This window comes from Eleutherodactylus coqui, chromosome 9 (genome assembly GCF_035609145.1).
Source record: "Eleutherodactylus coqui strain aEleCoq1 chromosome 9, aEleCoq1.hap1, whole genome shotgun sequence".
Taxonomy (NCBI): domain Eukaryota; kingdom Metazoa; phylum Chordata; class Amphibia; order Anura; family Eleutherodactylidae; genus Eleutherodactylus; species Eleutherodactylus coqui.
Window position 1 is genome coordinate 53,643,957 of NC_089845.1, and position 72,089 is coordinate 53,716,045.

A 72,089-nucleotide genomic window follows, 5' to 3' on the forward strand; every position below is an offset into this window, starting at 1 on the left:
ATACCAGCTGTATATATATATATATATATATATAAAAGATGCCCAGACTATACCAGCATACCTTATTCCTAAGTCATATAATCATACCCAATACATCAATGGATGGCAAGATAGCCAGGCTTAGATTTACATGTTTTCGCCATATAAGTGAACAGAGTAGCTAGAAAAATCTATAATGCTTGGACAGATCAGTGGCAAAAGAATGCCTGGCTGCCTAAGAACACGATGACTGATACTGTCAAAGCTGATACTGGCATGGATATCACACAACTGAGAGAGCAGTGCAAAATTGAAACATGAAGGGAGCTTGCCTTTAGGGTTGCCAAGGGTCATGAATAACTGAACAGCTCGCAACAACAACATAAAGTATACTAGCTGTACATATAGAATTATATACAGGAGATACCCAGGTTATCACAGTATGGTCCATATCAGTATATACACACCAGGTTTAAATTATACCAGCTGAACATATAGAGTTATATACAGAAGATACACAGCTTACACCAGAATGACCCATATCACTATATACAGAAAGATGTATAACTTATACCAGCTGTGCCTATATAATTATATGCAGGAGATACCCAGGTTATAAAAACATGATCGTTATCAATATATAGAGAGAATGTACATGTATGTGTCCTTTTTATACCAGTTGTACATATAGAATTATATACAGGAGATACTCAGGTTATACCAGAATGCTCCATATGACTTTATACAAGATGTATAACTTATAACAGCTGTACATATATAATTATATACAGAAGATGCCAAGGGTACATCAGCATGGCTTATACCCGTATATTCAAGGCGATGTATAACTTTTTCCAGCTGTGCTTATATAATTATATACAAGAGATACCCAGGTTATACCAGCATGGTCTATATCACTACCTACAGGGCTATGTATAACTTATACCAGCTGTACATATATAATTATATACAGAATCATAGAATGGTAGAGTTGGAAGGGACCTCCTGGTTCATCTGGTCCAGCCTCCTGCTCAATGCAGTGTTCACTAAATCATCCCAGACAGATGTCTGTCCAGTCTCTGTTTGAAGACTTCCGTTGAGGGAGAACTCATGACCTCCCATGGCAACCTGTTTCACTCATTGATCAACCTCACTGTCAGAAGGTTTTTTTCTAATATCTAGTCTGTGTCTCCTCCCTTTCAGTTTCATCCTATTGCTTCTAGTCTTTCCTTGCACTGTGACAGCCCTTCAGATATTTGTAGCCAGCTATTACGTCTCTTCTCAGCCTTCTTTTTTTCAGGCTAAATACTCCCAGATTCTTTAACTTTTCCTCATAGGGAATGGTTTGCAGACTGCTCACCATCTTGGTAACTCTCCTCTGAACTTGCTCTAGTTTGTCGATGTCCTTTTTAAATTGGGGTGCCAAGAACAAGACAGAGTATTCCAGATGAGGTCTGACCAAGGAAGAGTAGTGAGGGATAATTACCTCATATGATCCAGACTCTATGCTTCTCTTAATACATCCCAGAATTGTATTTACCTTTTCTACTGCTGCATCACACTGTTGACTCATATTCAGTCTGTGATCTATTAGTATACCCAAGTCTTTTTGACATGTGCTTCTGCTTAGCTCAATTCCTCACATTCTGTATGTGCTTTTTTCTTGCCCAGATGTAGTTCTTTGCATTTCTTCTTGTTGAATATCACTCTGTTAGTCACGGCCCACTGTTTAATCTTGTCCAGATCTTTTTAAATCCTCTCTCTCTCTATATTTAGTGTTAGCCATCCCTCCTAGCTTTGTGTCGTGGGCAAACTTGATCGGTTTCCCCTCTATTCCCACCTATAGATCATTTATAAAAATGTTGAACACCACTGGGCCCAGGATAGAGCCTTGTGGTACCCCACTTGAGACATTCTTCCACTTTGAGTACAGTCACTGAGCCAGTTGTGAATACCCCTAACAGTTGCCTTGTCAATCCCATATTTGGTAATTTTTTCAATAAGGATAGTATGAGATACTTTGTCAAATGCTTTACTTAAGATATACTATATGTACTGCCATTACCTGATTAACCCAGTCGGTGATTGTGTCATAGGAGGAAATTAGATTTGTCTGGTATGACTTGCTTGTTACAAACCCATTCTGGTTCTGGTTAATTACGCCATTCTCATCCAAGTACTTGCATACATGATGTTTAATAATTTGTTCAAAGATCTTTCCCAGTATAAAAGTCAGGCTCACAGGCCTGCAGTTTCCTGGGTCCACCGTCTTCCCTTTTTTGAAGGTGGGGCCTTTCTCGTATCATCTGGGACTTCTGTTTCTCAGGGACTTTCAAAAACTATGGTGGGTGGTTCAGCAATTACGTCTGCTGCTTCCTTCAGTATCCTAGTACGTAATTCATCTGAACCTGGAGACGTGAATTCATTTAGGTTAGCTATGTGTTCCTTCACCATCTCTCTGCTTATAGATAACCTGCATTCTTGTATTTCCCCAATAGCACAGGGAAGATCAGCTGATGTTACATTTACATTCTGAGAGAAAACAGATACAAAATAGGAATTTGAAACGTCTGCCTTCTCAACATCATTTTTAACTAATTCACCATTTTCATCCTGTAAACATCCTATAGCATCTTTGACTTTTCTTTTGACATACCCCCAAATCCTTTTTTATTGCTGTTGGCCTCTCTTGCAAGTCTCAATTCATGGTTAGTTTTAGCTTTTCTGACACTTGCCCTACAGTTTCTGCAGACCACATTATATTCTTCTTCAGATATTCCCCCCTTTTTCCCTTTGCTGAACATATGTGTCTTCCTTTTTACCATGTATTTAAGTTCTGTGTTTATCTATCCTGGTCTCTTTAAATGATTCCCATCCTTCCCTCTTTTAGGGATTGTTAACGATTGTGCTTTGAGAATCTCATTTTGCAACATTTCCCAATGTTCTTGGACATTTCTGTCCTTAAGAACATCCAGCCATTGGATCCTTCCTACCCTCTTTCTGAGTTCATTAAAATCTGCCTTTCTGAAATCTAACCTTGATGTTTAAGTCTTCTTAGGTCTTCCTCCCATTGTTATCCAAAATTCAATGATACCAGATGCCCAGGTTATACCAGCCAGGTTCATGTCACTATATACAGGGAGATGTATAACTTTTACCAGCTGTGCATATATAATTATATACAGAAAATGCCTAGGTTATACCACCATGGTCAATATCATTATATGAAGGAAGATAGATAACCTATACCAACTGTAGATATAATTATATACAGGAGATACCCAGTTTATACCAACATGCTCCATATCACTATATACGGTGAGATGTATAACCTACAATAGCTGTATATCTACAGTATATATAAAAGAGAAAGCCCTCACTTATTGACTCACTCACTGACTGACTTGCCACTAATTCTCTAACTTCCTGGTGTTGGATAAACTTGAAATTTGGTACAACCATTCTTTGGGTCCTAAACAGGAAAAGTAAAGGGGTCACAACTTGATTATTCAATTCTAAGCACGAAAATCTGCAAAAAAACACAATACATTACATAGTTCTTTTCTCAGAAACCATAAAGCCTAGGGAAATTATTTTTTGCACACACACTGTATTCAGCTCGTAAAGGTGTACTGAACAGGCCTTTTTAAAAAATTAATTGTCCAATAATTTGCGATCAAAAAGCAAATCTGGGAAATTCGGTATGTAAATATGGAAAGTAAAGGGGTCGCAACTTGATCATCTACCTCACCTCTATTTGTATATACTGAGGAGAATCCAGCTCACCTCTCTGTTTATATAATGAGGAGAATCTACCTCACAACTCTCTATTTATATTCTGAGGAGAATTTACCTCACCTCTATGTGTATATACTGAGGAGTATCTACCTCAGCTCTATCTGTATCTACTAAGGAGCATCTACCTCACAACGCTATGTGTATATACTGAGTCAGTATTATGAAGTCAGGAAGGACATTTTTCCCCAAATGGGCTAAATTGGCTTCTGCCTCATTGGGGTTTTTTTTGCCTTCCTCTGGATCAACAAGGAAGGGAGGGGGTGGTGGAAACAGGCTGAACTAGATGGACATTGTCTTTTTTCAGCCTAACATACTATGTTACTATGTTTTTCTCTTATTTACAGAGGCGACTTCTTCCCTCAAGAATTTCCCAGTCTTTACAAACTGTTCACCTGTAGCGCCCAGGTTACCTTTGCAAGATTTGGCATACTTCACTACTTGTATCTTATTTTCACAATTCTTCAACTGAAACTTTTTTTTTATTTACTGTCTGAACTGGGTCCTAGAACTCTCTAGTCTCTGAACCTTCCTTCCAGCAACATAATAATAAGGAAGGCCTCATAAGGAAGCATGTATATGCATAAAAAATATTCTAATATGCACCATGCTATATCTAGTCCAATATCCTCCAATTATAATTGGAATTGGAATCAGGGTATACCATATCATCTAGGGCAAGAAATGGAAGGCCCAGATGACTCCTCTGTCAGCAAGAGCTATTTTATCAGAACAATAGCGCTGATGAGTTCATCTTGCTCCAGAGTACCACGGTGCATATTTCAGTCCAAAATTCAGCTGAATAAATACGTAGTCCTTGATTGTATCTGGTTTCCTATCATAGGACTTTATAACTCATCTGGATATATACCAGACTGAAAAAAGGTTTGTATAATTCTAGAGTAGAACTGTCAGTAGGTTCATGTACATACCGTGTTTCCCACTGACACTGTCTTATATTTTTATTTGCCCCAAAAAGGGCACAGTGTCTTATTTTCAGGGGGGGCTTTTACTTACCTGGTCCGCGGCGTCCTGATGCCTCCCAATGGTGTCTGGCGGCGGCGCAGCATCCTCCTCATCTCACCGATGCCTTCTGCTGGTGACGGGGGTTCGAATACCCCGCTTCCAGCAAAGCGAGCGCTGTGATTGGCTCATCGGGCGCTCGATGAGCCAATCACAGGCATTCAGTGATGACATTCACTGAATGGCATCATTAAATTTGGCTGCATTTACATGTTTCCTTATGAGGCCTTCCTTATTATTATTTTAGAAAAAAAATTAACAATAAAAGTTATGTTTTAGTTATAAATAGTTCAGTCTGTGAAGGCACTATTTATACCACTGACTCCCCTGCGACTGTGATACTTACTTCCAGCAACACACCTATTTGAATCCCAGAGTTGCATTTTTGCACTTAACTTCTTAGCGGACTTTTGAAATACCGAGTTTTCTTCTGACACCACTTTCAGGATGCACATCATGGTTACCGCTTTAGTCTCTTTCTTAAGATTCTCCAACAGGGTCTTCATTCTTTCTACTGATTGTTGGAATATGTTTTTCAGCTTTTCTCATACCAGAGTTCTCTTTTCAGCATCTGTCTTGGTGCTAATCCAGTCTTGCATTTTTGTGTGCACATGCTTGTTAAGGCGTTCTTTTGCATCTTTAGCAGACTTTGCTTTCTCCTCAGTAAGCAACTGTTCACACATCTTCTGTTTCTTCTTCCAGTTGGACACCATCTGACATTGGTAATCAAACTCCACACTAATATCTTCTATTTCCTGCTGAAGAATAACTGTAAACTTCTCAAGTTCGTCATAAACATTGGTATGAAGAAAAAGCAGCTGATTTACAGCTTCCAATTCTTCTAGGATTTCACTGTCTTGCTCCTCAACAACGACCCATCATTCAAGGTTTTCATCCATTTTCTTTTCCATGTCTGACACCTGCGCCTGAAGTATTACAATCTGCTCTGACAGGTTTCTTTTTGTTTCTGCATATTCCTCTAACTGCTTGAGGAACACATTTCTCTCATCTTCCATGCTCTTCATGTGTGCACTAAGACCAATACTCTGCTGCATCTTTTCTTGCACCAGCCTCTGAGACTCTTCAAACGGAGCTTCCAACTCCACCTGCGGTCTGTTAATCTTCTCAAACAGCTCTGTCTGCACTCTGACACTTTCAGTGATTTTTACTTGTAGCTCTTGAAGCTGCATTTCTACTGCATTTCTCTTGCATTCAGACTCACGCCTGTCTTCCAATAACCCCTTCACCTTATGGGAAAGCTCAGTACATTCACCTTTCAAAGCCTGCTTGGCTTTTTCCAAGGTTTCTTTCTCCCTTTTCAGTTTGCTCCAACCGTTTGGACAGTTCCCCCATAACTAGAGCATGATTCTGTTTAAGCTCCTGTATTTGAGCTTCATATTCTTTACTTTCCTCATCTAAGTTCACCTGTAGCTGGGACAGCAGTCGCTCACGAAGTGCTTCCTGGTCTTCATTGTAATCCAGTATGTCTTTCAAGACCTCTGCTTGCTTCTCTGCCTGACTACAAGCAGCTTTCTCTATTTAGAGCTTTTCTTTGAGCTCAGTTCTCTGCAACTTCCATTCACCATTTCTCTGGGTTAACTGCATTTTCAGCACTGCAACTTGATTATGCACATCTGTATTTTGATTCTGTGCATCTGTAAAATCTCTTTCAAACTTGCAACACAACATCTCTAACTTTTGGGTTCTTACTTTAGGTTTCTTACAGTCCTGTTCATATTATGCAGATTTCACCTCCAGACATACTCTGCCACCAGTCTCATCCCTGGCTACCTTTCTGAGGTCTTCTATCTCTTCATGGGTTTATGAAAGATATTCCTCATATTTCTTTTTCTCATTTCTTTCAAGACTTGTTCACACTGAATGGTTTTCTCCTCCAACAACAACCTGTGATCAGCTTCCTCTTTAGCTAATCTCCTAAAGTGCTCATTCTCCTTTAAGACAGTTGCATTTTCTGCTTTTAGCTGAGCAGCTTCTTGGAGAGCATTTTCCCTTACTGGAATCTTTCTGTCTGCTACTCTACTAGCAGCCTTTGCCTCTTGGCCTCTTCTCCAAACAGACACAAGCTAGCCCTTTCTTTCTCTAACTATGCATCCTATTTCTTATTCACCACTTGACAGGCTTCCTTAAGAAAATTTGCATGAGCTTGTATCTGTACAAGTGCCTCCTGAACTCTAAGTAAGCGTTTCCTTTGGACCTCAGGGTCTGCACTGACTGCACTTTCTGTTGTTCTAGAAGCAGTCTTCCTTTTCCGCTCTACCACCAGAGACATTTCTGCGCTAAATCTCCCCTAGGCATTGGCTGAACTTGCTGTAGCAACCTGTTCCCACCCTATCTTCATTTTGGGAACATTTTTACACATTCTATGCGCACAAAATATCCCACAATCCCCCACACATATTTCAAGAATAATGACATTTTTTTAACACATCATCTGCAAATCCTCATCAAATGTCCATTTACTTTGTGCAGCTTCCACTGTGCCTTTCTGCACAGAAGCCCAGCAAAGCTCTTTTTGGTGGTTTCCTGTGACCACCACCATCTTGACTAAACATTCAATGAAAACAAATGCAAAACAAGTCCACCAATTTGTTCTCTCGCAGACATCATCCTCAGTCTGGTCCTTTGTTGCCCTCACAGCAACCACACATCCGACCTGCTGGCCCTTTAAATTGCATCCTGAAGACTTTTGTCGCCCCTAAGGTAAAAACACATTCTGTCTCCTGGCTCAATACACACCACCAGCAGCACTGTACACCACAGCCATCCACTTTACACATATTGCTCTCTGCATCTCTTTGTGCGCCACTCTGTGTGCCAGTGCATCATCCAACATATGCGGCAAGGAGGTTTCTTGCCTGCGGATAGCCAACCTCAGTGTCAGGGAAATGGCGCACCACATGTGTAGATAGACAGCTCAGGATACTTACATTTCTTTAAAACTGGCGCCTGCCAGCATTTATTCACAGCATAAAGCCTCGTACTCATAGGCGACAAAGTTGCGCGATTTTGTAGTGCTGTTACAATGCTACAAATCAAATGTATGAGAAGCCCATGCTTTCCTATGGGTTAGTTCAAACATACAATATTTTGCAGCATGCGAAACCCAACACAAAACCTTGCGGGCCTGGCGATATGCCCGCAACTCGTGAGTTTTTTTTAGCCCATGTTTCCCTATGGAGCCTTCCTCTCTGTTGCATCGCACTGCACGAAAATGCGGTTTTCGTGCAGTGCTATGCAACTTTGACAGTAGGAAAAGCCCTAGGCTAAGTCCTGGCTGCAAGAAAAATAAAAAAAAATACATCACCTTACAAGCGCTCTCCAAAGTAGCAGCAGCTTCTCTCTGGGTCCTGGCACTGTTTCTCCTCATCATCTTCTGGCCAGGGATTGAAAAATGCCCGCCTTCTGGAAGCACTGGCTGTGATTGGCTAAGCATCAACCAATCACAGCCAGCGCTCGACAGTGCAGGAGAGTTTTAAAAAAACATTTTTCTTCCTCTACAACTTATTTTCAGGGTAGGGCTTATATTTCAAGACCCCTCCTGAAAATCCTTGCATATGGTGCTAAGTCGCGCGACTTAGTAGCACCACATGCGACTTCATAACGCTGCAAAGTCGCGGTATCATTGCAAGAATACGCTGCTATATTGCATGGACCAGCGAAGCCATGTCGCTCCTGTGAACGAGGCATAAACAGCATACAACACAACCCATATAGTCCTTGGTTCACAACCCTCAGAGTCACCAACCCCACTAGTTGCATCTGAAGGGCGTCATCCTCCGCCAGACCGAGTGACAGTCCCAAACAGATCCACACAGGATCTCACTGATCCAAAAGTACCTCAGACTTTCAGCCCTTCAGCTCCACTGAGCTGGTACTCTTTCCCTGAGTGTTTACCACACCCACAGCTGTTAACCTTTTCTGCGGTACCAGAATATCTGTCTGTAGCCCTCTGCAGGCCATCCTGTGTATTGAACTCCCACAATCTATATATTTTAAAACGAAAGTCCCCACTCATTGACTCACTCACTAACTGACTCATCACTAATTCTCTAACTTCCGAGCGCCAAACAAGCTTGAAATTTGGCAAGACAATTCCTTAGGTCTTAAATAGTGTATAGTTAGGGACAGCGCCTACAAATGGATAAGTCAAAGCAGCTGATTTACAGCCTCTAATTCTTCAAGGATTTTACTGTCTTGCTCCTCAACAACGACCCATCATGCAAGGTTCTCATCCATTTTCTTTTCCATATATGACACCTGCGCCTGAAGTATTACAATCTGCTCTGACAGGTTTCTTTTTGTTTCTGCATATTCCTCTAACTGCTTGAGGAACACATTTCTCTCATCTTCCATGCTCTTCAGGTGTGCACTAAGACCAATACTCTGCTGCGTCTCTTCTTGCACCAGCCTCTGAGACTCTTCAAACTGAGCTTCCAGCTCCACCTACAGTCTGTTAATCTTCTCAAACAGCTCTGTCGGCACTATGACACTTTCAGTGATTTTTACTTGTCGCTCTTGAAGCTTCATTTCTACTGCATTCAGACTCATGCCCGTCTTCCAATAACCTCTTTACCCACAGCTGTTAACCTTTTCTGCAGTACCAGAATGTCTGTCTGTAGCCCTCTGCAGGCCATCCTGTGTACTGTACTCCCACAATCTATATATGTTAAAGCGAAAGTCCTCACTCATTGACTCACTCACTAACTGACTCATCACTAATTCTCTAACTTCCGAGTGTCAAACAAACCTGAAATTTGGCAAGACCATTCCTTAGGTCTTAAATAGTGTATAGTTAGGGACAGTGCCTACAAATGGATAAGTTAAAGCAATGCAGTAAGTCTCAGGCATGTAGAAGTGAGGAAAAGGACTTACATGGCACCAGGGGGGGGGAGTCCGTGTCAGGGGAACTAGCCTGCTAGCACCCAGAATCCTCATCCGCCGTGGTGTTTAGGAGCCTTACAACCTACAGGACATCCAGAAGTTTGAGTGCAGCAGGAGAATTCAGGACACTACACTTTGAGGGTGTCGGTATGATACAGAAGGAAAGGAGGAAAAACAAAAGGAATTCTCTATGCTTGTAAGGATTTTATGTATCCAGATGGAACAGAATAGTCCAACAAGGTATTTTTTTGGAAACACCTTGCTGGACTGTTCTGTTCCACCTGGATATATAAAATGCTTACAAGCGCAGAGAGTTCCTCTAGTTTTTCCTCCATTCCTTTGGTCCTAAACAGGAAAAGTAAAAGGGTCTTAACTAGAGATGAGCGAACGTACTCGTTTCAAGTAATTACTCGATCGAGCATCGTGATTTTCGAGTACTTCAGTACTCGGGTGAAAAGATTCGGGGGGCGCCGGGGGGCGGGGGGAGGCAGTGCGGGGGGTAGCAGCGGGGAACAGAGGGGAGCCCTCTCTCTCTCCCTCTCCCCCCCACTCCCCGCTGCAACCCCCCACTCACCCACGGCGCCCCCCGAATTTTTTCGCCCGAGTACGGAAGTACTCGAAAATCGCGGTATTCGGGAAAAATAGGGGCGTGGCCGAGTACGTTCGCTCATCTCTAGTCGTAACTTGATTATTCAATTCTAAGTATGAAAATTCGTGAAAAAGTGCGATACATGAGATAGTTCTTTTCTTAAAAACTATAAAGCCTAGGGAAATTATTTTTGCATACACACTATCTCCGGGAGGCGTACTAAGCAGGCCTTTTTGAGAAATTCCTTGTCCAACTGTGATAATTCGCGATCAAAATGCAAATCTTGGAAATTTGGTATGTAAATAGCAAAACTAAAGGGGTTACAGCTTGATTATCCACCTCACCCCTATATGTATATATACTGAAAAGAATCCAGTTCACCTCTGTGTATATACTGAAGAGAATCTACCTCACCTTCTGTATATACTGAGGAGAATCTACCTCATCTCTATGTATATATACTGAAGAGGATCTACCTCACCTCTATGTTTATATACTGAGGAGAATCTACATCACCTTCTGTATATACTGAGGAGAATATACCTCATCTCTATGTATATATACTGAAGAGGATCTACCTCACCTCTATGTTTATATACTGAGGAGAATCTACATCACCTTCTGTATATACTGAGGAGAATCTACCTCATCTCTATGTATATATACTGAAGAGGATCTACCTCACCTCTATGTTTATGTACTGAGGAGAACCAAGTTCACCTCTGTAAATACTGAAGAGAATCTACCTCACCTTCTGTATATACTGAGGAGAATCCACCTCACATCTATGTGTATATACTGACGATAATCTACCTCACCTCTGTGTATATATACTAAGGAGAATCTACCTCACGTCTATGTGTATATACTGAGCAGAATCTATGTGTATATATTGAAGAGAATTTGCCTCATCTCTGTTTGCATATACTGAGGAGAATCTACCTCGCCTATAGGGCAAAAACACACAGGTGTATGCGCAACTTTGCTTGCTGCTGTAGAGCATAGTTGTGCATGAACCAGTGTTTTTTTTATCAGGCCATTCAAACAGGCCAGAGTAGGATGGTCATTTACATCATATAGGCTTAATAAATAGTTGGCATCTTAATGTATACCTCCAGTTCTTACATGTTCTGTGCTTATTAGAAAATTTGCTGTGAGCTACCTATCCCATATTGGCTTCACTCATTTTATCACCAATGTGGTGACTGCTCATATGAATGATGAACTGGCAGCATAAACGGATGTATGAAGGTATAAAATCGTTTTATTACCCCATTACAAATGACTTTATTCTCTTTATTCTCTACAATGTGGTGACTGCTGGCATTTTGTTGACCACTGTCTACTTGTGTTCAGCCTACTTGCTACTAATTTGTGCCCACCTATAGGATGGGGCCACTAGGTAATTGTTTTGGGCCACTTTGAGTTCTCAATCTGCCCCTGACTACATATTATTATAGATTCATAGAATTATAGAATGGTAGTTGGAAGGGACCTCCAGGGTCATCTGGTCCAACCCCCTGCTCAATGCAGGATTCACTAAATCAAACTACTAACGACCACTTTTCTGTGAGTATGTATGTGTGTGTGTGATTCTTATGCTCCACCCCTGGTGATGTCATCGCTCCACCCCTGGTGACATCATTAAAGGTCCTACAACATATATTAAACACAGAGTCTGACTGACAGAAGAACTACACAGTTAGGGCTCTTGAAAAAGGGAGGACAAAATTAACAAAATGAGAAGACAACTAAACCGCTATTATCTCAGATACAACTCAGCAGTCCTGAGAGAACACACTGATCTACCTCCACCACAGAAATCCGATGGGCTGAAGGACCTGTGGTGATGTTACAGCTGTGGGAGGAGCCAAGCTGTGTTTGTCTTGTGTGCTAATCAAGCTACTGTGGGTGCGATGTGCACTGGGACTATAATTTCCTATTAATTACTAGTCATCCTAGACAGATGCCTGTCCAGGCTCTAATTAAAGACTTTCATTGAAGGAGAACTCACCATCGCCCGTGGCAAACTGTTCCACTTATTGATTACTCTCACTGTTAAAAGTAATACCTAATCTGTGTCTCCTTAGAAAAAACTTTCTAACAGTGAGGGTGATCAATGAGTGGAACAGGATGCCATGAGAGATCGTGAGTTCTCCTTCAATGGAAGTCTCAATGACTGGGCAGTATGCATTAAACTCCTTCCTACTAGTGGCTAGTGCAGGCAAGCAGCGTATTATCTTTTAAATCTACTGTATGTCTATGCTGAGGACTTGAAGATCTGTATCAGAATACCATAGCTCCAACCAGGGGTGTAGCTAAAGGCTCATGGGCCGGGGTGCAAAATTTTATCTTGGGGCCCCCCAACTTCTCTTAACCCCTTAATGCAGAGGTATAACTTGAAGCTCCTGGGTCCCAATGCAAAACCTGTAACAGGGCCCCAACTACAATGCTTTATTCATAGTACTGGGCTCCCTATATGGAGAAGAGAGGGCTTATGGGCCCCATAAGGCTCCTAGGCCTGGGTGCAACTGCATCCCCTGCATATCCTATAGTTACACCAGGGGCCAACTACTGTAAAGATAGCTTAAATAATTAACTACTGTAGTATATATCTGTTACAAGATTGTATTGCAGAGGAGTCTATGTTATTTTGTACAACATGAAAAAATGAGATGTTTTCCCATCAAGCAAATACAAAAAGGACATTTTTTGGTGTATGGTTAATGCAGCTAAACCTATATTCTCACATTACAGACCGAGATACTTGACTCGCTATTAAACATTTCTATTAATAAAGTCAATAAACATGTTGTTTAAGAGATGTAACTTGGAAATGCATTTTTAAATAAATGTTAGCCAAATCTTAACGAATTGTATTTTCGCTGTGCAAGTCTAACTTTGTCAGGCAAGCATGAGATTCTTAATTTAGTCACTAGAGGGAGGCCTACTACATGAAATTACTTGATTCAACCCTATGCTGGTTTTAATCACCTAATATACTAAATGTAACCATAACAATTACTACAATACCAATTAAGTATAGCTGCTTTCACACCTGAGTTAGGGTCAGTTCAGGGTTTCCATCTCTCTGCTTTGTTTTTGAAGTAAAGAAACCAAAATAAAACTGAAAAAATTGGTCAGTTTTTCCCCTATTGATTTCTATTGCTTCCATTCCGTCAGGTTTCGGTTTTTTTAGTTGGCAAAATTACGCAATCTGCAGTGTTATTTTTCTGTTCCAAAAAAACAGCATTATTTTCCTTTCTGTTTGCTTTCAGCTTCTTTGAAACCCCATTGAAATCAATGGGATAAAAAAGATCGGATTTTATCCATTTTATGTCAGTTTCTCTCCTCTAAAAATGGACCTGAGAGATGGAAACCCTGAAATGACCCTAATGCAGGTGTAAAAGCAGCCTATATTATATTAGATATAATTGGGGGTCTGAAATATTTGCAACATTGCTACATATCGTCTACAAATATGTGTAACATTATAATTAGAGATGAGCGAGCGTACTCGGGCGAGTAGTGCCTTATGCGAGTACCTGCCCGCTTGTCTCAAAAGATTCGGGTGCCGGCGGGGGAGAGCGGTGAGTTGCGGGAGTGAGCAGGGAGGAGCGGGGGTGAGAGAGTGAGAGAGGGATCTCCCCCCCGTTCCTCCCCGCTCTCCCCCGCCGCTCCCTGCCGGCAGCCGAATCTTTAGAGATGAGCGGGCAGGTACTCGCATAAGGCACTACTCGCTCGAGGAGTTTGCCTTAGCGAGTACGCTCGCTCATCTCTAATTATAATGTATCCAGTATATTAATGCAAAATGCAGCTCCTTACATGCCACAAAGTAGTTTGTCAGAAAGTTTCCAAGTTATGTCTTACATAAGGATTCTGATGTGGATTTGCATGCAGATTTGTCATAGAATTGATGTTGAATTGCTATGGATTGTGGTTTTTTTTTTATTGCAAACAGTGTAATGCACAGTATTTCCTCGCCATATCCACAGAAACGCTGAAAGACATGGATTTTGCAGCAGATGTGTTTATGGCAGATTTTTACGCAACTTGTGAATCCACCCTTAGGTCACATGGCTTTGAAATACTGCAGATCTTCCAGAGCAGAATTAGCTACCAAACAATCTGCAGCATTTACAGTACAAGCATTGAAGACGGAATTTTAAGAAACCCCATCCACACGCTTTGGAGTGTAAATTGACCTGTGCTGCAGATTTTAAATCCATAATATGTCAATTTTATGCTGTGGATTTTTACTATGGATTTCACTCCTTCAAATGAGGGGGTGAAATGTGGATTTGCCACTATGGAAAATCTACAGCAAATCTGCAACATGTGAACATACCCATAAAGGGGTTTTAATCATTTAGCAAGAGAGTGCAATCATCCCAATGCTATGATCAGTAAATGGTTGCATTTTACTAATTTTACTGATTCAGTCTCGAAATCTAGATGTTATTGTCCCTTCATAAGCTGATTTGTTTTCAGGCTGGTATTTGTCTATTTCTTCTGCTATTCTTATATATCTTATAAAGTGTTTGCATTTGCTCCATCAGAATTTTATAAAACTTCATCATCATCTTTATTTATATAGTACATACACATTCCGCAGCACTTTACATCACTTGACATTGGGTTCTGTCCCCGTTGGAGCTCACAATTTTTTAATTCACCTATCAGCAGAGTCGTAGTTAAAGGCTTGAGGCCCGGATGCAAAAGTTCAGCATGCGGACCCATCTACAATTTGCCTTCATCGTCGGGTCTCTTAAGAAGCACATCCATGCAACACTAGCAGGTGGGAGCATTGGTAGAATCAGTCAGAGGCTAAATGTTGGGAGCCCCAATGCAAAATCTGTAACATGCCCCCCCCAACATCCATGTCTACAAGTAATAAATGCACGAGGACGGGTGACATGCAGGAAGCTGCTGTAACAGCACCACCACCCATGGCAGGGGGAGTCTAACAGAGGTGTGGCATACTTTTGTCAGTCTGTCGCAGCCTGCAGCAATAGCACAGAGTAGGACTGACTGTCACAAGCAGCACTTATCCATGATGGTCCAAGAGTATGTCAGCTCCTGGGTGGATGTACTCAGATATCCTGTCAACCCCTTTGATTTCTGGGTGTCTAGGCTGGACGAGTGGCCAGAGCTTGTACAACATTCTTTAGAGGTGCTTACCTCCCTCAATGCCAGTGTGCTATCGGAAAGCATGTTCAGCACACCTGGGGGTGTGATAACTGGCAGACGCATCTGCCAGTCCACAAACAATGTGGACGCCTGATGTTTATAAAAATGAACCAGGAGTAGATTTCACTTGACTTCTGCACCCCCATGGCAGATTCCACTGATTAGTTAGGATGTGGACAATTTTACTAACATATGACTGAGCATAGATTTATCTTAAAGACCACACTGTGCCCTCCAGGTGTTGCTGCTGCGGCTCTCTTTCTCCAACTTCCACCATGTTTCCTCCTCATACTTCTCCTCAAATGAAAAATATGCCATTATGGAAATACAGAGCTCAGCTCTTATGTCCCCACGAGGAGCTCACTCTGTCCTCAAGGTGCTTTGCCCTCAAGGTTGGAATGGAACTTCTGCTGCTCTCCTTCTGCTCCCAACATGGTTCCACCTCCTCCTTTTCCAAAAATGACATTTTCTAAAGCACAAGAAACAGTTTTAGCTCTACAGTTTTTCCTAGAACAAGGCCGTTCTTGACAGTTCTGCTCACCTGGTAGAATTTCTCCTTGCAAACGTTATAACATTGCTTCCAAAACAAGCAGCACTCCTGCTGTCTTACATAGTGAAATTTTTGGTAGCTCCACAGCTGTTCCTTGGAGAAGGCCCGTGCTTGAGTGTTGTCTTCATCTGGCAGAATTTCTCCTTGTAAAATATATCACATTGCTTTTAAAACAAGCAGCACACCTGCTGCCTTCCTTAGCACACATTTTGGTCTATGAGACCCTATGTGGGCCTTCTTTTGTTTTCAGTGACAGCCCTGTGTTACGATTAACCCCTACACCAATGTACACTATTTTGACCAATTTTGGGGTAGAACTCAGTGTTCTCCTGATGTGTGGCTGTATTCCAGTGCAATTTGGGAGTGGGGTGGGCTTTGGCTGCATTGGGGACCTTCTGGAGGGTAAATGAATGTGCCTGATTTTTACTCCCATTGGTCGAATACTGACACGAACTGATTATTTCACTAGTTGCTCATCACTAATTGAAACTAGATAGTGTTTGACACTATTTATTTGGACAGTGTATGCACTATTTTTCTAGACTCTGTACTAGAGATGAGCGAGTATACTCGTTAAGGCACATTACTCGAGCGAGTAGTGCCTTAGCCGAGTATCTCCCCACTCGTCTCTAAAGATTTGGGTGCCGCCGCGGGTGACAGGTGAGTTGCGTCGGGGAGCGGGGGGGGGGGGGGGGGGAGAGAGGGAGAGCGAGATCTCCCCTCCGTTCCTCCCCGCCGCTCCCCGCCCCCCACCGGCCCCCGAATCTTTAGAGACGAGTGGGGAGATACTCGGCTAAGGCACTACTCGCTCAAGTAATGTGCCTTAGCAAGTATACTCGCTCATCTCTACTCTGTACACACTACGTTAATAAAAAAAAATACTAAGTACTGAAATACTATGAAACTATTGTAATAAAATGCTACATTGACAGACAACTGCTGGAATCTTTACTGTTTCTATTTCCCATTCCCAATATGTAACAGTTAATCAGTAATGGTTTGGTAAATGTCATGAATGCTGCTTTGAGATTTTTTTTTTGCCACCAATCACTGTTTTTCTGTGGAATATTGAATAGAATGGCTTACTCTAGAGCCTTTACAGTTGAGCTTTTGATTGATGTCACCACAGAAGTCTATGTATCATACGCCTGCAGCTTTCCCTGCACAAGAAAACAGAGGCAAGATGAAAGCAAGAAGAAAAAACAAGATTCAATTACTTATTTTGCTTGACTACATATATATTTATTTGTCATCTTTACTGTTTTCTTCAATAATAAATAAAAATTCCACTACAGTGTTCAGCAACAAAAAAAAAACAGGAGACAAGTAATAGAAACAGCAAAGTGAAGAGTCAAATAAAATAGTACTAAATTGTCAGTGCATCTCTGCTGAGCGGTACAGAAACCGAAGCAAAGGAACAGCAGTCTCATGCAAGGGTGTCAATTAAAATAGCATCCTTGGGTGTTGTATGGTTACCTCAACAATTGTACCATCTAAAGCGGATTAGCATCTCTCCATGCCTGATATTACCAAGGCAACCGTATTACACCGGAGAAAACTGGTGCATGGGTTCTATTCCAAGTAATACCTATGCAAGATAGTCATTGGGTGTTGTAGGTTACAATGGGATACATTAAGATACAAAATGTAATATTTAATATAAGGGGCATGCTTAAAGGAAGACGCAGGCACTCCTATAACAGTTACTGATGACGATTCCACAGCTTCTGTCACACAGTTATAATAGAGGAGATCATAGCTTATCCTTTTGACTGTATACTTATGGTCTGTAACATATTTAAGTGAATATAGAAGGTAATGATAATTAAATTGTCTCCCTGCAGGTAGAAATGGTATAACCTCTAGTTAATGCTGTACTGATGCATCCTCCGACATCTACACTGAATGGAACAATGCTCTCGGTCATAGTCATTCTAGATCTGGTTAAAAAAAATTTTTTTGTGAATTTTTTAATCATATAGTATTTAATAGGAGAGAAGAACCCACATGATGAGAAAAGCCTCCAGAAGAATATCGTACTTGTGCTACAAAAACATTGGCCAAGGAGTTTGTGTACTTAACAATCCTCACTCCCATGGGTACTAATGGTTGTGAATTTGAAGCATTAAGAAGAACAATAAGGTGTTACAATCATCATCTGTCTACATACCATGCATACCACACAAATGCTTAACCTATTTAACTAGGGGTGAGGATCAAGCAGTTGATATTGTTGCATATATTTACATAAATCATGCATATATTTGCATACACAATTCACCTTTCAAAGCCATACCACCTCTCTTCTCTCTTTGAGATTCGCAATGCTAGTCAGAAAACATTCGTTGCAAAACAAAAAAATTATGTAGATCTTGCATGTTGCTAATGTGGTTTTCTACAGCTAATTTAGCACATGTAATTTTTAAATTAATTTGATGAAATGCTATTGTTTTGATTGCAAATTGAACTGTGCTTTAATTTAACTTTGCTGGTACGGTATAATGGATTGGCATTGATACACTGCGGTATATTTTATATGATTAACTTGTTTCTTTGCTATTTCAGCTATTTTTTTGTATAATACTGATTTCTTGATAAATTATGGCTTGTGTTCTGCAGGGCTTCATTGTGGGTTTATTAGCAAAGGGTCCTGATTTAATGATTTGCTGTCCATGTTAACTCAGAAACTGGTCAGGGGTGACTACTCAGTCTCTGAGCATCGTCACAGAGAATTTTAACTCCTTAGTACTGAAGCCTGTTTGCTCCTTAAGAACCAACTAATTTTTCCGTTTTTTTTCCGTCATATTTCTAAAGCCATAACTTTTTATTTTTTCTGTTCACGTAGCCATACGAAGGCTTATTTTTTGCAAGACAAGTTGCATATTTTAATGGCATAATTTGGGAGTATGTATTCTGCAAGTTTTGTTCTTTTTTATGGTGAATTGGAAAAAAAAGACATTTCGACATTGTTTTTTTGGATTGCATTTTTATGGCGTTCAGCCTGCAGAATAATTAATGTGATAAAAATTTGCTTTTCTGTTGCCGCATTCCACGAGCCGTAACATTTTTAGTTTTCCATCAAAAGAGCTCTACCAGGGCTCTTTTTTTTAAGGATAAAGTCTAGTCCTCATGAAGCCTTTCCAATTCACTGTCTGACGCCTAAAGACATTTTGATTGAAGGCTGTACAGCTTCCGATGTCGGAAAACATCTAGCAGGGTATTCTTGCTGTATATTCCTGGCCGCTCTGCTGTCGGGCGCCTCTCCAGCATGTCCCATACCGCAGTACTGGCTCTAGCCAGCAGGTGGTGCCATTGTATAATGGCAAAAAGAAAGAACCCCCTAGGAAACCCTGAATCCAAAATTGGATTGCAAAGGGTTAAACCAATTTTTGGGAACATACAACATTTTGATCGCTTTTTATTCCATTTTTCTAGTGATAAAATCAGCCAAATTTTGGCCATATTTTTTGTATTTTCTTTCATGGCTTGCACACTGTAGGTTAAAAATGTGCTAACTTTTTAGATGGGTTATAACAAATGCAGCGATACCAAATGTGTGTGTGGGGGTTCTGCATGTTTTTTTTTACATACTAAAGAGGAAAGGGGGGGGTTAGAGTTTTTTATTTTTTTGGTGTTTCTTTTTCACTTTTTTTTGCTATTTACTTTTTTCCCACTAGTAGACTTAAAGTGCACCACTTTTGAATGGTTTTATAATACACTACTATTATAAAATCTGGGAAGCTCAGCCAGAGACTGAGTCTCATAGGCCACCATAGCTTTCAGACGTGGAAGTCATCTTCAACCCTCTGGGTGCCATAGCAACTTATCAAGACACCGCAATCACATTGGGTCTGATGGGTGACAGGGGGAGGGTTGAACAGCGGGGATCAATGGTTTCACTGTTCTCTGCTGTTAAAGCAGATGTTGGTCTGTCACCAGGTCCCCTATGCCAGGCTTCTGATGCAGCGTATGCATCAGAATAAGGCCCCTTAATGACTGTCGTAAAAAAGCATAAGGGCTGTTGTTATGGGGTTAAATTAAAGGGAATGTGTCATCAGAAAATGATCTATTGTTTAAATCAAGTTTTTATGTTAAAAATATTTTTTTATGTTTTGTGTTTTCAATTTTCTATGTCATTACACAGATTTTAAAAATACTATTTTGCAGATTTCACTCTAACCAGTAAGCCTAATAATAGTATTACACTTTATGTTCTGTAGAGCAGCCACAAGGACCATGGAAACACTAAACTAAAAGGGACTCATTGACTTCTATGTTGAGTGTTCTAGGCATGATCTCTGAGCAATGGTGGATCCTTCCTGTGATGATGCTGAGAGGACTACTGAAGGGTTTTCTCTGCAGAACTGGAAGTGTCGGGCTATCATTGGGCTTAATGGTCAGTATAAAAACTGCCAGATATTTGGATCCTTTAAGATATACATTGTGAAATGGAAAATTAAGAAAAAAATATGTTTAAGGCCTTATTTGCATAACCGCATGCGTTTTTACGTTCGCTGGTACGCGCCGTAATCGCATAACTAGTTGGTGTGTGACACTATTTATCTGGTCACTGTATGTATAAATCCCATGAATGAGGAATTGCCGCGATCGGGTCCTGATCTTAATTAGCATATTTCCTGCCAATTCACATGAGCGGCTACTGTATATCGGCAGAAATCCTTAGATCGACAGAAATCCTCGGAATGACTACTAATGCTTTAAAGGAGCGAACTGTCTTCTTTTCCCAGCGTTGTACACAGGAAAAGTCCCTCCCCCTCCTTTTTCCCCCACTGCTTCCATAGAAGTCTCTGGGAGGTTTCTGTGTATTTCGGCAAAAGATAGGGCAAGACATATCTTTTGACGTGGCGTATAAAATTGGCGACCGAAACGGTCGCCGATGTGCTATTTTTCCTGATGCAATTTTTTTATGCGCCAAAAAATTGTTTATCTGAATGAATACATTGGAATCCAATGGTTCGAATGGTCATGATTTTTGGGGTGATTTTTTGACGTGGCTATATACCTGCATATATATGGTCATGTGAATAAGGCCTATCACAGAAACTTAATTAAGGCAAATAGCTCATTTTCTGATCCGACATTTGCTTTAACCTCTTCTCACCCCATAATCTACTATTATATCATGGGAACTATTATATCATGACTGAAATCAGCCACCTCTGACAGTTTCATTGAAGTAAATATAGTGATGTGCATGGGCTGCAATCCCTGTCAAAGATGCACTGGAGGTGATCCCAGTGGTTGGACCCCCATCAATAAGCAAGTTATTGCCTATCTTGTGGATAGAGGATACATTGCTGAGATGGGAAAAGCTCTTTAAGTACCAAACCAGGCCACGTCCCTAAAGGGATTATGCCAAAATAGACTTTTATTTCCTATCCTTAGGATACGTGATAAAAGTCTGATTGTTGGGAGTTTCTGAAACCCCCACCAGTCCTATATTCCCTTCTTCTCATCACTGCAGGATCTTTGCACCCAAAGGCAGTGACATGAGAGTGAATAGAGTAGTGTGCAGCGCCTCTCAATTATTTCAATGGTTTGGGACTTGTTATTTGTATAGCGCCAACTTATTCCGCAATGCTTTTAGATATTTTTTTATTACTCCCCAGCAAGCTGGGTACTCATTTTACTGACCTTAGAAGGATGGAAGGCTGAGTCAACCTTGAGCCGGCTACCTGAACCATGTCAGGTCGTGAGCGAGAGCTTAGGACTGCTTACTGCTGCATTAACACTCTGCGCCACGCAAGGCCCCTTGTGAGGAGGAGGAACACAAGACCCCTCTTCTTGGGATCAGGGGTGGTCTCAGTGGTGTGACCCCACCAATCAAGATTATTTCTGTACAGGTTTAATGGATTGCAAGTTAACGCTATACTCACTCCACGTCAGGTCAACATTTATCTCCTATGCCAGGAATTTCTTCTGACTTGAGATGAGCGAGTATACTTGCTAAAGGCAATTGCTCGAGCGAGCATTGCCTTTAGCGAGTACCTGCCCGCTCGAGACTGAAGGTTTGGGTGCCGGCAGCGGGCAGGGAGCTGCGGGGGAGAGCGGGGCGGAACGGAGAGGAGATCTCCCTCTCCCCCCCCGCGTTCCCTCCTGCTGACTGCCGCCACTCACCACTCCCCCGCGCCGGCACCCGAACCTTCAGTCTCGAGCGGGGAGATACTCGCTAAAGGCAATGCTCGCTCGAGCAATTGCCTTTAGCGAGTATACTCGCTCATCTTTACTTCTGACGTATCTGTTCAATAAACCTATAAGTTATCATTAGCCAGCTGTATGTCCAAAGAGGGAACTTTTGGCATATGTTTGGCTGGCATATGTCAGTTTACCTTTGCCTCAACTATGTTGAAAAGTGAGGTCGAAAGCAATATACTTGTTTTATGAGAGTTGATGGCAGATGTGAGCACCTTTATAGCCATATAGTTGCATATATATTGGGCATAAATTTAAAACAGTCCCACAAATGTTGTCCCCAGACATTAAATAAACTAGCCTAAATGATACATTGTATTGGGATTTAGCCTTCGTATGTCTTACTATAAGGATATGTTTGCCCTTGATATTGTTCTATCAATGTATTTGAAAAACAAAACTTTTGTAACAAGTGCTTATGACTGATATATATTTGTGCTTACCATTCTTCTGTTTGTGCTTGCTGCCCTCTATAGAGTTTCAGTATGCTATGGAAAGTTTTTGACTTTTATAAATAAGGTTTTAAAATACATTATCTTAGTCCATTTATCGCACCTTCCTAAAAATAAACATAGTTGACTGTAGTTGCTAGCAATTTCAGGAAGGCTCTTTATACAGTGACACCGTATCTGTGATAGAGGAGAACTGGAAAGAAGACATGATCTGAAAAACAGACAGCAGAGGAAAAGGTGCAGATAAGAATAGAGAATGTGCATGGACGACCTTGAAAGAGAAGGAGACATTTTCATTTCTTCCTAACAGAAAAGGGAGCTAGAGGAGTTCCCTGGGGACCTCTGCAATATAAATGTCTGTTTTCTGTTTCTAATCAGATCCTGGAACATATTAGCATACAAGATGCTTTGAGTTGAAACTATAAGAAAATCAGATAAAAAAAAAAATCTGTGTTCTCATCACAGTTGTAATAAAAGGAAACGCATCTTCATGTTATCACGTACTTTCTTTATAAGAGCAGATTCACTTTCCCACATTACAATATTTAAACAGTATGGGAATGTTCCCTTACACATCTTGCTTCTATTAAGCCATTACTTATCACAGTTACGAGAGTTGTCTGTGATCCCTAAATTATTCCATATGAGAAAATCAAGGGCCGTTTTTAAGGGATTTCATTTCACGTATTTTGGAACATGTCTAACCAGAGATAACCCCAAAGCCTTATTGTAATCAGCAAGAATATATTTGGTATGTTACATAAGTGACCGTCAATCAGAACCATAAGCTAGACCCCGATGATCACTGGAACGGAAAGAGGGTAATAGGCATTTTGCTTTTAGCTCCTCTGAATCTCTAAACTGTATTGTTCAATTGAAAGGATTAAATCTGTGGCAAAAAATGTGTCAAAATCTGCACCAAATGGATCCAGATCCGCACCGAAATCTGCAACATGTGAACATACTCTTAGGGCAGTTTCAGACGGCCATAGGCACAACTACATGCGGGAAACATAGGGCAAGTCCTATTTTTTCTCACCCATACAATTCACAGGCGAGAATCCCAGTAATGAAACCACAGAAATCAATAGAGAAGGTGAGCTCAAAGATCCTTCTCCACTATTCCCTGTGCTTAAAGGCTTTACTCTGGGCTTGTGATATCATGAAAGGCTCTGTTAACCACATGTGGGTAGCCCATTACTCTAGCCATGTCACTGCCCACATCTCCAAAAGGGTAGAATCTCCTTCTGGCAGCCTCTAACAAAGATGGCATCACAAGCACATTTCTACACCGCATCACTGGGCCGGTGGTGGAGTCCTCACACAGCTTTGGCAAGTGTTTTGCTGACTCTCCACTTGGCCGGTTTCTGCACTCTCCCCACTTCCTCTCCCAGCTGGGTACCAAACCAAAGAGGACGGGGCTTCCTCGCAGCACTCAGTTGCATAATACAAAGAGCTGTCAGCCACTACACTGTAAGGGGAAGTGTAACAGCGCTACCCCCTTACAGAATCACCAATATTCACAGTTTTAAGTGTGTCCTACATAGGCATCCCCTTAGGGAGACCAATGACATTCCCTAAGCTAATTCTCCTTGGTTTACCTCTCTACAACATTCTTCCTCAGAGAATGATTCCATCATCCAGCTGTATTCCCCGCACGCCATGTACCATAATGGGCTTTATATTTGTACATCCACATATATACCCGCTGTTGATCCATAGGCTCATGCAGTTTTGTGCATCATATCTTATTTAGTAAAAGATGGCTGGAACATATCGCAGAACACACTTATCACAGCTTGTTGGTCGTCACAACGTCGTGGCATGGTGGCCTCAACACAGGAAAAGACATGTTGCCTTGTTAAGTAGGTCAAGTCTGCTGGTGCTGTCTGCCTTTGCTGCATGGATGCATGCTGGATTAGTCATGCATGGGAATAGGGGTGAGGTGTGGTTTTGTATTCACTCTGCCAGTTTTCAGGTGCAGAGTGGCAATATATTCTCCTCCCTCCTGGTGATCAGTGCTGCTTATTCCATTCCATAGTGGAGAAGTTGGATGTTGGAGATCTGCTATGCTGGGTGTTTTGCTACTTGCAGATAAGTTGCTGCAGGTTCCTTTTCAGTTGTATCGTTGGTTTTCATTTCTGTTTTGCTTTGCGGTGTGGCTTTCCGGGAGCCCCATCAGGGACAGTCAGGGCCCAGGATGAAGACTGTGGGGCCGTCTCTATCGGGGCAAATACTCTGTTTCTAGGCAGGGACCCTTCACCTCCCATGCTAAGTTAGGGCCAGGCTTCCTTCTCCTTGGAGTGGTGCTACCATTCAGCATAGCTTGGTGTGCGGCTATTTTCTTTCGTGTGTACGTTCCCTATCGCCGTGCTGAGTGTTGTACTCTGTTATCACATGGGCCTTCCATCTGGGTTACGTACTTCAGTTGTGGTGCGCACTGTTCTTCAGTGCAATGGTCTTTCAGCTACTGTAGTTGTTGTCATCACCCTGCGTCCATGCTAAGCCTGGTGCTCGTGTGCTGCATGGACATGACAACACTTTTGCCTCTTATGACCCCTTTTTCCTCATAGATTGTAAACACTTGCAAGCAGGGACCTCACACTTATTAATCAGATTGTTTAACCCTTTCCAACCCAATTTCCCTGCCACCTGCAAAAACCCCAGCTCTTATTTATTTTACGTGGGAAAGCACACTGTATGCCTTGCAATTACTCAACAGAAACACATAAAAATGAACTGTCATGATGATTTTATTAGCAATTTTTTGAAAATGAACAATTTCCAATCCAGTGTTGGCCATCATCCGACATTAAGATTTCCCTGCTTAGCTTTGATGTCGAATGATGGCCGACGCATATTTCTAACAGCATGCAGGACAGCGCTCCCATGTCAGAGGCTGTTCTGCATATGTATGTTACAGCATGCAGGACAGCGCTCCAATGTCAGAGATGGTTCTTCATATGCATGTTCCAGTATGCAGGACAGAGCTCCAATGTTGGAGGCTGTTCTTCATATGTATATTCCAGTATGCAGAACAGCGCTCTAATGTCAGAGAATGCCCTGTATACTGTTAGAAACATGTGTCGGCCCTCACCTGACATCGGAGCTATGCAGGGAAATCTTAATGTGGGACCCCAGCTGTTTGTAAGTACTGCAGGGCCCCTTTAAGAATGCAATAGACCTGTAGTGTAAATAAGGAGTTACCATTACTCTCATAATTTGGATAGTAGTTTTCTTCACTGTTCATTCAGTGGAATTCATTGTTCTGCATTGTGTTGTGACCATGGTTGCATCACTTAATGCATTGGGGATAAAACAAGCACCGGTGTCACAGTATGAGAATCTTCGCTATCATGAAAATAATGGTACACATATTCTGCAATTGTTGCTAGTTAAATGGTTTATACAAAGATTCTTAGTAATGTCTCAGGTTTTAATAGGGTAATTAATCTTCTTAAGTGTAAATGCCAGTTTATTGGCCCAGCTATTACCCCTGGCTACGGAGTACTCCTTTGTGTGTTGTTATGAGCACAGCTAAGTGATGAGAATACTCCGCTTGCCAAAGTTATGTTTTCAGCAGATCTGTTTATAGTTCAGCGGCAGTTTTTATGTTTAGACTTAAGAGCAAGTTTCCAGTCACAGTCTACTAAGCAATGAGGATTGCAAAGGGTAAAATGCATGAAGGTGTCATTGAATGTTATTTTTAAAAAAACACTATTTGGCCTAATATATATCAAGTAACCCTGCATTTTGGCTACTTTGTGCAGCATGCAATATAAGTAACTTTATTTCCCTGATGAAACAGTACGGCAGAAATGGTGACATTATATAGAAGGCAGTATTAACACTTTTTAATGAAACAAAGGCAAATACTGTCTATGATATCAGGGTTTGGCTATACCCACCTTAAAAGTGGAAACTAGTACTTCTGTATCCCAGGACAGTCATTTTTCATTTCCAAATGTTCTATTGTACCATCATAACCAGTAGGCTATTACTTCACTAGTACAAGGATCATTGTTTATTGTGCTTGTGAGGCTGGGTCGAGATTGCGTTATGGCTCCCCAATGAGCTATCTGGCAGAGGGCTAACCAAAAATAAGTATTCAAATGGAACCCACAACTGAGCAATTCACTTTAATGTGGCAAACTGAATCTAAAGGTTCAAACTATGGACTCCATTTGAAGTGGTTTCTGTTTATTTCTTTTTTGGAGATCACAGTAGCGTATTTGACTATGTTACAATTTTACAGTTTTTGCTATAGTTGGCAAGATTAGAAACGGTTGAAATGTTGGAATGAAGATAGTTCTGGGGCGAGGAGCCCAAAGTTAGAACATTGCTGCTGGACAAAGAAAAGTTGGTTCATGGGGTGCAACTCCAACGAAGTTGTTGAAGGAAGTTCTGAGGCCTCGAGAGTAATGGTTCCATGAGGATAATAAACTCTGAGTCCTGGATCAAAAAAATGCTGTCTGGTCAAGAGGTGCAAAAGATCAGGGGACACAAGAGAAAGTCCTGTACGTCTGATACTAAGAGAAGCTTTGTGTACATAAAGTATGATCTAGACAAAGAGCACCTGTCAATCGCCACACGGTGAGGTGCAAGAACTGTCCAGAGTGGATGCATAATCTGCAACCAGGTAAACAAGTAGAGTATGACCATATCCAAAGACTCTACATATGGTGAGCCACAGGTGTGATTTGAATTCATGATGGGTCTGAGACTGCTAATGAGCTAGAGGTTCTGGAGGATGCTGAGGGGAGTGCAGCCACAAGTACCAGCATGGGCAGTGTTTTAGCTGCATAGAGTAATCCCTAATGTCACCTGCCTTTCCCTACCCGGGAGTGTCATCGAGACTTCCTATGTAAGATTTAGTGGGTCTTCTATTGCCACTACAACCAGCCCTTGTGTAATGCGGGGGGTGGTGTTATGATGGGACGGCAGTAAACATGTTGAGGCAACAGGGTGCAGAAAAAACAAAAACTTTTACTGTACATATGATTCTAGTGAGTTCACTCCACAGGAAGGCGCTATTTCTTTAGGCATTGCAAACATAGTCCCAAACAACTATAATTGGGCCTAATGTCCCCACTACAGTGTCTTAATACATAGGCTTATAGCCCACAGTCCACAAAAATGCAATTTTTTGGCTTCCGGGCTATGGCAGTGACATTTTGGCAACAGGTCCATTTGCTCTGTAACATTGCCTCCTGACATTCGTGACTACTCCATCCCCAAGGCATGCACTTTTCTGGTTGGACATCTGTTGACGCTATATCTTTACTGACAATTTGCAGGGTGTGTGTCACGATGCTTATAGACTGTATCTGAGTTTCCTGCCACACTGATTTCCTGCCCCAAACCTCACCCCTCTCACTGCCATCTGTAAATTGACCCATTTCCTGCAGGAAGGAGGACTCCTTCTCCTCCCATGCACTTGTGCTCTACTGGACCTGGACCTCCAGGGCTGACATCCGTTCTGCTTGCCCCACTAGTCTACTTGGACCCTTGCTTTCCAGTCATTACTCTTCACCCCCCTCCACCTGCAGAGCAGTCACATACTATGACTTTCTCTAGGCCCTGTTACTGCACTTGAGCCCTGTTTACTTTTTCGCCCCACATGGTCATAACAGTGTCCTTGCTAAGACTAGGCCTAACAAGCAGCATATGCTGCACTGCCTCCTGCACCTATTATAGTGCCTCCTATCAGTCCAACTGGAGATGCCTTAGTTGCGTCACCAGTAGGGTGGCACAATCCCAAATAGGGTTGGGTTTTGGTAAAGAGATGGGTCTTCTTTTCTGACACACTGATTGGGTCATCCCAGTGGACCTGGCTTTTCCTGGCACTCAGCACCTGTCAAATGGGAAATGGCTGCTCAATTTTCAATGGAGGAGCAGGTAAGCTTTTCCACCACCGTACAGCTGTACCATGAGGGTGTTCTACAGGAAAGACACCATGTTACCATGTCCTACAACCTGAACATGCCAATTACCTGAGGCCGGGGTGTGGGAACTAGTCCAGCCCCAATTTATATGCTGCCTGGAATGCTGCAGCTGCTGGGAGGTTGGAGCAGCGTAGTCATCAATAAGTGAGCTGTGGTGTATCTGCCAACTTTATGCACACTGCAGGTGCTTCTGTATTCCACCCTTTTAATGTTTCAGTTTAAAACGTGTTTTTCAAGTTGCTGTTACATGATGTTATACAGGTATTTCTTCTCTCCTGATCCGGTTCAAGTATTGCAGGGTGATTACAGTCCTAACAGCACATTGCTAGATATTTTCTAAATTATGGGGATAGTGTTACTATACAAGTAAAGGTGAGTTGCCACTGCCACCTGCCTCCATGGGCTTATTCCTGCTTGGGTGTGCAGGTCATACTTTATCCCAAGGGGGCAGTAGCACACTATCAAAAGATACACCCATTTACTGTAACACTACAGTACAGAGGGAAGTGAAACGGTCACGTGTGGTGCAGGGCTCCAGAGTGTGATCTGGCCTGCTACTCCCATTGCTGCATATTACATGCCTATGTGGGGAATTTGGAGTTTTGTAATAGAAATATATATATATATTTATTGTATAACTTTTCATCATACCATATTTAAAGAGCTACTCCAGGGAAACTTTTTAATAAAAATCCCTGCGGCTCAGTTGCCCTGCAAAGCATATTAGGGCAGATAATATGCTTACAGATGACATATATATTGATGACATTTCAGCCTCTTTCCATTCCGGTGAAAATGGAAGTCACTTTCTCTGTTAATTCCTTTGAGAGCTGATATGTCAGAGCCAATAGCTCATCAATATAGTATTCAGTAAGTGTATTATCTGCATGGTATTCACTGTATGGCAGTTGCACCCAGGGAAAACAGCAAAAAAAAAGTTTTCCAAGAGTAGCTCTTTAACCCTTTGCAATTCAATTTTGGATTCAGGGATTCCTAGGGGCTTTTCTCTTTCTGCCATTATACAATGGCGCCATCTGCTGGCTAGAGCCAGCGCTGCCGTATATGACATGCTAGAGAGGTCCCCGACAACATAGCGGCCAGTAATATACAGTAAGAATACCCTGCTGGACATCTTCCGACATCAAAGCTGTACAGCCTTCAATCAGAATGTCTTCAAAAGTCAGACAGCGGATTGAAAAGGGTTAAGGAGGTTTTCCAGGTTTTTACTATTGATGACCTACTGTATCCTCAGGATAGGTCATCAATAGCTGATTGGCGATGGTCCACCGCTCAGGATCCTTGCTTATGCGCCCAGCTATTATCCCATGTAAAGTAGGCTTAAAGAAGAGATACTGCTCAGGTCTTCCGGCCTGTGAAGTATTTACTGTATTATACTAGACAGATCTGTTGGAGACTGAAGAAGTTTCTGAGCATATACAGAGACCCTGGAGGAAATGATGAACCGCAGGCTGCTGGAAGGTGAGGAAGATTCTACATTCCTCTAATAGAATATATTACAAAGTTTCTTATATTCTAATGTACTACTGATTTATGCAAAAAGTTTTAATGATGGGTACAAAGTTTTAGTTTAAAGGTTAACTTTTTCTTTCATTCTCATCATACAAGTGGCTGATTATCCAAGTTTAATAGTAATTTACAAGTGATCCACTAATTTTATTAAGTTTCAGATAAAATATGAGAAAATAGATGTTGTTTACCCATCGCTACCCCTAGAAGAAGCAATCAAGAAGTACACAAATGAAGCAGTTTGAATAAGTGTTTAAGTAAGAACAAATGACTATATACAGACATGAAAGGAGATTGTGCTTATATTTAATAATATGCGGATAATCTAGTAAAATTGCAATTAGCATGGGATGGGAACTATAAGTATGTTTCTATATATTCTGTAATGAATTATATTTGGCAGGCTCTCAAGATATCAAGCAACTATGATTTGGCCTGCATAACCCTATAATAAGCATAAAGCTGCTTGGCTCATTTCTCAAGTATGAAAATAATATTTATTTAATTAAATTATTCAATGTAAAATCTGCTGCACAATTAAAGTAACAGGATGAATCCATCAAATCCAGTCATTTAAAGAGAAATGTTTGCTTTTAAAGGTAATGAAATGTATGCTAATTTAAAAAGGAATATTATCCATAGATTCCAATCAGAACAATGCAGGTGATTTAGGGATGAGATTTAGGCTGCATTCCCACGAACGTATATCGGCTCGGTTTTCACGCCGAGCCAATATACGTTGTCCTCGTGTGCAGGGGGGGGGGGGAGGATGGAAGAGCCAGGAGCAGGAACTGAGCTCCCACCCCCTCTCTGCTTCCTCTTCGCTCCTCTGCACTATTTGCAATGGGGAGAGGCGGGGCAGGGGTGGGGCTAATTCTTGGAACTTAGCCCCGCCCCCAGCCCGCCTCCTTTCATTGCAAATAGTGCAGAGGGGTGGAGAGGAGGCAGAGAGGGGGCGGGAGCTCAGTTCCTGCTCCTGGCTCTTCCATCCTCCCCCCCCCCCCTGCACATGAGGACAACGTATATCGGCTCGGCGTGAAAACCGAGCCGATATACGTTCGTCTGAATGCAGCCTTATGCCTCTTTTACACGGGATGAGAATCACATGATTCTTGTTTGCCCGAGCGAATCAGCTGGTGATGTCATCACCAGCTCATTCGAGCCTGGGCAGTGTGTTTAGGCCTCTTTCACATGAGCACTGTTTTCGCGCATTAGAGGTGCATGAAAAGATTGTGTCTAAATAGAACCAATGGTTTCCTATAGAAGCGTTTACACAAAGGAATATTTGACCTGCAAAAAGCTTGCACCAATCAAAGATAGGACATGGACTGCAAACTCACATCTAAGGTCCGTGGTGCGAGAAAAGATAGGACCTGAGCTATCTTTGGTGTGTGCTTCCCATAGACTCCTATGGGAGGTGGATAACACGCACCTCCGATCGTGTGTACGGGCTAATTAAAATAGCTGGAATTCACCCGTTCACACAATCTTTAGTGCAGTATAGCCGCAATCTTTTCATGTGCCTATAATGCGCCAAAATAGCGCTCGTCTGAACGAGGTCTTAGGCTGCATGATCCTGGTGGAGAATCATGCAGTTCTCGCTCACTTGTCATTCCTATTGTAGAGGTATTGTTCCATCTTTCCTATTTGCATATTTCCAAGAGCAGATTGGATGGCCTTAAAAGCCTCCTCACACACCTTCTAGGTGCTCTCCCTAAGGAGAAACCATACCCTTCCTAATCCACATCTATAGACTTCTCACTAGGCAAGCCAGAAACCTGCTGCACACTAATGAGGGACAAAAAACCCCAAACAGCTGTCTGTGTATGGTTATCTTCTCTTTCTGTGGAATATGGTGGCTTTGGCATACAATTCCCAGTCATTGTTATAAGGCTTGTTAAAAACTCTGACATTGACTTGCAGGTGATGGGGATGCAAAATCCTCACCTCCAACGAGAGATTGCTCTGATTGGAAGAGCGCCGCTGAGTGACAGCCCACTCAGCCAATCACAGTCAACTCTGGATGCGTCCAATCACAGCCATTCATTAATTGAAGGGCTGTGATTGGACGCATCCAGTGCTGTCTTTAATTGGCTCAGCCGGCTGTCACTCAATGGCGCTTAGCCATTTAGAGCAATCAGCCAGCTTCACATGGTCCCGACAGCGGTGCCGGGGACAGCGACTTCACCAGCTAGGTGAGTATTGATTTTTTTCTTTTATCAGCAGCCATAATACATGCCAGCACTGCTGAAACCGGGTGGAATCTGCAGTAAACGACTTTCTGCAAACGCCTGTGTGAGGGAGGCCTAACATAAAAGAAAACAGAAAAAGCGAGTCCTGCCTAAAAGCGGGGCAACTGACCCAATAAAGGTGACCCCACACAGGAACATCACTCGCCCTAGATGGAAATAGGAAATGAGGCAAGGAACACCAAACAGGAACTGAGCAACTACACACACAGCATACCAAAGACAGGACATAGTTGACACCAGGCGTCTACACACCTACAGACAGAGGGAGAATTCAGACATAGTACATAGTTCAGACACAGGCATCTGCATACCTACGAAGGGAATCCAGACATAACCCAAGCAGAAACGCATGTATGTAGACCACAAACCAAACGGACAGAACAAAACACAACCAAACAATGATCTGCACAGCATGTACCCTAACACCCACGTTAAGTTAAGAGATATAAAGGTATAATGACTAAAACCCTTTAGCAAGAGGGGCTGGTATTTATGTGCACAGACACCAGGCAATCGGCTGGCTAGGGCAATCTACACAATCAGTTAGTCAAATAAACCAAACCTGCAGCCCCTGGAAAAACATAGTACTACAAGCAGAGGCATAACTTAAAGCTGCTGGGCCCCAGTGCAAAATTTGGAACTGGGCCCCCAACTATAAAGCTTCCTTGACAGTATTGGTTAGTAATATGTGGAAGAGAGACTTTATGAGCCCCCTAGGGCTCCTGGGCCCAGGTGTGACCGCACCCTCTGCACCCCCTATACGTACGCCCATGACTACAAGACCCAAATATAGTTTTGCATTTTGTTACTGAGGTTTCATATGTCCATATGGCTGTTGTAAAACAAATCTCTGAACTGCAGCTCAGGGATTTGGCTGGCCCATAATCAGGTACAGAAAATATAAATGTAGAATGAGAAAGTAAAAAAAGAACAATTTTCAAAAATAAAGAGCATGTTTTAGTAGACATTCTTAATCGGGAAGAAATATAGGCGATACATTCTTTTCACTGTGTTGTTCTACTTCTCAAGAGCTGTTTTTATTAACATTATTATTTTTACTATTAGTTTGGAATATTAGTAGGAAACTAGCCTGTTTTTTTATCTGCAGTTAAATTGCATACTATGTATATTTTTTTCAGAAACTACATGTGGCTTAAACCATGTCTACCTGTGGTGGCCAATAGCCATTCTGCTGGCTTAATTGAACAGCAGAACGTGGCTACAGCAGCTTGGAAACCCAGTCTGAAGCTTCACCTTTCTAGTTTGGGTGTACAGAAATGCAAGTTGGACAGCACACCAAGACCTAACCCAATAGCCAAAACTGCTCCCTCCTTATGTGGGAATAGTTCAGTAATTGATTGTTTATCCTATTTTACATTTTGATGAGCAGAGTACTTTGACCTATGATGACACTAATTAATGTGGTTTCACTTAAGGCCCATTTAGACACAATGATTATTGCTCAAAATTCGCTCAAAAGCCATCTTTTGAGTGATAATCATTGTGTCTAAATGTGCCCATCTTTCTCTGTTCGACCGAATTATGGTTTCCAGTTCTGTTTGAAAACTGTCCTTCAGCAGAACAGCTGATAAGCAGGACCACACGCTGTGTTCTGCCTGCTTAGAGCTGATAACATTGTTAAAGCTGTTCTCAGTTCTCAGCCCAGCCAGCAGAACAGCTGATAAGCAGGATTGCATACTGTATCTGCTGTCCATGGTGCTGAGTTCTCCACAGGAGCCTGTACTTGAACCATGGAGCTAATTACAGAGTTCAGACCTCCTGCTGAGTTCTGTAACAGCTCCCAGAAGCTCATTTGCATGCAAATGAAGCTAATAAAGTACTAATAGCAATTAGTGCCTATTAGCACTCTATTCAAAACGATCGCTGATCTTTCAATCTGTGTGTGTAAATGGGCTTTTGTATGCTGCCGCGTGTTGGTGTAAATATGTGCACATATATGTTGTATGTTATGCCTGAAAAAGGCTAATGTAAGCCGAAAAGTTGCATTTGTGGATTAACATTGAATCTTGATTCCTTATGATTGCTTCTTGGATGCTGCTCTCAAGTTTTCCGTTGATGTGCTCTAGCTTTGAATCTGTCCTACATGTTTGTGAAATCATCAGATGCTTAGGGAAGTTAATGGAGGTGATAACATAGGTTACAAATTGGAAAGAAGGGTTTACACCTTTTGAGTACTGAGCAGTTCTTTGTTCTTTACTGTTCTTTTATAGATACTTTCTAGGGGTGGTCTGAAACTGTAATAATAGATTCTTCTGGAAAGTCCTTCAAAATGTTCTTATTCTTTGAGAATATAACTAATATGAAGAAATTGTACTACCATTAAGGATCGCAGCTGCTGTTTTGGAAACTCGAGGGGTTGATATTTGGGCTAGTTGCTGTTAATATATTTCTTAATTACATTTTAGTTTAGATGGGAAAATATCTGTATTTACAGAAAATGCTAAACTATGATGGGTGATTGACACAGAAGAGCATATTATTAAACCATGGCAAATTGAAGGGAACTGTTAGAAGAGTCCCAATATTTTATTTGATTTATACATGGCAAAGGATTTAAATAATGCAAATACACTTCTCCATAATACTCTCTTGATGAGAAGGTAGCTGCTCCCTTGTAATAAGTTGCTTTTCAGGATCAAGATTTATGTAATCACATAAATTCGTTAATGGGCAGAAGTCAAACATAAGTGTAGTATACTATGTTGGGGAGCTGTTGCTAAGGCAAAGATCATAATAGGATGGTCACAGATGCTTACAAAAAGCCCTCACAAAATGTAGATTTGCCTCAATGACGCTCGGTTATATAATAGGGCCACTTAAGTGATTTTTAAATTTCTTTCAGAATGTAGATATCCCCCTAGTGTATATAAGTCAGCTAATGTTACTTTACTTATTATTTCTTTCTGTTTGAAACTCCTGGCCTCTTTTTCTTCAAATTGGTCATGTGATCTCAATTCTGACCAGCTCAGATTTACTTGGGGTTATTGATAAAGTAATCACTTAATTTATGTGGCACTCAAGGGGTATCATAGCCTTATCGAATTATTATTTAATGCATCAAAGAAGAAAATGAGAAACACTCAAGTGATTTTTCCAAGCTCTTTTATTTTATTTTTACAATGCAATAGGTTACATAGTGTACCATCCGCCACAAGGTAAACAATTCAAAGTCTACAGTATATGTGATACTTCTTTCTTAGTAAAACATTACAAAGGTTAATTATGACAAAGCTGCATGCTCAGCATCTGAAATCTTTTTAGTGAAGTTCCACTACAATCTATCTTTTGCACACATACATCTGGCTAGGCACATGGCAGAAATATTAAGTACATGTCATTAATGTGTAAAATATAATTCAATACTTTCACAGTTATGTATTCAATTTCTAGTCAAAATTCTTAGTTTAGGCCCAATTACACACAACGTTTTCAAATGATTGAAAGATTAAAGGTTTTAGTGATCTTTTTGCATAAAGTGTTAATGGCCACTGATCACCATTAACACTTTCATCTTCATTTGCATGTAAATGGGCCTCTATGAGCTGTTTGCAGAGCCCAATGTGTGATTATTCAAAGCTGCATTGTTCTCGACATGGGTGCCAGCAGAATACAATGTTAACTGCTAACTCCCCATTGAGATAACAGCCTGCAGTCTACTGACAGACAAAACAAACTTCTTTATCTCCAGTAGCTGAACGATGGGTTTTAAGTTCACCTTAAAATCATCGTTCAAACGAAAAAATTCATTTGAACGAATTTTGAGCGATAATCGTTGCGTGTAAATGGGCCTTTAGTTTGATGGTATAATATGATCCCTACCACAGAAACCATGTTGAGGGGGATACAGGCACTTCTATTACAGTTACTGATGATGATCACACAGCTCCTGTCACACTGTTATAGTAAAGGAGATCACAGCTTATCCACTAGACTGTATACTTATGGTCTGTAGCTTATTTAGAAGAATATATAATGTAATGATAATTAAACTGTCTCCCAGCAGGCAAAAACGGTATAGCCCCAACTAATGCTATGCCGTTACATCATGGGATAGAAACTGAAAGTAAAAAAGATGGTGCCTGATAAGCATCAGAGAGGCCGCTGCACTGTAGGGAAGTGGCTGGAACACACGAAGGAGACCTCCTGAGTTTGATAGGCAATCAAGTAAGGGGGTCGGACATGGAAAAATATGTTTTCCGCAGAGTGGCCCTTTAAAAGAATGGGTGAATTGCATCAAGATTTAATTGGGGCTATATGGTATAGAACAAAACATTTAACCCCTTGAGTGGCACGCCCGGAAATTTTCCGGGACGAGCTCCACTGCTCATAGCTACATAGCCCGGAAGATTTCTGGGCTATGTATCACTATGGGAGCTGCAGAGCACAATGCCACAAGCTGTGACATTGTGCTATGCCTGCACAGACCCACAGAGAACAAAGCAAGGGCTTTGAAAAACCAGCAGAAGATATTGCCGATATGCCGGCAACCTCCTGCTTTGTTTACAGGTTGCCATAGAGACCATCGGCTTGTCAGAAGCAAGCCGATGGTCTCTGTGGCAGGGAGAGCTGGTTGTTAGCTGTCAGAGGTCAGCTAGGTACTAGCTCTTACAGCAGAGATCAGAGAAAACTTCTGATCTCTGCTGTGTTAACCCTTTACATGCTGCAGTCTATGTGACTGCAGCATGTAAAAGGGCTGTCACTGCAGCATGTAAAGGGCTGTCACCATCGGACCCCCGGAATGTGATCAGGGGGTCCTGATGGGTCCCTGTGGAAGTCTCCTAAAGGGACAAAAAATTTAAATTAAAAAAAAAAAGTTAAAAAATTAAAAAAAAAATTATAAAAACACTTGTCTCCCTTTACTTTGTAAAAAATCAAAAATACAATCACACATGTGGTATCCATGCGTTGTAATGACCCAGAGAAGGAAGTTAATACATTATTTAACCCCTTAATGACATGGCCCCTTTTTTTCTTTTTTCCCCATTTCTTTTTTTCCTCCCCCATTTAAAAAAATCACAACTTGTCCCACAAAAAACAAGCCCTTATATGGCCATGTCAATGGAAAAATGAAAAAGTTATGGCTCTTAAGATGCAACTGCAAAATTAGTTGAAATTCAATGATTAGACCATTTTAAAAAACCTGCCCTGGTGGGCACGACAGGGTGGTAGGAAACCTGCCACTCAAGGGGTTAAAGGCAATCTTCTTTTTCAAAAACTGAGTATACCAAAAATGTAATTTTTGTTTCTGTTTTTTGCTATATTCTATCATATGAAACAAGCATCAGTTAGCAATAAAGTAAGCAATATGATATGAATAAAACAACAAAATGATGGTGATCTAGCAACATGTCTTAAACATCATCTTTAATATTGGACAAGATTGACAAAATGTCGTCTGACAGACTGTCAGATAAAAGCTGCTGAGTGGACAAATGAGAAAGTTGTCTAGTCAATCAACATCAAGTTCACGCGACAAGCAGTGCCTCAAGCCTGTCAATCACACAACATCTCCTCCAGGATATGTACAATGTAGCATTGCTCATCTTCTTTCAGTGTTGACTGCCTAATGATAGCATGCTCTGAATAGCAGCTGGTGATTGTCAGTAGTGAGGAAGGGGAAAATACCGGAATCCAGATCTGAGCACTATAGATTATGGGAGAAGCCGTTCATTAGATTGTGGGGGACATACTGAAGCAGATCCCAATAATGTCATTTGGTACGAAATTATTCAATGACCAATCAGTCATTTATCAAAGTGAATGTCCTTTACATAGTACAATAGTAAATATTAATACCAGGAGACGAACATTGGCCAAATATGACCAATATGAGTTTTTAAAGTAGTTTCTCCTGGTATACTGTAGGCTATTAGGGTGGCTTCAAACGAAATACGTTTGAATGCGCTTGCCTTAGTGCAATGTATTTGCACCCGTGTCCGTGCATAGTTCTGTACTTTTTGCACATGAAGGGCCTGTTCATATATGTATGCAACACCCCCCACCCTTATTTAAAAGGCTGCTTAGGCCTCTTTAACACGGGCTACAAAATCACATGATTTTCCATCGATGCGACAGCGCTACAAAACGCATGCTTATGAAACCCATACTTTACAATTGTTTTCTTCACATTAGCAATGTTTGCTATGCTGTGAGAAAAAAAATCGCAGCATGCTCTATCTTTTTGCGATGTGCGATTTGTTTTTTTCTCCCATGGAGCCTCCTTATTTTTCGCATTGCACAAACTTGCGATTTTCATGCAAGGTGATTTTAACATGAGAAACTCCTATTGAGTTTTGTGATAAAAAATCGCTTGATTTTATCGCGGGGTGGCAGCAAGGCAAGATTATTCTCAAGGAAAAGCATCGCTGATGCTACAAAATCGTGGGAGCAAAGCTGCGATATTGTAATGGCGATATCGCAATTGCCCTGTGAAAGAGGCGTAAAGCTAATGAGGTCCAGATGCGTTCTCTATTTCACGAAATTGCGCACTGCATTGCACAGGTTCTTGTATTTTTCCATGCTTCTATGGGACCATTGGTGCGCCAATACACTGGTAAATAGAGCAGGTCCATAGCATAGTTCATTTTGCAAATATGCAGCTCTAAGGCGCGCACAAACACGTGTGTTCGTGTAAAGGGGGCCTTATTGCTATTATTTATTATGACTTTTTGGCTAGGCTTATGTCTAAGATGTGCCTAATTCTTCAAAATGTTGCATGCAGCATGTTAAATTTAGGTGCAAATACTTCCTTTCTCTGTTGTGTGAAAGTTTGCGCTGCAAAATACGCCTGCTCAGCACGGGACTAACTGTGCAACTTTTTAAAAAATTTGCACGTTATAAATCAGGTCAAATTTAGGCTAACATGAAAATGGCGTGACCTGGCGTACAGATTAAAAAACAGGTGCACAAGGTTCATAAATCAAGTGCATGCTAATTAGACTAGAAAAAGTCTCATTTTAGGACAAAATCCAGGCACAGTAGCTTTAATAAATCTTCCCCAAAATATTTTATTGGGACTCCGCTGTGACGTTGAACTTTTTCCCCTTCAACCAATTTGAATGACCCACTAGACCTAAAGCAAAATATATATATATATATTCCATTTTAGAGTAATTCCTTTAGGGCTACATGTCGAACTGGAGGCTCTTGTTTTTTTTTTTTTCTTTATCCATACAGAGTACAGGGTGTTCACAGAAATACTTATCCAGGGCTGAAGAGATCTTTGCAGCATCGCACCAGGGTGTGTGTGTGTGCAGCTGCTTGTTTCAGCACTAAAATAACTAAAGAAAACAATTTAAGGCCTTAGTCACACGAGCGTTTTTTCGCGCGATTTGCGCATCGCATGACGGATGCACATGCGCAAATCGCGTGACCGGCGCCAAACATCGGCCGAAAGAACGCCCGAAAATCTGCTCCTAGCCGCGTTTCATTAGAAACGGGCCGGAGCTGTCCAGCGCATTGCATTCAACGGAGCCGGCAATACAGCCGGCTCCATTGAAAGCAATGCGCTGCGGGCGAGCCCGGGATGAATAGTCGGGAAGGGCTTAAATATATAAGCCCTTCCCTGCAATTCATCCTAAAATGTGTTAAAATAAAAAAAATTGTATACTCACCTTTCCGCTGCAGCCGGAGTTCTGCCGCTGTCACTTCTCCTGAACTGCTTCTCGGCACTATTCAGCCGGCGGGGCTTTAAAATCCCCGCCTGCTGAATGAGTTGCCTCTGATTGGTCACAGCCTGACCAATCAGAGGCAGGTTTCACTCACACACCCATTCATGAATTCATGAATGGGTGAGTGACTGCTGCCTCTCATTGGCTCAGCGGGACCAATCAGGGGCAGCTCCCACTGAGCCAATGAGAGGCAGCAGTCACTCACCCATTCATGAATTCATGAATGGGTGTGTGAGTGAAACCTGCCTCTGATTGGTCAGGCTGTGACCAATCAGAGGCAGATTATTCAGCAGGCGGGGATTTTAAAGCCCCGCCGGCTGAATAGTGCCGAGAAGCAGTTCAGGAGAACTGACAGCGGCCGCGGCAGAACTCCGGCTGCAGCGGAAAGGTGAGTATACAATTTTTGTTTATTTTAACACATTTTAGGATGAATTGCAGGGAAGGGCTTATATATTTAAGCCCTTCCCGACAATTCATCCAGCGCTCGCCGGCAGCCCATTGCTTTCAATGGAGACGGTTGTATTGCCGGCTCCATTGAATTCAATGGGCAAACATCGTTCTTCTCTGCCACAGCTGTTGCAGCTGTGGCAGAGAAGAATGATTTGTATTCTATATGTTCTCAATGGGGTCGGCGCTGCTGCCGCCGGCCCCATTGAGCGCATATAGAGAAGAGAACAGGAATCGCAGATCGCACATAGGTGCGATCTGCGATTTCTGTTCTATAATTTATCGGACGAGCGCATAAAAAGCGCTCATGTGTCCGATACCATTGCAAAGCAATGGTTTTATAAAATCGCAGGACGCATGCGCATGCGCAAATCGCGGCTAAAAACGCCCGTCTGACTAAGCCCTCAGGGTGCATTCAGACGAACGTATATCGGCTGGGTTTTCACGTCCAGCCGATGTACGTTGTCTCTCTCTGCAGGGGGGGAGGATGGAAGAGCCAGAAGCAGTGCTCTGAGCTCCTGCCCCCTCTCTGCCTCCTCTCCACCCCTCTGCACTATTTGCAATAGGGAGAGGCGGGATGGGGCAGGGCTAATTCTCGCCACTTAGCCCCGCCTCCTTTCATTGCAAATAGTGCAGAGGGGCGGAGAGGGGGTGGGAGCTCAATTGCTTCGCCTGGCAGATGAGGACACCGTATATCGGCTCAGCGTGAAAACAGAGCAGATATACGGTCGTCTGAATCCAGCCTAAGATGAATTAGCATGACAATGTTTGCATTTCTGGGTGGAAATTAAAAAGTGACAAAAATTAATGCAATCAGTGAAACAAAAAGGAGAGATCTTTTTTCTCCTTAGGCTGGATTTACACGATCGTATGTCGGCCGTGTTTTCACGGCCGGACGATATATGCGGCCCATCTGATGCATTGGTTTCCTGATTCATTGATTTTCCGCTGCATAAAAGCAGCCGGCTGGTGAAGATAGCATATACAATGCGCATTCCAGTCGGCCACTTTTATGCCGGATGGAGAAGATAGTTCTGGACCTATCTTCCGGACGGCATATGGCAACCACTGCCATAGACTGGTATGGGAGCCTATGACAGCTGCCGGAGAAGAGAGGTGAGTGTTTAGCAGCGGCTCTGCTAAACTCCCTCCCCCTCTTCGCCTGCTGGCAAAGGGAGGGGTCGGGGCTGGAGATTAACACACTGGCTCCCGTCCTGTCCCCTCCCATTGCAGTCAGCAGCAAGGGGCGGAGAGGAGGGGGGGCTAAAGTCTCTCTCCCTGCCCAATGGTAACCCGGACTGCAGCGTATGCACACCACACCCGGAGTCATCTGAACGGCCGCAAGAATGGGAGATGCAGCCATGACTTGGTCATGGCCGCCTCTCTGTCCTGCGATTTGTTTTTCTGTGACATGGCCTTCTGGAAATCGCAGCACCCATGTGAAAGAGCCCTTAGATGGGAATTTCTGTGGATACACCCTCTATTCCTTGGGCACCACATTCCCCAGACTTGTGCCCTCTGGATTTTCTTCCTGTGGGGTCACTTTAAGACAACTGTCTGCAATTGATAACCCAGCAGCACCTCGTGATGTTGGCAAACTGGAAAGACGAACATGAGCGGCCTGTGAAACGGTGATCTTACAAATGCTACATGCTGTTCTTTCTACCATACATTATTGTATAGCCACAGGCAGCAGTCGTTTGAACATCTTCTGTTAGATAATAAAGCTCACTTTTTTGTTTAAAGTCCTGCATTTGTCTTGATCCTTTATAGCAGGGGATCACATAGGGACCAAAATGCCATTCTGTGTAACCCCAATCATCTGGACAGAGAAATATTTATGTGTGGTTGCTCGCATGTAGTTTTCATGCCGAGTGAAGAGGAGTAGCATGTAGAAGGGCAACAGAAATTGACAAATACTAAGGGTGCACTGTGTAGCCATGTCTCATCTCATATATAATAGGACAAGTACTAAGGGTGCACTGTGTAGCTGTGTCTGTGTCCCCTATATATTAGGACAAGTACTAAGGGTGCACAGTGTAGCCGTGTCTGGGTCCTTTATATATTAGGACAAGTACTAAGGGTGCTCTGTGCAGCCATGTCTGGGTCCCTATATATTAGGACAAGTACTAATGGTGCACTGTGTAGCCATGTCTGGGTCCCTATATATTAGGACAAGTACTAAGGGTGCACTGTGTAGCCGTGTCTGGGTCCCCTATATTAGGACAAGTACTGTGTAGCCATATCTGCTCCCCTATATATTAGGACAAGTACTAAGGGTGCACTGTGTAGCCATATCTGGCTCCCCTAAATATTAGGACAAGTACTAAGGGTGCACTGTGTAGCCATGTCTGGCTCCCCTAAATATTAGGACAAGTACTAAGGGTGCACTGTGTAGTCATGTCTGGGTCCCCTATATATTAGGACAAGTACTAAGGGTGCACTGTGCAGCCATGTCTGGCTCCCGTAAATATTAGGACAAGTACTAAGGGTGCACTACGTAGTCATGTCTGGGTTCCCTATATATTAGGCCAAGTACTAAGGGTGCACTGTGTAGCCATGTCTGGGTCCCCTAAATATTAGGACAAGTACTAAGGGTGCACTTTGTAGCCATGTCTGGGTCCCCTATATATTAGGACAAGTACTAAGGGTGCACTGTGTAGTCATGTCTGGGTCCGCTATATATTAGGACAAGTACTAGGGGTGCACTTTGTAGCCATGTCTACTCCCCTATATATTAGAGCAAGTACTAAGGGTGCACTCTGTAGCCATGTCTGGGTCCACTATATATTAGGACAAGTACTAAGCGTGCACTGTTTAGTCATGTATGGGTACCCCTATATATTAGGATGAGTATTAAGGATGCACTGTGCAGCCATGTCTGGGTCCCTATATATTAGGACAAGTACTAAGGGTGCACTTTGAAGCCATTTCTGGGTCTTCTATATATTAGGACTAGTAAACCACCCGGTTTTGTAATATGCATGTCACACACGCACAGCTCTGCTACATGTACATTACATACAGCTCTGCTGCATACCATACAATCATTTTTCATCCCATACAACAGAGATCACAACCAGCACAGCAGGGTACTGCACACACTGATCTCCCCCTGGCCAGGTGACACCAGACTCCTCCCACACAGGTGACTGATAACATGACGGTGACATCATCACAAGTCCTATAAACACATGGCTGTGGTGTGGCTCTGCAGGTTTTTAAAAAAATTCAGAGCCCCCCTGACTGACCCCATGACGGTGGCATTTTCACATGTAACTGACACACTCACTCACTTACAGACAGGTGGTCATTAGCATTCCATAGCAACTGAGGCTATGGGGGTTTGTAGGGGATGTAATTTGCTCGTAAACGGTGAAGAACCCCCTTCTGTGTTGGTGATGAAACCTGCTTTCTTCTAGACGTAGAGGATGCCCCCTTGTTATCATTGCGGTCCTGGGTATAAACAGATCATGGGAGAGATCCTTGTATTGTCCCCTCATGTATTTATACATAGTTATTTGATCGCCCCCTTAGCCGTCTTTTTTCCAGGGTAAATAATCCCAATTTTGATGCCTCTCCGGGTATTCCAGTCCTCTCATTCCGTTTATTAATTTAGTTGCCCATCTTTGAACCCCCTCAAGCGCTGCAACATCTTTCCTGTATTCCATGTGGGGCCTGACAAGTGCCTTATATAGTAGAAGAATAATGTTCTCGTTCCTCGCCCCTATACCTCTTTTAATGCACTCCAAGACCTTATTTATTTTTGCAACAGCTGACTGGCATTGATTGCTCCAGTTTTATCTACAATCCACTAGTACTCCCAGGTCTTTTTCCATATCACTTTTCCCTAGCAGTACCCCATTTAGTGTATATTGGTGACATCCGTTTCTCCTCCTCATTTGCATTACCTTACATTTATCAACATTGAACTTCATTTGCCATTTTTCTGCCCAAGCCCCCAGCTTATCTAGGTCCTTTTGTAGCCATACATTATCCTCTGTTGTATTAATTATCTTGTATAATTTTGTATCATCTGCAAATATCAATATCTTGCTGTGCATTCCCTCTCTCAGGTCATTGATAAATATATTGAACAGAATGGGGCCAAATACTGGACCCGTGGTACCCCACTAGCAATGGCGGTCCAATCAGAGTATGATCCATTTATTACTAACCTCTGTTTTCTATCTCTGAGCCATTTCTTTACCCAGATACACACGTTTTCACCCAGTCCGAGCTGTCTCATTTTATATATCAACCTATTATTCGGCACGGTGTCAAATGCTTTAGAGAAATCCAGATATGCGAGATCAATAGACTCTCCCAGGTCCAGCCTGGAACTTACTTTATCGTAGTAGCTGATTTAATTGGTCTGACATGATCGACTCTTCATGAACTCATGCTGGTGAGGAGTTATTCCATTGTTCTCCTTGAGGTATTCTAGGATGGCATCTCTCAGAAACTCCTCGAATATTTTCCTAATTATTGAAGTGAGACTTACCGGCTTGTAGTTACCCGTCTCTCTTTTAGACACCTTTTTGTATATTGGAACCACATTGGCAATGCGCCAATTCAGTGGTACAACCCCGGTCTCGATAGTGTCCATAAATATAAGAAATAGCGGTCTTAGTTCCCTTAGAACCTTTGGGTGTATTCTATCTGGGCCCTGCATCTCGTGTGATATTTCTTTTTCATTCATGAATAGACTTGAAAAGAAATTATTTAGTAGATTTGCCTTCCTCACATCATCTTCTATGATTTCTCCTGCATTATTTGTTAACAGGTTAGGGTTATTTTTGCTCTCTTTGGCGATCAGTCTTTCTGGCTCCTCCTTAGCAATTTTGATCTTTTCTTTACATTTTTTTTTCCCTGTATGATTTTAGCACTTCTTCGCTGCCTTCTTGTTTTAGTACTTTAAACTAGAGATGAGCGAGCGTACTCGTTAAGGCAAATTACTCGAGCAGGTATTGCCATTTTTGGGGGCGGCAAGGGGCAGGGGGCGAGCGGGGGAAGGGACGGGGGGAGATCTCTCTCCCCCCCTCGCTTCCCCCTGCTTACTCCCGCAACTCACCGCTCACCCCCGCTGGCCCCTGAATCTTTTCGGACGAACAGGCATGTACTCGAAAATGGCGATACTCGCTCAAGTAATTTGCCTTAATGAGTACGCTCGCTCATCTCTAGTTTCAACGCTTTCTTTTTTTCATTTATTGCCCCCCTTACAGTCTTGTCGAGCCACATTGGTTTCCTCCTAGTTGTAGTTCTTTTGTTTTTAAAGGCTATGAACTGCTCACATAAAATAAATAGGATGTTTTTAAACTTGGCTGTACTGTTATCTATTAGGATGTTGTCCCAATGAATGTTACTGATAGTAGTTCTGAGCTGATCAAATTTTGCTTTACTAAAGTTTAATATTCTTGTTGCTCCCTGATAAGGCTTCTTATTGGATGACAGATGGAAATTAATTATATTGTGGTCACTATTTCCCAAGTGTCCCTCAACCTGCTCCCCCATTATTCGGTCCGGTTTGTTAGTTAATAATAAGTCCAGAGTGGCATGCCACGTGTTCATCTCCTGTACTTATATCTTCCTGTAGCCTCTGCATTAAGTAGGATTTATGTACAGACATACCCCTCACCATTTCTGTTCCCCACGGTCTCTTCTGAAGAGATTGTAACCCTGTAAATTCACCGCCCAATTGCACTTATCATCAAACCATGTTTCCGTTATTTCCACTATATCATACTTTTCATCAGTCATTCTCTCTTCAAGCTCACCCACTTTACTGATCAGACTTCTTGCATTCGTTGCCATACAATTTATACGGTTGTTGTTGTTCTTTATATTCGTTGGTCCCAGATAGCTATCTACACTGTCTACCCCCCTGTTTCTCTTTTTGCCCTCCTCCAGTTCCTAGTTTAAACACTCCTACAGCCTTCTAGCCATCTTCTTCCCCAGCACAGCTGCACCCTCCTTATTAAGATGCAGCGCGTCCCTATGATAGAGCCTGTAGCCGACAGCAAAGTCAGCCCAGTTCTCCAAGAACCCAAACCCCTCCTTCTTACACCAACTCCGGAGCCACTTGTTTACCTCCCTAAGATCCTGCTTCCTTTCTAGTGTGGCTTGTGGAGCAGGTAATATTTCAGAGAAAACTACCTTGGAGGTCCTCATCCTAAGTTTGAATCCTAGGCCCCTGAAATTGTTTTTGAGGGCCCTCCATTGACCTCTAATGAGCAGCAAACTCCTTTCTATGTTGTCAATGGATCCCAGTGTTGCCAGTCGCTCATTTAGATCCAGGTTTGGGCTTCCAGATGTGCGACGAGCACGCATCTTGCGCAACAGTATGCACCCATGATTAGCTGATCAAGGACTGCATACATTGCACAAGTAGCACACTGGATGGCATTGTCAGGCATGCAGCTCATCCTAATGGGGATCTACAGTTTAGTTTTGGAAGTAGTGAAGATTGACTAGATCACACTCCAAACACGCCTCCGCCGCTTCGCAACTGCTCATGCCCCTTTGCCTGTTTTCAACCGCTCCACAACCGCTTATGCGCCTCTGCCCGTTCGCAACCACTCACTTGCCTCTGCCCATTCTCAACCACTCACACTTCTTCTTTTAAACGCTCATATGCTTGCTGTTTGCTCTCGCTCAGTCACCCAATTCTGCTTCACTTACACATCTCACACACAGACACACTGATTTTCTTCACTTATACACTCACTCTCTTACACCCCACACTTAGTCACAGACACACACTTAGTCTCACACACACACACTTAGACACACAAATACACACTTAGTCACAGACACACACTTAGACACACAGACACACACTTAGATAATCAAAATATACTTATCCACTCCTGTCAGCAGCACCTCTGCAGCCGATCACGTCACCTGCAGGCTCAGAGTCGGGACCTCTCTCCCGGGGGCTGCACTCTCGGGACTCCTGCCTCTCTGTTACCTGCTCTCTTATTCTCTTCTCCTGGATAGGCATTTTTGTGGACACGGTGTATATATAGAGTTTTGAAAGAAATGCCCATGATAAGAGGCTGCTAGTCTCATGGTTTCAAAAACATTTTTACGGGAATGCATGGTTTCGACTGAAGTTGGGCAGTCTCACCTTAAAATGTGAAAAATTATATTTTTGGCTTCTTCCTGACAACTGGTTTGTTTTTGAATGAATGCTATATTACTCCTATAGTAACACTTCTGTATTTCAATATTTCCCATGATGTTGTGGAAGTTTTCATTTTCATGTAAAGGAAAAAACTTATTAACATACTCCCCTAAATGCAAATATATCCAGTTAATCAAAAAGCATCTATTAACTACAATGCTGTCTTCTTGCATTTTTTTTTGCAAACTAGACCCCAATCAACCTCGAAAATCTTTGTTAATACATTGGAGAGGATGACGCCATCCTGGTAATGGACGTTTGTAAAGTTGGAGCGTCCTTTTTAATCTGTGTACTGTTTTTTGTTTTGTAATTAGCAATCCCGTTTTCTATTTTCTTGAACTGTAGTATAAGTTGTCGTCAAGTCATAACCGTATTAATTCACCTTCCCGAATTATTAAAGACCTTAAAAAAAAATATGTTTGTAAGTACCAGTAGAGTTACGGTTCCATATACCAGTCGATGCAAACCCATATAGGTGGGATTTTTAAATGGAATTAGCTGGACAACTTTGCTGGTAATACGGTAATACCACAATAGTCAATGACTATCAAAATTATGCAGCCAATTAACATTCTTTTCTGAAATCCCTACCCATGTGTTTTTTCGGATGCGGCAGTGCAGTGTCGCTGCACTCATTTTCAGTGGGACTGCCGGGGATAGCCGAGTGCTGTTTTCGGCTATCTCTGCTGACCCAATTGAAATACACGGCTGCACATGCTTGGCCGCTGCTCCATTCAATCTGATTTCACTGCGGGTGGGGAACAAGGGGCCTTCATTCTCAGGATCGGACTTTTATCACCTATGCTGTGTTTGGGCAATAAAAGTGTATTCTGGTTCAACCTCTTCAAGTGATTACTGACTTTTCATTGTTAATGGCCGCATCGTTTTAGGCAAGGCATGCTGCCTCTATGGGCAGCTTCACATGGGTGTAAGTGCGATTGCACATGCCTTAGCACAATGTTTTTGCACTATGAAACTTTTTTGCACGCATATCTCATTGCGTATTAAGTGCTCAGTTGCGTACCCCGTATTGACTTGTATGGGGACCTTTTTTGCGAAAATATGCAGAATTGTAGAACATGTGCTATCTTTTTTGCAAGACTGAAATGCGTGCGCCAAAACACATACATGTGAGCAAATCCATTGACATGAGTGGGTTCTATTCTTTGTGTATTGCAAACGCAAGTTTTGCATGCACACATATGTGTGCAAATATGTCCGTGTGAAACCAGCCTAGCAGTGAACAGTCAGTGACCACTTGTATCACTTGTGAGCCACACCAAGTTGGAGGTTTTGGCGGCAAACCTCCGAAGTGCAGTGGCCAACACGGTGTAGAATGCACCCTAACAGTATATTTTCTGCAGAGTGGTAACAACTGTTAGCTACACATTACTTGTTTTTCTCTGTTTAATTAAACTGAAGGGTATTAGCTTTCCCTTCTGTCTTAGTCTTAATCTGCTTTCATTCACTGGGTGTATCGCCTGTTCTAGCATCAACCTTAAATACTGCGAGTACAGGAAGCAAGTGACAGCTATTCTGCTGTGATTAGATAGTTAATTAAGGAGAAAGCAGGTGTGGATGGATCTATTCAACTAATGAATATGGTCTGAACATAAAAGCAGTTGATATTGGAGAGCTTGCAGGTGGAGCAGTGATTTATTGGTTTTAAATTGCATATGAGGAAAGGGAACAGTTTGAAATATGAAATTTGTAGTGCTGGTAGCACATGCATGTATGTATTGTCACCACTAATCAGAATGGTAGGAACATGGCAGCTAGGACCATCAGCTTTCCTATCCATTGAACCTTTTTTATTAGTGGCCGTAATTTGCAAAGCCGTACTTTGTTATGCAGATATGCCATTTCGCCCTACAGAGTATGCAGCCATAACGATATAATAGAAAGGATGCCGTAGAGTTCGGAAAAGGTACAAGAGCAACTACATTGATAAGGAATATGGATCAATTATGCGCTTAGTCACTATATAACAAAGGGTTAAAATAATTACATTTATTTATTCTTGGGAAGGGGAACCATGATTAATTTGTATATGAATGGCCCATAAAAACTATGGAGGAAAGCTGTTCTATGTGTAATGACCTGAAGGGACAAAGAGACTTTCTTCATCTAGAGAAAAAAAGGTTCATTTGCCGAATCTGCAAGGCTTCCTCACCATAAAAGTTGTACCTGTGATATAGTCTACCTCCGGATCTGGTCACAGCAGTCAGAATTGATGACTAAGCAATATCATTAATAATATAAAATCAATATTTATGGGATGAACAGAAAAGAAGAGTCAGCACTAGAGATGAGCGAGTATACTCGCTAAGGCACATTACTCGAGCGAGTAGTGCCTTAGCCGAGTATCTCCCCGCTCGTCTCTAAAGATTCGGGGGCCGGCGCAGGTGACAGGTGAGTTGCGTCGGGGAGCGCGCGCGCGGTGGGGGGGGGGGGGGGGTGTCAGGGAGAGATCTCCCCTCCGTTCCCCCCGCTCTGCCCCGCCGCCGGCCCCCGAATCTTTAGAGACGAGCGGGGAGATACTCGGCTAAGGCACTACTCGCTCGAGTAATGTGCCTTAGCGAGTATACTCACTCATCTCTATTCAGCACCCCGATAGACCACCGCTGTACATGGGATCCCCAGATCGCCAATCCATAGATCGCAAGCTGTATACAATGGATCACAGTAATTCAGGATTATTTGAATTAAGTTTGCTGCTTTTTGAAGCACGTATATATACACAGATAATGCAACATTCTGGCAGATAAGGCCAGATTCACACAGCAAAACGCCAAGAAAAAAACCCATTGATTTCAACGGGCTCGTTCACATGCGTGTATTTTTTACTGCATATTTAGGTCATGCGTAAAAAACGGCAACATTCTCTATTTTCCTGTACATTTGTACTCCAAAAGTCCCCATAGAAATCAATGGGGATGCGTAAATGCAGGCGCAATATGCTAGGAGAAGCATGAAATGCTACGTAATTGCGCAGGAAAAAAAACACGTTTGGAGCTCAGACTAATTAGGCATTTCAATCGGTGCATAGTGTTGGGGCGCGCAAATGCACATGCCTTGCGCAGGAAAAGTACAGTAAAATACGCCAATATGCACGCAAAGTAATTGTTGTCCGTGCCGCAAGCATGCTGTGCTCATGTGCACGCAAATACACATACACTTGTGGGACTCCTGCCTAAGGGCTTATTCACATGAACGATATTCTCACGTGAGTTTTGTGTGATGTGATGCATACATAACATGCATGGATATGAAATCTATTCTTTTGAATGGATTCATGCATACAAACGATTTTTTAGCAGCGTGTTCTTTGGGCGTTCCCTCAGAATGCCTTGCCAATTGTTTTCAATGGGATGTTAAAAGCCATCAATTCCATGTCAAAATTTTCCACGTGGTAGTATATTCCGCCCATCTGAACGGTGTTTTGCAGCTCAGTGAAGGAGCTGTATATTTAATGTCACAGATGTGGTTAGATCTCAAGCTTTGGAAAAACCTTTTCCTAACCTTGCAGGACAGGATCTGATCCATAAGCGACTTCCTTCAAAATATTAAACCCCGAAATCCACACTGCTAACGTGCGGATTTTGATGCGGAATTGAAAATTGCAGAATCCCTTTGGCAATTCTGCATTAAAATCCCTATTTAGCCGTGCAGATTTTGGTGCAGAATTCCAGGATGGCATATTATTAGAGATGAGCGAGTGTACTCGTCCGAGCTTGATACTCGTTCGAGCATTAGGGTACTCGAGATGCTCGTTACTCGAGACGAGCACCACACTGTGTTCGAGTCACTTTCATTTTCTTCCCAGAAAATTTTGCGCCGTTTTCTGGCCAATAGAAAGGGAAGGCATTACAACTTCCTCCTGTGACGTTCCAGCCCTATCCCACCCCCCTGCAGTGAGTGGCTGGGGAGATCAGGTGTCACCTGAGCATATAAACTGGGGCCGCCCGCGGCTCGCCACAGATGCACGCTGAGAGACATTAGGGAAAGTGCCGTCTTGCTGTAGCTGCTATAGGGAGAGTGTTAGCCTTTTTATCTTCGGCTTCAAGAACCCCAATGGTCCTTCTTAGGGCCACATCTGACTGTGTGCAGTACTGTTGAGGCTGCTTTTAGCAGTTTTTCAAAATTTTTTTTTTGTATATCGGCCGTGCAGACCATAGCGTCCTCAGTCTGCAGTCATTGTACAGAGTATAGGGCCAGTACTGGTGAGGCAGGGACAGTGGTACAGGGTATATAGGCAGTGGGCTTTTTCAAAAAAATTGGAAAAGAAAATCTTTGGGCTGCCTGTGACCGTGTTCAGTTTACTGCGTGTCTGCTGGGGGTAGTAGTCGCTAATTAATACCCAGCTAGGTGTTACTGCAGCCTTGCGCATAATTTTTTCTGGCTGCACTGTGCTTTCAATAACCACAGTCATCCTCCAACAGGGAAATCCATATACAGGCTATATAGGCAGTGGGCTTTTTCCCAAAAATTGGAAAAAAATACTATATTTGGGCTGCCTGTGACCGTCTTCAGTTTACTGCCTGTCTGCTGGGGGTAGTAGTCGCTCATTATTACCCAGCTAAGCGTTATAGCAGGCTTGCGCATAATTGTTTCCTGGCTCTGCTGTGTCCGTTACATGATCGCCGTCATCCCGCCAGAGGGAAACAGTATACATATATACGCTGCATACGGTGTCTGTCTGGTTTTTCACCTCACCATTTTAAACAATTGAAGCAAAATACTTAAGGCCTACCACTGGGCTTTGGCCACTTGACTGGTTCTGCGCTGTGAATTCCAGTAGCTCAGTCATACGCACCTAGGTCTGACTACAGGCTTGCGCATAATTGTTTCCTGGCTCTGCTGTGTCCGTTACATGATCGCCGTCATCCCGCCAGAGGGAAACAGTATACATATATATGCTGCATACGGTGTCTGTCTGGTTTTTCACCTCACCATTTTAAAAAATTGAAGCAAAATACTTAAGGCCTACCACTGGGCTTTGGCCACTTGACTGGTTCTGCGCTGTGAATTCCAGTAGCTCAGTCATACGCACCTAGGTCTCACTACAGGCTTGCGCATAATTGTTTCCTGGCTCTGCTGTGCATTCCGTAAGCGAAGTCAGCCTCCAACCACAGGCCAATAAGCGGCACATTTAATTACAGCGTTTTGTTTCTGCTCTACTCGTAATACACCATGCTGAGGGGTAGGGGTAGGCCTAGAGGACATGGACGCGGAGGCCCAAGTCAGGGTGTGGGCACAGGCCGAGCTCCTGGTCCAGGTGTATCGCAGCCGACTGCTGCGGGATTAGAAGAGAGGCAAGTTTCTGGGGTCCCCAGATTCATCTCACAATTAATGGGTCCACGTGGTAGACCTTTATTAGAAACTGAGCAGTGTGAGCAGGTCCTGTCGTGGATGGCAGATAGTGCATCCAGCAATCTATCGACCACCCAGTCTTCTACACCATCCACTGCTGCAACTCTGAATCCTCTGGCTGCTGCTCCTCCTTCCTCCTAGCCTCCTCACTCCATGAAAATGACACATTCTGAGGAGCAGGCAGACTCCCAGGAACTGTTCTCGGGATTGGCCAGATTGGGCAGCAATGGTTCCTCTCCCACCGGAGGAGTTTGTCGTGACCGATGCCCAACCTTTGGAAAGTTCCCGGGGGATGAGGCTGGGGACTTCCGGCAACTGTCTCAAGAGCTTTCAGTGGGTGAGGAGGACGATGAGACACAGTTGTCTATCAGTGAGGTAGTAGTAAGGGCAATAAGTCCGAGGGAGGAGCGCACAGAGGATTCGGAGGAAGAGCAGCTGGACGATGAGGTGACTGATCCCACCTGGTTTGCTAAGCCTACTGAGGACAGGTCTTCAGAGGGGGAGGCAAGTGCAGCAGCAGGGCACGTTGGAAGAGGCAGTGCGGTGGCCAGGGGTAGAGGCAGGGCCAGACCGAATAATCCACCAACTGTTTCCCAAAGCGCCCCCTCGTGTCATGCCACCCTGCAGAGGCCGAGGTGCTCAAAGGTGTGGCAGTTTTTCACTGAGAGTGCAGACGACCGACGAACTGTGGTGTGCAAGGTTTGTCGCGCCAAGATCAGCCGAGGAGCCACCACCACCAGCCTCACCACCACCAGCATGCACAGACATATGATGGCCAAGCACCCCACAAGGTGGGACGAAGGCCGTTCACCGCCTCCGGTTTGCACCACTGCCTCTCCCACTGTGCCCCAACCTGCCACTGAGATCCAACCCCCCTCTAAGGACACAGGCACGACCGTCTCCCGGCCTGCACCCTCACTTCCGCTGTCCTCGGCCCCATCCAGCAATGTCAATCAGCGCAGCGTCCAGCCGTCGCTAGCGCAACTGCTTGAGCGCAAGCGCAAGTACGCCGCCACGCACCCGCACGCTCAAGCGTTAAACGTGCACATAGCCAAATTGATCAGCCTGGAGATGCTGCCGTATAGGCTTGTGGAAACGGAGGCTTTCAAAGGTATGATGGCGGCGGCGGCCCCACGCTACTCGGTTCCCAGTCGCCACTACTTTTCCCGATGTGCTGTCCCAGCCCTGCACGATCACGTCTCCCGCAACATTGTACGTGCCCTCACCAACGCGGTTACTGCCAAGGTCCACTTAACAACGGACACGTGGACAAGCACAGGCGGGCAGGGTAACTATATCTCCCTGATGGCACATTGGGTGAATTTAGTGGAGGCTGGGACAGAGTCAGAGCCTGGGACCGCTCACGTCCTACCCACCCCCAGAATTGTGGGCCCCAGCTTGGTGCTGGTATCTGCGGCGGTGTATGCTTCCTCCACTAAACCACCCTCCTCCTCCTCCTCCTACGCAACCTCTGTCTCGCAATCAAGATGTGTCAGCAGCAGCACATCGCCAGCAGTCGGTGTCGCGCGGCGCGGCAGCACAGCGGTGGGCAAGCGTCAGCAGGCCGTGCTGAAACTACTCAGCTTAGGAGAGAAGAGGCACACGGCCCACGAACTGCTGCAGGGTCAGACAGAGTAGACCGACCGCTGGCTTTCGCCGCTGAGCCTCCAACCGGGCATGGTCGTGTGTGACAACGGCCGTAACCTGGTGGCCGCTCTGCAGCTCGGCAGCCTCACGCACGTGCCATGCCTGGCCCACGTCTTTAATTTGGTGGTTCAGCGGTTTCTGAAAAGCTACCCACGGTTATCAGACCTGCTCGGAAAGGTGCGCCGGGTCAGCGCACATTTCCGCAAATCGAACATGGACCCTGCCACCCTGCGCACCCTGCAACATCGGTTTAATCTGCCAGTGCACCGACTGCTGTGCGATGTGCTTCCCCTTTACTGCTGCTAGTGATATGTTACTGGGGCCTGTCTAGACTGCTACTACTACTCAAATGGAACTAATACTGTGCTCCCCCTATACTGCTGCTTTGGAATTGTTACTGGGGCCTGTCTTGTCTGCTACTATTACTGAAATGGAACTAATACTGTGCTCCCCCTATACTGCTGCTAGTGATATGTTACTGGGGCCTGTCCAGACTGCAACTACTACTGAAATGGAACTAATACTGTGCTCCCCCTATACTGCTGCTTTGGAATTGTTACTGGGGCTACTATTACTGAAATGGGCGGTTGGGCAGCATGTCACCCAGGAGAACTGGCAGTGGAGTGTCATGCAGGCAGTGATTGTGCTTTGTTGGAGGTAGTGTGGTGCTTAGCTAAGGTATGCCTTGCTAATGAGTGTTTTTCAGAAGTAAAAATTTTTTTTTTTTTTTTGGGGGGGGGGGGGGGGGGGCACTCTTGCCGCTATTGTGGCTTAATAGTGGGACCTGGGAACTTGAGATGCAGCCCAACATGTAGCCCCTCGCCTGCCCTATCCGTTTCTGTGTCGTTCCCATCACTTTCTTGAATTTCCCAGATTTTCACAAATGAAAACCTTAGCGGAGCATAGGTCCCATACAAAAATGCTTGGGTCGCCCATTGACTTCAGTGCAGTTCGTTACTCGAAACGAACCCTCGAGCATCGCGGGAAGTTCGACTCGAGTAACGAGCACCAGAGCATTTTGGTGCTCGCTCATCTCTACATATTATGCATCGTTACTGCAGAATATTCTATGCTGTGTGAACAGTCCCTACATCAAGCTAAAGTGTGAAGGCACTGAAAACAGCTGTAGGACCTGCAAATGAGAAGGGAACCTCTCATAGAAACATTGATACTTGATGCGAGTTTTATTCATTATTTATTCCTGGACATATTGCATTTTATGCAAATTTCTGTTGTAAAAAAAAGTCACAAAATTTTGTACAAGTCTTGCTTGGTTTGCTCAGCCATTTTCGTCCTTCCAAAAAAGGGAATGTGGCTTGCCAGGAGGGTGCGTAGCCACCAAGACTAACACATTTGTATAAAATCTACGCCATAAATTGAAGTAAATTATATCAGAAATATATGCCAGGTCAGACCTGCTGTACATTTCTATGGAGGCTCACAGAGGTGCTACAATGCGTCTCATATATAAAGAAGTGTGTCTCTTCAATGCATCGTCTGCCCAGGGAAATATTAAGACCTGCTTTTGAAATGTTGGTCTTCTTAACACATTTCCCGAATGTTTTTTATCACTTTGGAATAAAAGTTACTTTATTGCAGATTGTGCAGGACTTTATTGTTACAGTGTTATTGACATTTTAGTTAAGCCCAATAACATTTTTAGTTAAGCCCAATAACATTTTTAACAGGTTTGCTATATAGAAATCGAGTAACAAGGTATTTTCACAAGGAAGAAACTTCACAAAACCACAACAGAAATACTGAAAAAATGCTTTTAAAGCACTAAATTTAGCTAATACTATTTAGCTTAAGGGATATTGTAGCCTCATCAATCAGGTATGCCAAATTATTATTTGATGCATCGGAGAAGAAAACAATGTGAAACACTCCAGTGATGTTTCCAAACTCTTCTGTTTTATTATTCCAATACAAGAGGTTATATAGTGTAGCATCCCCCACAAAGTTAACAATTCAAAGTCTACAGCATATGTAATACTTTTCTCTTAGTAAAACATTACAAAGATTAATTATGACAAATCTGCTTGCTCAGCGTCTGACAATCTGTTAGTACAATTTCACTACAATGCGTCTTTTGCGCACATATTTCTTCCTATGCACATGACATAAATATTATGCATACAATACTTCTGCGTAAAATGTAATTCAATACTTTGACATTTTCATTTGAAATCCAACGTAAAATATAGTTCAATACTTTCACAATGCCACATGTTCACACTTCTTAATTACATCTCTTTGTAGGAAAATTGGGTGACAACTACTATTCCATCTTTACATGCCAACTGGCAGCACAGATTTTACCATGGTCTTTCAAAACATTTTTATCCACATGGTAATTATGGATGTAATATGCGTTAATGCCCACGGTTCTAGCAAATGTGTCTGTGTGGCACAATCCAAATATCAGTTGGTACAAGAGATTACACTGCGATTCCGAAAACTGGGAAACCCGGATGGCAAACCCAGTATAAGCTATAACACATACAGTATGCCTATGCATGCAGTTACATACTTCAGCTCTGACATCACTGCAGAGCTAGAGTAGATGTACTGTCTTGCATAGCTTTATGAAATCTTAGAGAAGCAGTAATAATTTAACCATGAATAGATATAACTAACAACTTGACAAGGATTAATTTTTTTTTAAAGAAACACTTTTTAAAACTAGAATAAGGCCCAATGTCCATGGGCAAAATAGAATTAGTAAAACCGCGCGGGTCTCCCGCACGTATGATCCGCGCCCATAGGGAATCATTGGGCACCTGCAGGTAATTAAATATCCGCGGATGTCATTCTTTTCCTGGCAAGTGGATCGCATGCGCGGGAAACCACCTACAGCATGCTCCATTTTGTGCAGTTTTCTCGCATGGACGACTCCTGCGACTTCTATTGAAGCCAATGGAAGCTGTCCGGTCCGGCGGCACACCCGCAGCTGTTAAGTGTACTGTGTCGCGGGATTCCGGGAAAGCAGAAGTTCAAAAAAAAAAAGTGTGCGCTGCATGCTGCCAGCGTGCCGAGCACATCCACCCGGCAGAGAAAAGAAGATCCAGCCATGACGGAGTGGAGACCCGCAGCGTCCAGACAGGTGAGTATTGTCCCTTTTTTGGCCTCATGTCTGCAGGCCAGGAGGGACCCGCTGCGGGATTCTGCACGGGGAATCTGGCGGGCCCGAATTTCCGCATGGACATGAGGCGTTAGGGTGGTTTCACATCTATTTGAGAAGCAGGAAAGGGGTATCCGCGCAGCCAAATGGTTCTGTCCAGCAGCGCTGGATGGACCCCATTGACTATTATGGGGCCTGCCTGCTTTCCACTCAGCTGCCCGGGTTTTGGAACGCAAGAAAAGGTGCAGCATGCCGCACTTCTTCTTCTGATATTGTGAGCCGGATCTGCGACGGATCGTCCGATGTGAAATCGACCTTAAACTATACCAATTATTGTGTATTAGTAGGTACCAAAAACTCCAAAACAAGAGGCTTCTTTGACTCTTGATATTCTGGAGATTTTGTTTTTGAAAATGTCATTGACCAGAAAGAGGCAGCATATGCTAATATCCATCCTTCTAAATATGCTTCCTTCTCTCCAGGTTCCTGCTTCTTTATTTTATTGGCCTTTATTTCCCCATCCTCAGAGATCACATGAATGCATTTTACAGTTTAATTTACGCTTCTTAATAATGCAGAACAGCTAATTTCCCAAGGTATAGCCGACGGCGCAGGGACAGGATGAAACGAAACAGGTACAATTCTTTTATTCAGGCATTAATAATCAACGTTAGCATAATAAAAGCTCACAAGCACGGCACATTGCTTATGACCCAGGAATGTCAATGCAAAATTGCCAAATAGAAGTTATATTAACCCTAAACGAAATATACAATTCTTGCCTCACCGTAGTCATCCTTGTTTTACCCTAACATATCATTCTGTATATGGCTATTGTTTCCACCCAACAAACTCCTAATCAGGTTTTCCACCTTAATGTATTTGTACAAAACGCTAATTATATTATCACTAAGATATAGTCTATTGTCTGCTTTCAGTTAACTCTTTAACAACCCTGTACCATCTATTGGCATTCCACAGTCCAGGGCTTTAATCTTTCATAAATATCTTTTGAAGTCACTAGAGAATGGTGGCTACATCTGTGACTGTGGTCCTTGGTGTTTGGCTCTCAGAGACAGCTTAGTATCCTCCAGAAAAGGCAGAAATAGGTTAAAGCGGTTTTCTGGGCAAAAACTATAATGACCTAGATCCTCTGGATAGATCATCAATAGTCAATCGCCAAGGATCCACCGCTGAACTGATTGCCTGGCGTACTGTCCATGCAGTAGGCCAAACTTACGTCATAGAGAATGATATCGGAAGTACTGTAGTTAGTTTAACTCCAATTGAAATCAATGGATGCTGAAGCGTTTATTACACTTCCGTGTCCGACCCAGATGACGGAGGCGGAAGTGCTGGAAGTGTAATAGCTGGTTTTAGTTTCCATTGATTTCAATAGGATGAAATAAAGCCAGTTAAGGAACTTCTGCTGCCCTCGGCTACGGTGCACAAGTGGGCGATCAGCTCATTACCAAGGATCCAGAGTGGTCGGTCCCTGACGATGACCTATCTTGAGGATAGGTGTTCAGTAGTTTTTGCCTGGAAAAACCCTTTAAAAGTATGTCATATCTATTTACTGGGTAACTCCTATCTCATTACATATTATATTCTAAACATATTACACCATTAACAAAAAATCACTAATTAGAGTTCTCAAAATTGGAAAAGGTCCCATAAGCAGCATCTAAAGCACAAGTCCTACCAAAAGAAAAACATGCTAGGGCAGACATCAGCTAAAAGAAATGTAAGTTGATTAATTATTTCTTAAATATATAATGATAATGATTAAAAAATGACTAGACATAATATGGATGCAACATTTTGTGTAATCATACGATATATATATAAATACAGTAAAACCTCTACTAACGTTGGTAATTCGTCCAAAAGCAATCTGTTTTAACTGAAACCGTTGCTACTCGAGGTAATTATTTCCATAGGAATTAATGTAAATCCAATTAATTCGTTCTAGACATTCCAAAAAACACACCAAACCACATTTAATGGAGAATAAATATGGTATTTAATAAATATAAAATACTACTGTAAAGAATGAATGAACATTTAACATGTTATTGAACATGTTACTGTGTTTTATCTGTGCTGTTACATAGAACTGCAGGTCACATCTACTACATCATCTGTCCTATGCGTTATCCCTGTGTTCTCTATGCTGTTACATAGGACTGAAGGTGACATCTGCTATACTACAGTACATCATCTGTCCTCAGCATTATCAGTGTTCTCTGTCATGTTACCTAGGACTGCAAGTGACATCACTACCTGTCTTCAGCATTATCATGGTGTTCTCTGTGCTGTTACATAGGAATAGAGTTGTACAGTACTGTACTGTACTAGAGTATTACCTGTTGCCGATGATGGAGAAGGGTGGGTTGCATTAGCAGCAGGAGGAGATGCCGGGCAGTAGATCATGTGGGTTCAGCAGCAAGATCACATGGGCCGGCACATGCCGGTGTTAGTAGAGGCAACCAATGTTACTAGAGACAAAATTTCGGATTAAAAAAAAACGGCCTTACTGGAAATCAGCCTTAGTAGATGTCAATGCTAGTAGACATTTTACTGTATAGATGGGGAAAAGTATAGAACAGGAAGGCTAAATTAAAACAGCCCAATACTATAAGTATCAGGGACCCACTGCAACTGATGTGCATTTTACAAGGAATGCTTCATATTTGAGGGGCTAATCAAGTATGGCTATTTTAAAATGTGAGGGCCAATTAATTGTCCTCATGCTGGGGAACGGAGGAAGTGGTGTGTATTGACCTATTTATTTGAAGGTACTTAAATTTGCACTATTGTCTATGGAAGGTTGTCTTGCTGTATGGTCACACATCTTGCTCTATACATTTTCCTATGTAATATGTATGATACATTTACACCACATGTCCCATCCATTTGTTTCTCCATTTTGTGAGTACCTGGCCATCTGCTCAGTAACTATACATTAGAATAGCCCTAACTCAGGCCTAATACCATCATATTTCAGATAATTATCATCATGAAATACCATTACCCACACTTAAACTACAGTACAGGAGGCATCTCTTCTATTACAGTCAGGGTGGCAGAACCCCAGTAGCTCCAAGATCCTCACTCAGGCTCGGGCTAACTAGGAGTGGCACTCTAACCCCTTTTACAAAAACATCACAGCTGTTTCATGATTAATGAGTAGAGGCACCCTTTCTCTCCTGGACCAATTCTTCCAGAGACCTCTAGTACCTTTCGAGTACTGCATTACCACATACCCCCTGGACAAAGGCTTTAGTGCTTGTCACTTGACACAATCCCCCCAGTGTCAAGGCTTCTACATCTTCTAACCCTTTCAGACTTAGTACTCTCAACTACTTGTCCTGCACTAACTTCTAAGGCATCACCGAAAACACTTGTCTTTCTCAATATGTAGTATAGCCCAGTTCTTTCTTTCATAAGAACCAGTACATACTCTGCATTCTTCACCCATTCTCTCTCTCTTTGAGACAGCAGCATCTACAACTCAAACATTTCTATTTCAATGTGTGCTTCAATTTCAATAATTTGTACATCCTCTAGCACAGGCTATTTGTGTACCACCAGAGGCTCTTCCATCCTTCTCTGGGCTCCTGTCACTTGTCATTTTAGGTTCACTCACTGTAGGAACATCCTCCTGAAAATTTTTACCTTCCAGACATCCTCTCAAATTCACCATCACTATGTTGTGCCAAGACTACCGATTCAACTTCACCATCATCATCAATGGATACATCACTTGCGTCTCCTAGGCTCTACACCAGGGGTGTCAAACTCATTTTCACCGAGGGCCACATCAGCCTTAGGGTTGTGTTTGAAGGGCCTATTGTAATTGTAAGACTATATAGTAATAGTGACCCCCATAGTGGCTGCAGTAGTAATAGTGTCCCCCATAGTGGCCACAGTAGTAATAATGCCCCTAATAGTGGTCCCAGTAGTAATAGAGTTCTGCATAGTGGCTCAAGTAGTAATAGTGACCCCCATAGTGGCTGCAGTAGTATTAATGGCCCCCATAGTGGCCCCAGTAGTAACAGTTAAATATAACAATGTGTAAAGAAAAACTGTGATTCTAGGTAAAGGTGAAGAGATTAATGTAGTGGTGCAGGAAGAAATCTGGAGCACTTACTTCTGTGAAGAGACTGCTTGTTTAAGGTGAAACTCCTCTATGTCCAAGTTTGCTTGTGATAACCCCTAATTAGGCCCAAATAATGCAGGTAGTTGGTTTAGAGATTCTTTATTCCAAAAGATAGTAGGTTTGGGGGGCATCCTTCAACATAGCTCTGCAACATATTTCAAAGGCGTAACTACCTCCTTTAACAAGCAGGTGGGGTGTTTGATTGGGATACTTCTATAAATAAAATTTTAAAAATGGCGCTCGTGAACCAGAAGTGAAACAATGGTCACATGATGCACTTGTCATTGCTGACACTGCTGAAGTCACGGCCATATGACTAGTGATTATCCACATGACTGGAGGCGGCCCAGAATTTATCAATAAAGTTTATTTGAATAATAAAAATTGGAGAAATTGGTGAATTAAGTTTAAAAAAAATGTCAATAAAGTTAAAAAAGGAGAGAAAACATATATAATATGCTGGTTGAAGTGTTATGGAGAAGGTACATAAAATTACAAGGAAATCAGATAACAATAAAATATTCACAGTGAATAGATGGTTAAGGGTGCTTTTCAAAAATGAGCAAAAACAAGAATTAATGAAGTATAAAGTAATAAACATAATAGCATAAGAAGGTGATAGTCATAGGGGAGGGGAAATCATGAGTGGGGAATATGCTAAATACTATGCTCTATGATAAGAGGCATACATCAAGAGGGTTTCACATCCAAGAAATCCACTGCTGCAGCTGTCACAGCCGCAGCAGGGGATAGCGGGCAGCACACTTTATGTACAAAAAAATGCAGCCAAGTGCGGTTTTTCAGCATGATGCCCGCTTCGCTCATGTGAATTTTTTTAGGCATGCGTTATTACACACTTAAATTCGCACAGAAATATGCCCTTAAGGTGATGTCTCCCGAAACCGAGAAGGATTTTTCAAACAAATTAGGATTTTTTGAGATATATCTAATAAATGAAAATACACATATATAAGAATCATATACATAAAATCATAAAAGATAGGAAATATAAATTAAAAATCTAAAATACACATAAACATATATATATATATATATGTACACACTTAAAAATGCTTATGAAGACTATATAAAATTCTTAAAATGCATGAAAAGTTTTTTTTTACCAAAAAGGGGATGAAGACAAAATATATCTAAAATTTCTCAAGAACCTCGTTAAGACTGTTAGGCGGTAGAATATTTAGATAGTGGATCCAAAACATTTCTTTCTTTCTCCGAAGATTAGAGTTGCCCAAAGGTATCTTCTTCAGTAGTATGAGGCGCATTAAAGATGCATCTTGACTGTGATAGGTGGAAAGTGTCTGGGAACACTATGTTGTTGAAAGCCACTGGTAATGTTCGAACATGTTTATTTTCTTTTGCACGGAGTGTATTTATAGTATGCCAAATATACTTTAAGCCTCACATTCTATTGAATATGTAATATTTTTTGATGCACATTTTTAAAATTCTTTCAGAACATAGTTTTTATTTTCCACTTCCAAAGGGATTTGTCTTCTATAAGGACAGATAACAAGGCAATATTTGTATTTCCTTGATCTGCACCTAAAAAAAGGGCTTTAAAATCTGTTTCCTCCAGGGATCCAAATTCTGTGATTGAACTTGTCTCTTTTGAAATGTTGACCTGGATGGTGCTAAAATATTGCTCAGGGTCCTATTCCTTCTAAAAATCACATGTGATCGTGTAGGTATATTATTAGTCAAGAACGGGCCTCCCTGTAGGATACCCCAATGTTTGGTAAGAATGCCTTTTATGGCATAGTGATAAGTATTGTAGCGTGTTACAAATAGAGTTATTTAGTTTTGATTATTGAATTGATTAGATGTATGTGAATATCCAGCTCCACCAGTATAAGGGCTTATTTACATGAGCGTATATCGTTTTCACGCCCAGCCAATATACGCTCCAGTCCCCATTGATTGCTGTTAAAGAATCTCTAAACTAATTACTTGCATGATTTGCCCCTAATTAAGGGTAATCACAAGCAAACTTGGACATAGAGGAGTTCTGCCTTAAACAAGCAGTATCCTCACAGAAGTAAGTACTCGAGATTTCTTCCTGTAAGGTAAAGTCCCCTGGTGCAAGCACCGAGTCATGACTGGCACCTAGGGTGACGTTTTCTTGGCAGACTGATTTTGCAGGGAGGTTTGCCATTGCCTTCTTCCTCTAACACTACATTAATGTCTTCACGTTTACCTAGAAGCACAGTTTTCATTTACACATTGTTATATTTATATATATTATCCATATCAGCGGTAATGTGACTTATCTGAATAAGGCTAAACTAGACTTTTGGTGTGTGGGGGTATATCCATCCTTCACCAGACAAGTCCTCGCCTTTTTTAATCATTCTTTTCTGTCTTATTGTTGTACACTGGAATATATCTTCTCATGAGCGCGGTCTTATCAATATTTCCAGTAGTAACAGTGTCCTTATATAGTGGCCCAAGTAGTAATAGGCCTCCTCATAGTGGCCCCAGTAACAGTGTCCTCCTAAAAGTGACCCCAGTATTAATATAGTCCCCCATAGTGGCCCCAGTAGTAATAAGTAACCCCCTCTATTGGCCCCAGCCCAGGCAGCATCCCTACAGGCATTCCACTCACTCAGCCTGCAGCTCTGGCCTGGTGGTGGTGCAGCTACTGCCGACTCTGTGACCGCTGACCTCTTTCCTTGGTGTCTGCACTGCACAGTGGGGAAGAGAGGTCAGCAGTGACAAACCCAGTACTGCTGCTGCTAGGCCAGAGCTGCAGGCTGGTGTTTTTTGGAAAGCCTGTTAGGTAGCTGCATGGTCCACATAAAGTGAGATGGTGGGCTGGATTCTGCCCGCAGGCCTTGTGTTTGATGTGTGCTCTATACATCTGAACAGTGCCTATAACTTCAATGAACAGTCTGTTCACCATTGTTGGGCTGTGTCTCATAACACAATCATGTATAACAGTCTCTCGTGGTCTCTGAACAACCTTCTTTTCTTTCACTTGCTGTCTGAACATGCTCTTAGACTTTTCTAGTTTCTGAACCTTCTTTTCAGCCCACTCATTTGAATTGGTGTATTCATATGGGCTTTTTTTAGTTGGATGAATAATACGATTTAAAATTCACATCCTTGTCTGAAGTCATCACATTGCCTACGTCGTTTCCCAAGATGTCAGCCAGAAGAGGCCAGGTGGAAGATGGTAGGCACTGTGGGACAGTGAGGGAGATAAGACATTATAGCTACTATTACAGAGGACATTATGCCTGCGACAGGAGACATTATAGCTACTATTACAGGAGACACTATGGCTACTACTACAATGGGACAAATTATAGTTACTGTTACAGGGGACATTATGGCTGCTTCTACAGGGGACAGTATGGCTACTAGTACAGGGGGCATTATGGCTACTTCTACACGGGACATAAAAACTACTATTACAGGGGACAGTATGGCCTTTACAGGGGACAGTATGGCTACTTCTACAGGAGACAGTGTGGCTTTGAAGTGACCCAGAGTTGTCATTACATAACAAATGTATTGTTTAATTGCATAGTTACGTTCCCTTTAATTTTGTATATATATTATTAGAATGGGTTATACCACTTTAATTATATATGCGCTAGAACGGAATTGCTGATTGGAGGAGCCATCAAGTCCCAACTAGTGGGCACACTAGACTTCTGTATAACCCCAGAGCTCTATGTTCATGGGAGAACATAGAGTCAACGAATATATCCCCACACAGTTCTAGAAAGTTCTATTGTTATTGAGCAGAGGAGAAGAATAGAGAAAGCAATTATTAGTGAGAGAATAATAATAATAGTGCAGTGAGAAGGAAAGGTGTAGTAAATAGCTAGACAGAATAAGAAAAGCTAGAGGAACAAGGAAGATCAGAAAGAGAAGATTAAGAAAGCTGGATAAGGGACAGCCAGAAATGGATCCATTCTCTAATGGCTTTTACCCACTAGCGTTTTTTTTTAACGCTGCGATATCGCTGAGTTTTTTTTCAATGGGACTTTCTAATGTTAAATTAGCAAGTTTGTGCTTTTGCGATTTTTGTGCGATGAGATTTTAACATTAGAAAATCCCATTGGAAAAAAATGCAGCGATATCGCAGCGTTTAAAAAAAACAAAACGCTAGTGGGTAAAAGCCCTGAGTCTGAGAGAAGGTGCCAGATACAATACATTACATTGAGAGCAATATCTCCAGTGCTAGATACGATGCGTTATTCTGAGGGTGGTATCTCAAGTCACCAAACTCCAGATGCTTGTGGACGAGAATGGGACTATATTAGAAGGTAACATTGTTTGCCTGGAACTACAATTAAAGTGAGTTTTGCCTTTTCACCCTTAGGGCTCCTGTACACTTGCGTTTTTCTTGTGTGTTTTTTTCACGCGATATCGCTGCCTTTTTTTAACGCTATAGTCAATAGGACTTTCTAAAGTTAAAAATGCATTGCACAAAAATTGCAAAGCACCAACTTGTGATGCGTTTTTAACATTAGAAAGTCCCATTAACAATCGCGTTAAAAAAAGGCAGCGATATCGCGTGAAAAATACGCTCAAGAAAAACGCAAGTGGGTAGTCACCCTTAGGGCTCCATCACACTGGCGAGAAAATTGTGCGATTTTCTCATGATGCGAGAGTGAGTGAAAACGCATGATTATGAAACCAATGATTTTCAATTGTTTTCTACTCATTTGCAATGTTTTCACTCCAGCGATGCTGCGTGAAAAAAAAAATGGGAGAACATTGCAATCTCCTGCCACAGCTGTGACAGCCACGGCAGGGATGAAGAAACCCCCTGCAGGGACGTAAGGCTGTTTTCATGTGAAAACACCTCGCATCCAGGGGTTTTAAGAAGGATTGCGAGGGCGATATCGGGCCGTGAATCACAACTCGATATCGCCCTCGCCAGTGTGAAGAAGCCCTTACTTCGACTCCAAGAGCTCCTTATCACTAGGAAACACCTGCACTGTGTAACCTACTACATCGGCCTTCAGGAGTAGGGACCACAACCCCCATAATTCATAAACTTTGTTTGTAGCAAGACCGGGTGGGAGTGCAATTACCTAACTGCCCTCGCTCTGGCCTGCTGCATAATTAATCGTGCATTAATTATGAGCCATACAGAAGTTATTCACTTACCTGTTCCGTTGCTAGCGTCCCCGTCTCCATGGTGCCGTCTAATTTCAGCGTCTAATTGCCCGATTAGACGCGCTTGCGCAGTCCGGTCTTCTCCCTGGTGAATGGGGCCGCTCGTGCCGGAGAGCTGGTCCTCGTAGCTCCGCCCCGTCACGTGTGCCGATTCCAGCCAATCAGGAGGCTGGAATCGGCAATGGACCGCACAGAGCCCACAGTGCATCGTGGGTGAAGATCCCGGTGGCCATCTTGCTAAGGTAAGGAAGAAGTCGCCGCAGCGCGGGGATTCGGGTAAGTACTAAACATTTTTTTTTTAAACACATGCATTGGGTTTGTCTCGCGCCGAACGGGGGGCCTATTGAAGAAAAAACCAACCCGTTTCGGCGCGGGACAACCCCTTTAATATAGGGATTATGGATATGGAAAAGCAAAGAGACAAAGAAATCTGTGTGGCAACCTCTGAAGGGACAAGTTGCGTTGAGAACAAGTGTTCATATCAGTCTGGACTGGGTGGAGAAGAAAATAGCAATGCTAATTAGAAATGACCTCATGTTTGAGTCAGTGCAGGAGCATAACTAAAGGGGATGCAAAGGGTTGCACCTAGGCCTAGGAGCCTTAGGGGCCCATAAGACCTTTCTTCTCCATACAGGGATCCCAGTACTATTAATAAAGCATTATATTTGGGGGCCCCATTACAGATTTTGCATTGGGGCCCAGAAGCGTCAATGTACGCCTCTGAGTCAGTGTCATTATTTATTCTCCCAGTGCCTGCCTGTGATGATTCTTCTAGTCACTGTATGGTCTGTAGAGTGATGATGATTAGTCGTATTCTTGTTTGTGACTTGACAACTCCAATCATACTTTAACATTGTTCGGGTTGTATTTGGAAGTACCAAATTAAATTGCAGTGGATGACTTGACTTTACAGTTTATCCCTTGGATGAGCTTGGTTTTGGTGCTGTATTTATGTACAGAGCCACGGGAATACACCCATGTGATCTGATGCATTAGAATCCAATGTATCAGATGGTAGCATATATTGGCTGGCCGTGAAAATGACGGCCAATATACGCTCATGTGAATAAGCCCTTAAAAGGTACAAATTCGGGTATTCGATGGAGAGTGAGGAATGTAGACAGAGAATCCAGATAGCTCTGAGCATTTTGCTGTATGGGGCCCAGATATTTTCGATGGTCACCATGGCCATGCATACAGCATAGCACAGCGCCCGGAGCAGCATGATGGCTCTGCCTATAATTCAGAGCAGAAATGTGGACAGATAAGAAACTTGCAGTATGCTCCTGTTCAGATAGCCATAATGCCGCCGCATTTTAGTATTTGTATATCGGTTTAGTTGCAAGTGGTTTCAGTGAACTACATTTAGATAACCATACGACCAGGGGTGTAACTAGAAGGGATGCAAAGGATGCAGTTGCACCCGGGCCCAGGAGCCTTAGGGGCCTCGTAAGGCCACTCTTTCCCACATAGGGAGCCCAGTACTATGAGTAAAGCATTACAGATGATGGCCCTGTTACAGGCTTTGCATTGGGGCTCAGAAGCTTCAAGTTATGCCTCTGCATACAACCCAATGGAGATATGAATCACGGGGAATCCAGGACTCACCGTTATAAACAACTACTAAAACCTGAGCAAAGCACAGGTTTTAATGGAATATTCAAAATAACATCTCTAAGTCAGCAGTAAAGCTAGGAACCGGATTGACTGTGTGCAAATTTTACATTTTTTGTGAATTTTTTTTCCGTCAAAACTTATCCCACAGCTTCCTAGGAGAACAGTTTTGTGCCTGCTGGCACCAGTTGTAATGCATAACTTGAAGCTCCCGGGCCCCAATGCAAAACCTGTACCAGGGCCCCCAACTATAATGCTTTATTCATAGTACCGGGCTTTCTATATGGAGAAGAGAAGCCTTATGGGCCCCCTAAGGCTCCTGGGCCCGGGTGCAACCGCATCCCCTGTATCCCCTATGGTTAGGACCCTGTCTGGACATCTCCATGAGTCCAATAAAAAAATGAGCATGCATTGTTCTTCTGTTTGCTGTAAACACAGTACCTGTGCAAAAACTGCATAAAACAACAGACTAGACACAACTTCTGTAGGTGAATGTAACCTAATTCCATTCACATAAAAAAATATGGACTTCAACAAAAGCACCGTGTGAGCAAGGCCAAAGTGAAATGAAAAGGATGATGCAATAAATGTTAACAGTCTTGATGCTGAATCTTTTTTCATGGTTAGGGATGTTCAAAATACATTTTCTGTATCCTGCGCATTCTCGTGTGCAACTGCGGTTTCAGGCCTGTGTATGGTTACCTATCGGTTGCCATAGTGATTCAATATTTAAAGAGGTAATTATGGCTGGTCTTGTTGCATGTGTCCATTTTGATGTCCAGCTGTTAGCTCTTTAGCTCTAGCCTAGCAGATTAATTACTGCTATTGATTACTTTGAGCTTCTCTCCTCACACCTGCAGTCTGTTGTAATTAGCCATTGGCCTACTCGGAAAATTAGGAGCTGTTTCATTTTGGCTTCTTGCCATTCTGCAGTCATCATGGGTATTGCATTCAACAAAGGCAAATCTATTTCATTCAAATAAAGATATCACGGTGGAACAATGCATTTTATTCCATGTGGTGATAATTAAAATAACTCGATAATATTGGTTGATGCAAAGGTACGCTGGAGTAGACAGGCAATAGGTAAGGCTTTATGGAAGGAGCGCCACATAAGGTAGAAGCTGTGCTTTTGCTGTATAACACTTCTTGAAGAGCTTTGCCTTTCGTTTTCCTAATTCTTTAAATATATTTTCATTCTAAAAAAGTTCTCCCATTTTTTCCAACTTGTGTGGAGTACTCTAATGCTTCTTTCAGGGCTTTATCACACAAGCGTATATCAGCCACTGTTTTCACAGCTGACCGATACACGCTACTATCTGGGGCGTAAAATCCCATGAACAGGCGTACAAATCTAACGTTTGTGCGCCCGTTCAGAGGGCATGGGCCCCGGCACCTATACGCCGAGGCCGCCATGCTGTTGCCCCTTCCCTCCTCCTCGCCGGCTCACATCCTCTTTGGCTGTTTGCAATGGGAGGGGGCAGGGTGGGGGCAGAGTTAAGCTCCTGCTCCTTGTCAGCAGCCAGCAATGGGAGCAGGCAGGACGGGACCGCACCTAGCCCCGCCCCCTCCCATTGTAGTCAGCCGGAGGGGAAGAGAGAAGAGGGAGGGAGTTTAACAGTCACGCTGCCAAACTTCCTCCCACCTCCCGTCTCCAGCCGCTGTAATTGGCTCCCATAGGGGGCAATGCAGCGGACGATGTATTCCAGCCCAAAAGATAGTTCCAGGAGTATCTGTTGGGGCCAACGTAAAAACGCCCGGCGCTATATTGGCCGGCTGAACGCTTTTACGTCACGGGAATACAGCCATGTGATCTGATGCATTGGAAGTCAAAGCATCTGATCGTAGTGTATATCGGCCAACTGTGAAAATGGCTCATGTGAAAGAGCCCTGAGGGTAAGGTTTCCTCCCCAGTATCAGTTCCGTCTCCATTGTCCGCCTTCAATGCCAACATCGGTGTGGGGACAGAAAGTAGGATTGGGATCGGGACGATGCCATAGGGGTCAGTATGTTTATGGATGCCATATTATTAATCTGTAAAATACACAGTAAATAAAGCAGTCAAAATACACAGATGCGTATGAGGGGGAGTTCCCTTTAGCACAAATCCATTATAGCTTATGAGGCTATTCATACGTGTCAGTCTTCACACTGAACGATGGTCTATGCCAAAAAAAATCCCAGCATGTCCTATTTGTGTTGATATCACGGACCAGAATAGGACATGTAATGTCCCTGTTTGAGAAGATTGGACAGCTCCATGTGCTGACCGATGTGGGTTGCGCCCAGGAATCTCAGGTGCAACTCAGATTCAGCCATCTGAATGCAGCTTCTGCTTGTATTGCTGCTCTTTAAGGGCGGTTTCACACGGGCGTTTTTGCTGGCGCAATACGCAGAGAATGCAACCCATTGATGCCGATGTGTTCAGATACATCTTCTGTTTTTGCGTGTTAAAAAAAAACAAACTGTTGGACCGTCTTTATTTTTATATGCATTTGCATACCAAGGATCCCCATAGAAGTCTATAGGAAGTCTTAATGCACGTGTAAATGCACAATAAAAAAAGAACACATCTGGATCTCAATAGGCTAAATAGCTATTCAAATCGAGGCGTGGTTGTGTCTCCTGTGCAAAATACTATGCCCTGCATGCAAATTTGTGCATCTCATGTGAGGCCGCCCTTATCTGCGCTCTAAATTAGCTTTTTTTTGCACAGGTGTCCGCGTATTTTACTCTATTTTTTGTCCCCACAGTTGCGTGCGAGTCGGCACAACGTATTTGCGCGATGTACGAGGATTTTTTTGTGTGCATATCGTCACATTGTACTGTACTTTTTGGGGCACGCAGGTCCTGTTCATATGTGTGCGCAATACACCCCGCCCTGATTTTAACGGCTTTTTAGCCTAATGAGGTCCAGAGATGTTCTTTTCCCTGCGTTTTGCGCTGTTTTCCGCGCATCCTCTTGTGTATTGCGTGTGCACTTCTATGGGGCACTTTGGTGCACAAACATGAACAAAATAGGGCAGGTTCTGTTTTTTGCTCACACCAAAAAGGGAAATGAGAATGAACTCATTGAAAACAATGGGTTCTATTATCTGTGTATTGTGTGCGCAACTTTCGTACGCAAATACGTCCATGTGAAGCTGCCTTAACTGTTCATATCTACATTGTGATTTCTGTTTGTGAGGGAGCAAACAGATGGGTGATTTAGTACCGTTAAACAAAGAAATATGCCCCAGCCTGGAAAGCCCTCGCTCAGCATCAATTTTTTTTA